Source organism: Lathyrus oleraceus, chromosome 1 (genome assembly GCF_024323335.1).
Source record: "Lathyrus oleraceus cultivar Zhongwan6 chromosome 1, CAAS_Psat_ZW6_1.0, whole genome shotgun sequence".
Classification (NCBI taxonomy): Eukaryota; Viridiplantae; Streptophyta; class Magnoliopsida; order Fabales; family Fabaceae; genus Lathyrus; species Lathyrus oleraceus.
In genome coordinates, this window is record NC_066579.1 from 394,768,579 (window position 1) to 394,828,794 (window position 60,216).

The 60,216-nt window shown below is 33.4% G+C and overlaps 19 non-coding genes across 19 annotated transcripts; 18 read left to right on the forward strand and 1 right to left on the reverse strand.

Moving 5' to 3' along the window:
- The first annotated feature begins 1,880 nt into the window (after positions 1-1,880).
- TRNAH-GUG (transfer RNA histidin (anticodon GUG)) lies at positions 1,881-1,952 on the forward strand. Its single transcript has one exon. It is a non-coding gene; the product is annotated as a tRNA-His (tRNA).
- A 1,377-nt stretch (positions 1,953-3,329) lies between these two features.
- Positions 3,330-3,401, forward strand: TRNAH-GUG (transfer RNA histidin (anticodon GUG)). Its single transcript has one exon. It is a non-coding gene; the product is annotated as a tRNA-His (tRNA).
- A 1,376-nt stretch (positions 3,402-4,777) lies between these two features.
- TRNAH-GUG (transfer RNA histidin (anticodon GUG)) lies at positions 4,778-4,849 on the forward strand. The gene has a single exon. It is a non-coding gene; the product is annotated as a tRNA-His (tRNA).
- Positions 4,850-7,252: 2,403 nt separating this feature from the next.
- Positions 7,253-7,324, forward strand: TRNAH-GUG (transfer RNA histidin (anticodon GUG)). The gene has a single exon. It is a non-coding gene; the product is annotated as a tRNA-His (tRNA).
- A 2,402-nt stretch (positions 7,325-9,726) lies between these two features.
- On the forward strand, positions 9,727-9,798 carry TRNAH-GUG (transfer RNA histidin (anticodon GUG)). The gene has a single exon. It is a non-coding gene; the product is annotated as a tRNA-His (tRNA).
- A 5,905-nt stretch (positions 9,799-15,703) lies between these two features.
- Positions 15,704-15,775, forward strand: TRNAH-GUG (transfer RNA histidin (anticodon GUG)). The gene has a single exon. It is a non-coding gene; the product is annotated as a tRNA-His (tRNA).
- A 6,266-nt stretch (positions 15,776-22,041) lies between these two features.
- On the forward strand, positions 22,042-22,113 carry TRNAH-GUG (transfer RNA histidin (anticodon GUG)). Its single transcript has one exon. It is a non-coding gene; the product is annotated as a tRNA-His (tRNA).
- Positions 22,114-23,489: 1,376 nt separating this feature from the next.
- On the forward strand, positions 23,490-23,561 carry TRNAH-GUG (transfer RNA histidin (anticodon GUG)). The gene has a single exon. It is a non-coding gene; the product is annotated as a tRNA-His (tRNA).
- A 2,822-nt stretch (positions 23,562-26,383) lies between these two features.
- TRNAH-GUG (transfer RNA histidin (anticodon GUG)) lies at positions 26,384-26,455 on the forward strand. The gene has a single exon. It is a non-coding gene; the product is annotated as a tRNA-His (tRNA).
- Positions 26,456-27,666: 1,211 nt separating this feature from the next.
- Positions 27,667-27,738, forward strand: TRNAH-GUG (transfer RNA histidin (anticodon GUG)). Its single transcript has one exon. It is a non-coding gene; the product is annotated as a tRNA-His (tRNA).
- A 1,378-nt stretch (positions 27,739-29,116) lies between these two features.
- On the forward strand, positions 29,117-29,188 carry TRNAH-GUG (transfer RNA histidin (anticodon GUG)). Its single transcript has one exon. It is a non-coding gene; the product is annotated as a tRNA-His (tRNA).
- Positions 29,189-30,397: 1,209 nt separating this feature from the next.
- On the forward strand, positions 30,398-30,469 carry TRNAH-GUG (transfer RNA histidin (anticodon GUG)). The gene has a single exon. It is a non-coding gene; the product is annotated as a tRNA-His (tRNA).
- A 1,376-nt stretch (positions 30,470-31,845) lies between these two features.
- On the forward strand, positions 31,846-31,917 carry TRNAH-GUG (transfer RNA histidin (anticodon GUG)). The gene has a single exon. It is a non-coding gene; the product is annotated as a tRNA-His (tRNA).
- A 1,377-nt stretch (positions 31,918-33,294) lies between these two features.
- Positions 33,295-33,366, forward strand: TRNAH-GUG (transfer RNA histidin (anticodon GUG)). The gene has a single exon. It is a non-coding gene; the product is annotated as a tRNA-His (tRNA).
- A 1,377-nt stretch (positions 33,367-34,743) lies between these two features.
- TRNAH-GUG (transfer RNA histidin (anticodon GUG)) lies at positions 34,744-34,815 on the forward strand. Its single transcript has one exon. It is a non-coding gene; the product is annotated as a tRNA-His (tRNA).
- A 1,377-nt stretch (positions 34,816-36,192) lies between these two features.
- TRNAH-GUG (transfer RNA histidin (anticodon GUG)) lies at positions 36,193-36,264 on the forward strand. The gene has a single exon. It is a non-coding gene; the product is annotated as a tRNA-His (tRNA).
- A 2,824-nt stretch (positions 36,265-39,088) lies between these two features.
- Positions 39,089-39,160, forward strand: TRNAH-GUG (transfer RNA histidin (anticodon GUG)). The gene has a single exon. It is a non-coding gene; the product is annotated as a tRNA-His (tRNA).
- Positions 39,161-40,537: 1,377 nt separating this feature from the next.
- TRNAH-GUG (transfer RNA histidin (anticodon GUG)) lies at positions 40,538-40,609 on the forward strand. The gene has a single exon. It is a non-coding gene; the product is annotated as a tRNA-His (tRNA).
- Positions 40,610-52,184: 11,575 nt separating this feature from the next.
- LOC127116616 (small nucleolar RNA R71) lies at positions 52,185-52,291 on the reverse strand. The gene has a single exon (XR_007801429.1). It is a non-coding gene; the product is annotated as a small nucleolar RNA R71 (small nucleolar RNA).
- Positions 52,292-60,216: the final 7,925 nt, after the last annotated feature.

Consider the following 60,216-nt stretch of genomic DNA (forward strand, 5'->3'; position numbering starts at 1 on the left):
TACACCTTATTCTCAACAATATGGAGTCCTTGAGATAGAGAACACAACCATATTGAATAAGGTTAAATTCTTCCTTAGTGAAAAGAATATGCTAAATAAGTTTTGGTCAAAAACAGTCAAGTGGTCAGTCTATGTTTTGAATAGGTATCATATTTTTTTGTAAGGGATATCAAGACACAAAAGGCCGAGTGTGGTATGAAACATATTCTGCATCACTTTAGGATCTTTGGGTGTATAGCAAATGCCCATGTGTTTGATAACTTAAGGAGAAAACTTTATGAAAAAAGCATAATATGCATTCTTTTAATGCTAAGTGAAAAGACAAAAGCGTACAAGTTGTATCATCCAATCAGAAAGAAAATTGTGATAAGTAGTAATTTGTTGAACAAGAAAACATTTGTATGATCCAAATTTTAAAATTGAAGACAAATGTGGCTGTAGTTTAGTGGTGAGAATTCCACGTTGTGGCCGTGGAGACCTGGGCTTGAATCCCAGCAGCCCCATTATATTTATGTGAATATTTGTTTTATTTTTTGAAATGTTTTATGGAATTAACACAAGTTTTAAAAGAAGATGCATAAAGTACATTTTATGTAATGAACTTCAGCTTCCATGATGTGGCCATGGAAACTTGGTTGAAGGTTGTTAGAATAAAAATCAATTATGGTTAGTTTAGCTTCATAGATTTAAGCATATTAATGAAAAAAGAAATGATTAAAGGTCTTCCACATTGTGGCCATGGGAACCAAGTTAAAGGTTTTGGGAATCAACACAATTAAAAAAAGATGTTCAAAACAGTCAACAAAGAGATAATTAACACAATTAAAAAAAAGGTTGTTCAAAACAGTAAATAAAAGAAGATGCATTAATGTCAATAAAAAAAATATGCATTAAAATCATTCTCAAATCAAATATATTTCATTCTCTCTTTTTGTGATCTTTGTCTAGTTATTATTCCTTGTTGCTTCAAGACCTCAAGAGAGAATGATGCTCACATATGGCATTGCACATATGGCCGCTTTAATTCCTATGTCTGAGCACATTAATGCAAAAAGAATTGGTTAAAGGTTTTCCCAATTTTCAAGAGCCTAATGTCAGATGCATTGGTTGTATGAAGGGAAAGCGACATAAAGAGATCATTCTCAATTAGAGTTCTTGGAAAGCAAAAAAAAAAGGTTCACACGATGCACTCAGATATTTTTTGTCCCATCAATCCCTATTCAAATGGGAAAAAGTTACTTCACAAATAACTTTAGTAGGAAAACATGGACTTATTTTTTACGTAAAAAATCAAAAGCATTTGAAGAATTTCCGAAAATTTAAAATGCTTGTTGAAGGAAAATCAAGTAGTAAAGATATACGTTTGAGAACTCAAAGATGAGGTGAATATACTTCTACTTATTTTAATACATCTAGTGATGCTCATGGGATAATGAGACAAGTCATTGATGCATCTTATTCTCAACAATATAGAGTCCTTGAGATAGAGAACACATCCATATTGAATAAGGTTAACTTCTTGCTTAGTGAAAAGAATATGTTAAATAAGTTTTAGTCAAAAACAGTCAAGTGGTCAGACTATGTTTTGAATAGGTATCATATTTTTTTGTAAGGGATGTCAAGACACAAAAGGCCGAGTGTGGTATGAAACATATTATGCATCACTTTAGGATCTTTGGGTGTATAGCATATGCCCATGTGTTTGATATTTTAAGGAGAAAACTTTATGAAAAAAGCATAATATGCATTCTTTTAATGCTAAGTGAAAAGATAAAGGCGTACAAGTTGTATCATCCAATCAGAAAGAAAATTGTGATAAGTAGTAATTTGTTGAACAAGAAAACATTTGTATGATCCAAATTTTAAAATTGAAGACAAATGTGGCTGTAGTTTAGTGGTGAGAATTCCACGTTGTGGCCGTGGAGACCTGGGCTCGAATCCCAGCAGCCACATTATATATATGTGAATATTTGTTTTCTTTTTTGAAATGTTTTAGGGAATTAACACAAGTTTTAAAAGAAGATGCATAAAGTACATTTTATGTAATGAACTTCAGCTTCCATGATGTGGCCATGGAAACTTGGTTGAAGGTTGTTAGAATAAAAATCAATTATGGTTAGTTTAGCTTCATAGATTTAAGCATATTAATGAAAAAAGAAATGATTAAAGGTCTTCCACATTGTGGCCATGGGAACCAAGTTAAAGGTTTTGGGAATCAACACAATTAAAAAAAGATGTTCAAAACAGTCAACAAAGAGATAATTAACACAATTAAAAAAAAGGTTGTTCAAAACAGTAAATAAAAGAAGATGCATTAATGTCAATAAAAAAAATATGCATTAAAATCATTCTCAAATCAAATATATTTCATTCTCTCTTTTTGTGATCTTTGTCTAGTTATTATTCCTTGTTGCTTCAAGACCTCAAGAGAGAATGATGCTCACATATGGCATTGCACATATGGCCGCTTTAATTCCTATGTCTGAGCACATTAATGCAAAAAGAATTGGTTAAAGGTTTTCCCAATTTTCAAGAGCCTAATGTCAGATGCATTGGTTGTATGAAGGGAAAGCGACATAAAGAGATAATTCTCAATTAGAGTTCTTGGAAAGCAAAAAAAAAAGGTTCACACGATGCACTCAGATATTTTTTGTCCCATCAATCCCTATTCAAATGGAAAAAAGTTACTTCACAAATAACTGTAGTAGGAAAACATGGACTTATTTTTTACGTAAAAAATCAAAAGCATTTGAAGAATTTCCGAAAATTTAAAATGCTTGTTGAAGGAAAATCAAGTAGTAAAGTTATATGTTTGAGAACTCAAAGATGAGGTGAATATACTTCTACTTATTTTAATACATTTAGTGATGCTCATGGGATAATGAGACAACTCATTGATGCATCTTATTCTCAACAATATAGAGTCCTTCAGATAGAGAACACATCCATATTGAATAAGGTTAAATTCTTGCTTAGTGAAAAGAGTATGTTAAATAAGTTTTAGTCAAAAACAGTCAAGTGGTCAGTCTATGTTTTGAATAGGTATCATATTTTTTTGTAAGGGATGTCAAGACACAAAAGGCCGAGTGTGGTATGAAACATATTATGCATCACTTTAGGATCTTTGGGTGTATAGCATATGCCCATGTGTTTGATAACTTAAGGAGAAAACAATATGAAAAAAGCATAATATGCATTCTTTTAATGCTAAGTGAAAAGACAAAGGCGTACAAGTTGTATCATCCAATCAGAAAGAAAATTGTGATAAGTAGTAATTTGTTGAACAAGAAAACATTTGTATGATCCAAATTTTAAAATTGAAGACAAATGTGGTTGTAGTTTAGTGGTGAGAATTCCACGTTGTGGCCGTGGAGACCTGGGCTCGAATCCCAGCAGCCACATTATATATATGTGAATATTTGTTTTCTTTTTTGAAATGTTTTAGGGAATTAACACAAGTTTTAAAAGAAGATGCATAAAGTACATTTTATGTAATGAACTTCAGCTTCCATGATGTGGCCATGGAAACTTGGTTGAAGGTTGTTAGAATAAAAATCAATTATGGTTAGTTTAGCTTCATAGATTTAAGCATATTAATGAAAAAAGAAATGATTAAAGGTCTTCCACATTGTGGCCATGGGAACCAAGTTAAAGGTTTTGGGAATCAACACAATTAAAAAAAGATGTTCAAAACAGTCAACAAAGAGATAATTAACACAATTAAAAAAAAGGTTGTTCAAAACAGTAAATAAAAGAAGATGCATTAATGTCAATAACAAAAATATGCATTAAAATCATTCTCAAATCAAATATATTTCATTCTCTCTTTTTGTGATCTTTGTCTAGTTATTATTCCTTGTTGCTTCAAGACCTCAAGAGAGAATGATGCTCACATATGGCATAGCACATATGGCCGCTTTAATTCCTATGTCTGAGCACATTAATGCAAAAAGAATTGGTTAAAGGTTTTCCCAATTTTCAAGAGCCTAATGTCAGATGCATTGGTTGTATGAAGGGAAAGCGACATAAAGAGATAATTCTCAATTAGAGTTCTTGGAAAGCAAAAAAAAAGGTTCACACGATGCACTCAGATATTTTTTGTCCCATCAATCCCTATTCAAATGGAAAAAAGTTACTTCACAAATAACTTTAGTAGGAAAACATGGACTTATTTTTTACGTAAAAAATCAAAAGCATTTGAAGAATTTCCGAAAATTTAAAATGCTTGTTGAAGGAAAATCAAGTAGTAAAGTTATATGTTTGAGAACTCAAAGATGAGGTGAATATACTTCTACTTATTTTAATACATTTAGTGATGCTCATGGGATAATGAGACAACTCATTGATGCATCTTATTCTCAACAATATAGAGTCCTTGAGATAGAGAACACATCCATATTGAATAAGGTTAAATTCTTGCTTAGTGAAAAGAATATGTTAAATAAGTTTTAGTCAAAAACAGTCAAGTGGTCAGTCTATGTTTTGAATAGGTATCATATTTTTTTGTAAGGGATGTCAAGACACAAAAGGCCGAGTGTGGTATGAAACATATTATGCATCACTTTAGGATCTTTGGGTGTATAGCATATGCCCATGTGTTTGATAACTTAAGGAGAAAACAATATGAAAAAAGCATAATATGCATTCTTTTAATGCTAAGTGAAAAGACAAAGGCGTACAAGTTGTATCATCCAATCAGAAAGAAAGTTGTGATAAGTAGTAATTTGTTGAACAAGAAAACATTTGTATGATCCAAATTTTAAAATTGAAGACAAATGTGGCTGTAGTTTAGTGGTGAGAATTCCACGTTGTGGCCGTGGAGACCTGGGCTCGAATCCCAGCAGCCACATTATATATATGTGAATATTTGGTTTCTTTTTTGAAATGTTTTAGGGAATTAACACAAGTTTTAAAAGAAGATGCATAAAGTACATTTTATGTAATGAACTTCAGCTTCCATGATGTGGCCATGGAAACTTGGTTGAAGGTTGTTAGAATAAAAATCAATTATGGTTAGTTTAGCTTCATAGATTTAGGCATATTAATGAAAAAAGAAATGATTAAAGGTCTTCCACATTGTGGCCATGGGAACCAAGTTAAAGGTTTTGGGAATCAACACAATTAAAAAAAGATGTTCAAAACAGTCAACAAAGAGATAATTAACACAATTAAAAAAAAGGTTGTTCAAAACAGTAAATAAAAGAAGATGCATTAATGTCAATAAAAAAAATATGCATTAAAATCATTCTCAAATCAAATATATTTCATTCTCTCTCTTTGTGATCTTTGTCTAGTTATTATTCCTTGTTGCTTCAAGACCTCAAGAGAGAATGATGCTCACATATGGCATTGCACATATGGCCGCTTTAATTCCTATGTCTGAGCACATTAATGCAAAAAGAATTGGTTAAAGGTTTTCCCAATTTTCAAGAGCCTAATGTCAGATGCATTGGTTGTATGAAGGGAAAGCGACATAAAGAGATCATTCTCAATTAGAGTTCTTGGAAAGCAAAAAAAAAAGGTTCACACGATGCACTCAGATAGTTTTTGTCCCATCAATCCCTATTCAAATGGAAAAAAGTTACTTCACAAATAACTTTAGTAGGAAAACATGGACTTATTTTTTACGTAAAAAATCAAAAGCATTTGAAGAATTTCCGAAAATTTAAAATGCTTGTTGAAGGAAAATCAAGTAGTAAAGTTATACGTTTGAGAACTCAAAGATGAGGTGAATATACTTCTACTTATTTTAATACATTTAGTGATGCTCATGGGATAATGAGACAACTCATTGATGCATCTTATTCTCAACAATATAGAGTCCTTGAGATAGAGAACACATCCATATTGAATAAGGTTAAATTCTTGCTTAGTGAAAAGAATATGTGAATATTTGTTTTCTTTTTTGAAATGTTTTAGGGAATTAACACAAGTTTTAAAAGAAGATGCATAAAGTACATTTTATGTAATGAACTTCATCTTCCATAATGTGGCCATGGAAACTTGGTTGAAGGTTGTTAGAATAAAAATCAATTATGGTTAGTTTAGCTTCATAGATTTAAGCATATTAATGAAAAAAGAAATGATTAAAGGTCTTCCACATTGTGGCCATGGGAACCAAGTTAAAGGTTTTGGGAATCAACACAATTAAAAAAAGATGTTCAAAACAGTCAACAAAGAGATAATTAACACAATTAAAAAAAAGGTTGTTCAAAACAGTAAATAAAAGAAGATGCATTAATGTCAATAACAAAAATATGCATTAAAATCATTCTCAAATCAAATATATTTCATTCTCTCTTTTTGTGATCTTTGTCTAGTTATTATTCCTTGTTGCTTCAAGACCTCAAGAGAGAATGATGCTCACATATGGCATTGCACATATGGCCGCTTTAATTCCTATGTCTGAGCACATTAATGCAAAAAGAATTGGTTAAAGGTTTTCCCAATTTTCAAGAGCCTAATGTCAGATGCATTGGTTGTATGAAGGGAAAGCGACATAAAGAGATAATTCTCAATTAGAGTTCTTGGAAAGCAAAAAAAAAAGGTTCACACGATGCACTCAGATATTTTTTGTCCCATCAATCCCTATTCAAATGGAAAAAAGTTACTTCATAAATAACTTTAGTAGGAAAACATGGACTTATTTTTTACGTAAAAAATCAAAAGCATTTGAAGAATTTCCGAAAATTTAAAATGCTTGTTGAAGGAAAATCAAGTAGTAAAGTTATATGTTTGAGAACTCAAAGATGAGGTGAATATACTTCTACTTATTTTAATACATTTAGTGATGCTCATGGGATAATGAGACAACTCATTGATGCATCTTATTCTCAACAATATAGAGTCCTTGAGATAGAGAACACATCCATATTGAATAAGGTTAAATTCTTGCTTAGTGAAAAGAATATGTTAAATAAGTTTTAGTCAAAAACAGTCAAGTGGTCAGTCTATGTTTTGAATAGGTATCATATTTTTTTGTAAGGGATGTCAAGACACAAAAGGCCGAGTGTGGTATGAAACATATTATGCATCACTTTAGGATCTTTGGGTGTATAGCATATGCCCATGTGTTTGATAACTTAAGGAGAAAACAATATGAAAAAAGCATAATATGCATTCTTTTAATGCTAAGTGAAAAGACAAAGGCGTACAAGTTGTATCATCCAATCAGAAAGAAAGTTGTGATAAGTAGTAATTTGTTGAACAAGAAAACATTTGTATGATCCAAATTTTAAAATTGAAGACAAATGTGGCTGTAGTTTAGTGGTGAGAATTCCACGTTGTGGCCGTGGAGACCTGGGCTCGAATCCCAGCAGCCACATTATATATATGTGAATATTTGGTTTCTTTTTTGAAATGTTTTAGGGAATTAACACAAGTTTTAAAAGAAGATGCATAAAGTACATTTTATGTAATGAACTTCAGCTTCCATGATGTGGCCATGGAAACTTGGTTGAAGGTTGTTAGAATAAAAATCAATTATGGTTAGTTTAGCTTCATAGATTTAGGCATATTAATGAAAAAAGAAATGATTAAAGGTCTTCCACATTGTGGCCATGGGAACCAAGTTAAAGGTTTTGGGAATCAACACAATTAAAAAAAGATGTTCAAAACAGTCAACAAAGAGATAATTAACACAATTAAAAAAAAGGTTGTTCAAAACAGTAAATAAAAGAAGATGCATTAATGTCAATAAAAAAAATATGCATTAAAATCATTCTCAAATCAAATATATTTCATTCTCTCTCTTTGTGATCTTTGTCTAGTTATTATTCCTTGTTGCTTCAAGACCTCAAGAGAGAATGATGCTCACATATGGCATTGCACATATGGCCGCTTTAATTCCTATGTCTGAGCACATTAATGCAAAAAGAATTGGTTAAAGGTTTTCCCAATTTTCAAGAGCCTAATGTCAGATGCATTGGTTGTATGAAGGGAAAGCGACATAAAGAGATCATTCTCAATTAGAGTTCTTGGAAAGCAAAAAAAAAAGGTTCACACGATGCACTCAGATAGTTTTTGTCCCATCAATCCCTATTCAAATGGAAAAAAGTTACTTCACAAATAACTTTAGTAGGAAAACATGGACTTATTTTTTACGTAAAAAATCAAAAGCATTTGAAGAATTTCCGAAAATTTAAAATGCTTGTTGAAGGAAAATCAAGTAGTAAAGTTATACGTTTGAGAACTCAAAGATGAGGTGAATATACTTCTACTTATTTTAATACATTTAGTGATGCTCATGGGATAATGAGACAACTCATTGATGCATCTTATTCTCAACAATATAGAGTCCTTGAGATAGAGAACACATCCATATTGAATAAGGTTAAATTCTTGCTTAGTGAAAAGAATATGTGAATATTTGTTTTCTTTTTTGAAATGTTTTAGGGAATTAACACAAGTTTTAAAAGAAGATGCATAAAGTACATTTTATGTAATGAACTTCATCTTCCATAATGTGGCCATGGAAACTTGGTTGAAGGTTGTTAGAATAAAAATCAATTATGGTTAGTTTAGCTTCATAGATTTAAGCATATTAATGAAAAAAGAAATGATTAAAGGTCTTCCACATTGTGGCCATGGGAACCAAGTTAAAGGTTTTGGGAATCAACACAATTAAAAAAAGATGTTCAAAACAGTCAACAAAGAGATAATTAACACAATTAAAAAAAAGGTTGTTCAAAACAGTAAATAAAAGAAGATGCATTAATGTCAATAACAAAAATATGCATTAAAATCATTCTCAAATCAAATATATTTCATTCTCTCTTTTTGTGATCTTTGTCTAGTTATTATTCCTTGTTGCTTCAAGACCTCAAGAGAGAATGATGCTCACATATGGCATTGCACATATGGCCGCTTTAATTCCTATGTCTGAGCACATTAATGCAAAAAGAATTGGTTAAAGGTTTTCCCAATTTTCAAGAGCCTAATGTCAGATGCATTGGTTGTATGAAGGGAAAGCAACATAAAGAGATAATTCTCAATTAGAGTTCTTGGAAAGCAAAAAAAAAGGTTCACACGATGCACTCAGATATTTTTTGTCCCATCAATCCCTATTCAAATGGAAAAAAGTTACTTCATAAATAACTTTAGTAGGAAAACATGGACTTATTTTTTACGTAAAAAATCAAAAGCATTTGAAGAATTTCCGAAAATTTAAAATGCTTGTTGAAGGAAAATCAAGTAGTAAAGTTATATGTTTGAGAACTCAAAGATGAGGTGAATATACTTCTACTTATTTTAATACATTTAGTGATGCTCATGGGATAATGAGACAACTCATTGATGCATCTTATTCTCAACAATATAGAGTCCTTGAGATAGAGAACACATCCATATTGAATAAGGTTAAATTCTTGCTTAGTGAAAAGAATATGTTAAATAAGTTTTAGTCAAAAACAGTCAAGTGGTCAGTCTATGTTTTGAATAGGTATCATATTTTTTTGTAAGGGATGTCAAGACACAAAAGGCCGAGTGTGGTATGAAACATATTATGCATCACTTTAGGATCTTTGGGTGTATAGCATATGCCCATGTGTTTGATAACTTAAGGAGAAAACAATATGAAAAAAGCATAATATGCATTCTTTTAATGCTAAGTGAAAAGACAAAGGCGTACAAGTTGTATCATCCAATCAGAAAGAAAGTTGTGATAAGTAGTAATTTGTTGAACAAGAAAACATTTGTATGATCCAAATTTTAAAATTGAAGACAAATGTGGCTGTAGTTTAGTGGTGAGAATTCCACGTTGTGGCCGTGGAGACCTGGGCTCGAATCCCAGCAGCCACATTATATATATGTGAATATTTGGTTTCTTTTTTGAAATGTTTTAGGGAATTAACACAAGTTTTAAAAGAAGATGCATAAAGTACATTTTATGTAATGAACTTCAGCTTCCATGATGTGGCCATGGAAACTTGGTTGAAGGTTGTTAGAATAAAAATCAATTATGGTTAGTTTAGCTTCATAGATTTAGGCATATTAATGAAAAAAGAAATGATTAAAGGTCTTCCACATTGTGGCCATGGGAACCAAGTTAAAGGTTTTGGGAATCAACACAATTAAAAAAAGATGTTCAAAACAGTCAACAAAGAGATAATTAACACAATTAAAAAAAAGGTTGTTCAAAACAGTAAATAAAAGAAGATGCATTAATGTCAATAAAAAAAATATGCATTAAAATCATTCTCAAATCAAATATATTTCATTCTCTCTCTTTGTGATCTTTGTCTAGTTATTATTCCTTGTTGCTTCAAGACCTCAAGAGAGAATGATGCTCACATATGGCATTGCACATATGGCCGCTTTAATTCCTATGTCTGAGCACATTAATGCAAAAAGAATTGGTTAAAGGTTTTCCCAATTTTCAAGAGCCTAATGTCAGATGCATTGGTTGTATGAAGGGAAAGCGACATAAAGAGATCATTCTCAATTAGAGTTCTTGGAAAGCAAAAAAAAAAGGTTCACACGATGCACTCAGATAGTTTTTGTCCCATCAATCCCTATTCAAATGGAAAAAAGTTACTTCACAAATAACTTTAGTAGGAAAACATGGACTTATTTTTTACGTAAAAAATCAAAAGCATTTGAAGAATTTCCGAAAATTTAAAATGCTTGTTGAAGGAAAATCAAGTAGTAAAGTTATACGTTTGAGAACTCAAAGATGAGGTGAATATACTTCTACTTATTTTAATACATTTAGTGATGCTCATGGGATAATGAGACAACTCATTGATGCATCTTATTCTCAACAATATAGAGTCCTTGAGATAGAGAACACATCCATATTGAATAAGGTTAAATTCTTGCTTAGTGAAAAGAATATGTGAATATTTGTTTTCTTTTTTGAAATGTTTTAGGGAATTAACACAAGTTTTAAAAGAAGATGCATAAAGTACATTTTATGTAATGAACTTCATCTTCCATAATGTGGCCATGGAAACTTGGTTGAAGGTTGTTAGAATAAAAATCAATTATGGTTAGTTTAGCTTCATAGATTTAAGCATATTAATGAAAAAAGAAATGATTAAAGGTCTTCCACATTGTGGCCATGGGAACCAAGTTAAAGGTTTTGGGAATCAACACAATTAAAAAAAGATGTTCAAAACAGTCAACAAAGAGATAATTAACACAATTAAAAAAAAGGTTGTTCAAAACAGTAAATAAAAGAAGATGCATTAATGTCAATAACAAAAATATGCATTAAAATCATTCTCAAATCAAATATATTTCATTCTCTCTTTTTGTGATCTTTGTCTAGTTATTATTCCTTGTTGCTTCAAGACCTCAAGAGAGAATGATGCTCACATATGGCATTGCACATATGGCCGCTTTAATTCCTATGTCTGAGCACATTAATGCAAAAAGAATTGGTTAAAGGTTTTCCCAATTTTCAAGAGCCTAATGTCAGATGCATTGGTTGTATGAAGGGAAAGCGACATAAAGAGATCATTCTCAATTAGAGTTCTTGGAAAGCAAAAAAAAAAGGTTCACACGATGCACTCAGATAGTTTTTGTCCCATCAATCCCTATTCAAATGGAAAAAAGTTACTTCACAAATAACTTTAGTAGGAAAACATGGACTTATTTTTTACGTAAAAAATCAAAAGCATTTGAAGAATTTCCGAAAATTTAAAATGCTTGTTGAAGGAAAATCAAGTAGTAAAGTTATACGTTTGAGAACTCAAAGATGAGGTGAATATACTTCTACTTATTTTAATACATTTAGTGATGCTCATGGGATAATGAGACAACTCATTGATGCATCTTATTCTCAACAATATAGAGTCCTTGAGATAGAGAACACATCCATATTGAATAAGGTTAAATTCTTGCTTAGTGAAAAGAATATGTGAATATTTGTTTTCTTTTTTGAAATGTTTTAGGGAATTAACACAAGTTTTAAAAGAAGATGCATAAAGTACATTTTATGTAATGAACTTCATCTTCCATAATGTGGCCATGGAAACTTGGTTGAAGGTTGTTAGAATAAAAATCAATTATGGTTAGTTTAGCTTCATAGATTTAAGCATATTAATGAAAAAAGAAATGATTAAAGGTCTTCCACATTGTGGCCATGGGAACCAAGTTAAAGGTTTTGGGAATCAACACAATTAAAAAAAGATGTTCAAAACAGTCAACAAAGAGATAATTAACACAATTAAAAAAAAGGTTGTTCAAAACAGTAAATAAAAGAAGATGCATTAATGTCAATAAAAAAAAATATGCATTAAAATCATTCTCAAATCAAATATATTTCATTCTCTCTTTTTGTGATCTTTGTCTAGTTATTATTCCTTGTTGCTTCAAGACCTCAAGAGAGAATGATGCTCACATATGGCATTGCACATATGGCCGCTTTAATTCCTATGTCTGAGCACATTAATGCAAAAAGAATTGGTTAAAGGTTTTCCCAATTTTCAAGAGCCTAATGTCAGATGCATTGGTTGTATGAAGGGAAAGCGACATAAAGAGATAATTCTCAATTAGAGTTCTTGGAAAGCAAAAAAAAAAGGTTCACACGATGCACTCAGATATTTTTTGTCCCATCAATCCCTATTCAAATGGAAAAAAGTTACTTCATAAATAACTTTAGTAGGAAAACATGGACTTATTTTTTACGTAAAAAATCAAAAGCATTTGAAGAATTTCCGAAAATTTAAAATGCTTGTTGAAGGAAAATCAAGTAGTAAAGTTATATGTTTGAGAACTCAAAGATGAGGTGAATATACTTCTACTTATTTTAATACATTTAGTGATGCTCATGGGATAATGAGACAACTCATTGATGCATCTTATTCTCAACAATATAGAGTCCTTGAGATAGAGAACACATCCATATTGAATAAGGTTAAATTCTTGCTTAGTGAAAAGAATATGTTAAATAAGTTTTAGTCAAAAACAGTCAAGTGGTCAGTCTATGTTTTGAATAGGTATCATATTTTTTTGTAAGGGATGTCAAGACACAAAAGGCCGAGTGTGGTATGAAACATATTATGCATCACTTTAGGATCTTTGGGTGTATAGCATATGCCCATGTGTTTGATAACTTAAGGAGAAAACAATATGAAAAAAGCATAATATGCATTCTTTTAATGCTAAGTGAAAAGACAAAGGCGTACAAGTTGTATCATCCAATCAGAAAGAAAGTTGTGATAAGTAGTAATTTGTTGAACAAGAAAACATTTGTATGATCCAAATTTTAAAATTGAAGACAAATGTGGCTGTAGTTTAGTGGTGAGAATTCCACGTTGTTGCCGTGGAGACCTGGGCTCGAATCCCAACAGCCACATTATATATATGTGAATATTTGGTTTCTTTTTTGAAATGTTTTAGGGAATTAACACAAGTTTTAAAAGAAGATGCATAAAGTACATTTTATGTAATGAACTTCAGCTTCCATGATGTGGCCATGGAAACTTGGTTGAAGGTTGTTAGAATAAAAATCAATTATGGTTAGTTTAGCTTCATAGATTTAGGCATATTAATGAAAAAAGAAATGATTAAAGGTCTTCCACATTGTGGCCATGGGAACCAAGTTAAAGGTTTTGGGAATCAACACAATTAAAAAAAGATGTTCAAAACAGTCAACAAAGAGATAATTAACACAATTAAAAAAAAGGTTGTTCAAAACAGTAAATAAAAGAAGATGCATTAATGTCAATAAAAAAAATATGCATTAAAATCATTCTCAAATCAAATATATTTCATTCTCTCTTTTTGTGATCTTTGTCTAGTTATTATTCCTTGTTGCTTCAAGACCTCAAGAGAGAATGATGCTCACATATGGCATTGCACATATGGCCGCTTTAATTCCTATGTCTGAGCACATTAATGCAAAAAGAATTGGTTAAAGGTTTTCCCAATTTTCAAGAGCCTAATGTCAGATGCATTGGTTGTATGAAGGGAAAGCGACATAAAGAGATCATTCTCAATTAGAGTTCTTGGAAAGCAAAAAAAAAAGGTTCACACGATGCACTCAGATAGTTTTTGTCCCATCAATCCCTATTCAAATGGAAAAAAGTTACTTCACAAATAACTTTAGTAGGAAAACATGGACTTATTTTTTACGTAAAAAATCAAAAGCATTTGAAGAATTTCCGAAAATTTAAAATGCTTGTTGAAGGAAAATCAAGTAGTAAAGTTATACGTTTGAGAACTCAAAGATGAGGTGAATATACTTCTACTTATTTTAATACATTTAGTGATGCTCATGGGATAATGAGACAACTCATTGATGCATCTTATTCTCAACAATATAGAGTCCTTGAGATAGAGAACACATCCATATTGAATAAGGTTAAATTCTTGCTTAGTGAAAAGAATATGTGAATATTTGTTTTCTTTTTTGAAATGTTTTAGGGAATTAACACAAGTTTTAAAAGAAGATGCATAAAGTACATTTTATGTAATGAACTTCATCTTCCATAATGTGGCCATGGAAACTTGGTTGAAGGTTGTTAGAATAAAAATCAATTATGGTTAGTTTAGCTTCATAGATTTAAGCATATTAATGAAAAAAGAAATGATTAAAGGTCTTCCACATTGTGGCCATGGGAACCAAGTTAAAGGTTTTGGGAATCAACACAATTAAAAAAAGATGTTCAAAACAGTCAACAAAGAGATAATTAACACAATTAAAAAAAAGGTTGTTCAAAACAGTAAATAAAAGAAGATGCATTAATGTCAATAACAAAAATATGCATTAAAATCATTCTCAAATCAAATATATTTCATTCTCTCTTTTTGTGATCTTTGTCTAGTTATTATTCCTTGTTGCTTCAAGACCTCAAAAGAGAATGATGCTCACATATGGCATAGCACATATGGCCGCTTTAATTCCTATGTCTGAGCACATTAATGCAAAAAGAATTGGTTAAAGGTTTTCCCAATTTTCAAGAGCCTAATGTCAGATGCATTGGTTGTATGAAGGGAAAGCGACATAAAGAGATAATTCTCAATTAGAGTTCTTGGAAAGCAAAAAAAAAAGGTCCACACGATGCACTCAGATATTTTTTGTCCCATCAATCCCTATTCAAATGGAAAAAAGTTACTTCATAAATAACTTTAGTAGGAAAACATGGACTTATTTTTTACGTAAAAAATCAAAAGCATTTGAAGAATTTCCGAAAATTTAAAATGCTTGTTGAAGGAAAATCAAGTAGTAAAGTTATATGTTTGAGAACTCAAAGATGAGGTGAATATACTTCTACTTATTTTAATACATTTAGTGATGCTCATGGGATAATGAGACAACTCATTGATGCATCTTATTCTCAACAATATAGAGTCCTTGAGATAGAGAACACATCCATATTGAATAAGGTTAAATTCTTGCTTAGTGAAAAGAATATGTTAAATAAGTTTTTGTCAAAAACAATCAAGTGGTCAGTCTATGTTTTGAATAGGTATCATATTTTTTTGTAAAGGATGTCAAGACACAAAAGGCAGAGTGTGGTATGAAACATATTATGCATCATTTTAGGATCTTTGGGTGTATAGCATATGCCCATGTGTTTGATAACTTAAGGAGAAAACTTTATGAAAAAAGCATAATATGCATTCTTTTAATGCTAAGTGAAAAGACAAAGGCGTACAAGTTGTATCATCCAATCAGAAAGAAAATTGTGATAAGTAGTAATTTGTTGAACAAGAAAATATTTGTATGATCCAAATTTTAAAATTGAAGACAAATGTGGCTGTAGTTTAGTGGTGAGAATTCCATGTTGTGGCCGTGGAGACTTGGGCTCGAATCCCAGCAGCCACATTATATATATATGTGAATATTTGTTTTCTTTTTTGAAATGTTTTAGGGAATTAACACAAAGAAAGACACGCACGGGTGCAAACATGACAGTTACCGGTATCACAAGAGGATGACATCTACATATGTCGAAACAAGGCTAAACACTTGGTGGGGATCTCACGGGGGAGAATCAAGCTTTCCTTTTACGGACGGGTGAGGAAATAAACCTCTCTGGGGAATATCAATCCTGAATGCTGTCAGGAGCAACTGTAGCAAACGTGTCGTACAGATGTTGAACAAAGATCCGCCTCTGTCGGGGATATGGTCCAATTGGGTTTAACACATGAATGCATATGTTTGAATTTTTCGATGGCGTAATGTTCCATATCGAATGGAAATGCTACGCATTTTGATGATGCAATGATTACTACATGCAAAATGCAAAACGATGAACTCCAGCTGGGGAGCAAACTGATTAGATTCTCCAACTCTGTGGGGATACTCTGTCTGAGGAATACTCTACGGGGAGTAGCACCGACTTCTCACTCATGCTGGAGAATAGCACTGCTGCTGGGGAAAGGCTAAATCCCAATCCACTTGGGAACTCTGCTAGGGAAGCAACCAATAGCAACTTACTGGGGACGACCCATCCACAAGTAGGATAAACACTGCTGGAGATATTTTCGCTGAACCTGATCCACTCGGGGAACCTGCTGGGGAAAATCATCAACACCAACCTCTGCTCGGGAGATCGGCTAGGGGAAAACCTTCACAACCCTGATGGGGATAAGCATACACAACCCTGTTGGGGAAAGGCCTACACCACTCTGTTGAGGAAATAATATACCAGGCCACACTGGGGATAGACATCCACAACCCTGCCGGGGACGAGCGTTCACAACCACGCTGGGGATAGTAGTACTTCCAACCAGACTGCTGGGGAAATAAAATACTCCACTGACACCTCCGCTGGGGATACAGCAACCTTCCCACTCGGTGGGGATTAACAGTCTTCAGACTCAGTGGGGAACTTAACAATCCTTAGCTCTGCTGGGGATAGAAGGCACTATCCACAGACGTTTCTGCAGGGGATAAGAATAGTTCTGATAGCCTTCAGACTTGCTTGGGGAAACAGCCACTTCCAGAACTTGCTTCATCTGCGGGGAAAGATCTCCATCCCACACCACCGGACAGTGCTGACAACACCTCTGGACAAAACCATGGCTACCGTTCAGTCAGGAGATAACCTGTAAACAAGACAAAAATGCCCCCAGGGGGTTGCATGGACAAGATACGCCCAAGTGTCCTCAACATTCAAAATGATTTTCAAATGTTTCATCTCTCTGCACGTTATTGTCTAGCCTTCATGTTTTTATATGCAATGTTTATCAAAAATTTGGACGTTTCTTGCAAACAAAACAGTAAAATAAAAACAAGAGAACAATTTATCTGAATAACAACTTTTATTGATTGAACATGGGCCTGAAAAGGCGAATACATCGGGAAGCAATTCCTAGAAAGAGGTAATTGCGCACAAAAGGAAAAATCTATCCTAATGGCAATGTGAATACGACATCCACTATTTCCCAACTCTGTTATGACTCACAGATCATCCATTTTCCCAATTCCTTGCTTCTTGAGAAGAATGATTGGACCGATCACATCTTTCAAGATGGCAGACGCTGAAGCGCGATGAAGTACAGATAACTCAGACTGTAGTCTTCGCTTTAATCCCTCTTTTGCCTGGATCGCCCTTTCGGGTTTTTAATCCACCGGGATACCCATTTTTGCCTAAGCCGCCCTTGCGGGTTTTCGACTTACCGGGTGTACAAATTCTTTTTATTTTTATCCCTAACTTTTGCCCGAACCTTTTCCTTTGTTTTTTTTTTGTTCGCCGGGATGCCCTTTTTTGCCTGGACTATTTTATTCTTTTTGTCCAGCGGGTCAATTTATGCGAAGTATTTTTTGACTACATCTGAGTTAACAGGGGACGGAAAATCTTCACCATCCATAGTTGTAAGCATCAAGGCTCCACCGGAGAAAACCTTCTTCACAACATATGGACCTTCATAATTAGGAGTCCACTTGCCTCTGTTATTTGTACCGGGAGGAAGGATCCTCTTCAAAACTAGATCACCGATTTGATAGCTTCGAGGACGCACTTTCTGATCAAAGGCTCTCTTCATCCTTCTCTGATACAACTGCCCATGGCACACAGCCGCTAACCGTCTCTCTTCGATAAGGCTCAACTCGTTAAACCTTGTTCGAATCCACTCGGCCTCGTCCAGCTTGACATCTAACAAGACTCTCAGAGAAGGAATCTCCACTTCAACAGGTAGGACAACTTCCATACCATACACAAGGGAGTAAGGGGTTGCCCCAGTTGACGTACGTACTGAGGTACGGTACCCATGCAAAGTGAAAGGCAACATCTCATGCCAATCCTTGTACGTCACGACCATCTTCTGCACAATCTTCTTAATATTCTTGTTTGCCGCCTCTACAACACCATTCATCTTCGGTCTGTAAGGAGAAGAATTGTGATGTTCGATCTTGAAATCTCTGCAAAGCTCTTTCATCATCTTGTTATTGAGATTCGAACCATTATCAGTAATGATCCTCTCAGGAACCCCATAACGACAGATGATTTCCTTCTTGATGAACCGGGCAACCACTTGTTTGGTAACATTAGCATAGGAAGCTGCTTCCACCCACTTGGTAAAGTAATCAATCGCAACCAAGATGAAGCGATGTCCATTGGAATCAGTAGGCTCAATCTTCCCAATCATATCAATGCCCCACATGGCAAACGACCAAGGAGAATTCATGATATTCAGAGGGCTTGGTGGTACATGCACCTTATCAGCATAGATTTGACATTTATGGCATTTCCGAGCATATTTGAAACAATCGGATTCCATAGTCATCCAGTAATAACCGGCTCTCAACAATTTCTTAGACATTGCATGACCACCAGCATGGGTACCAAACGAACCCTCATGCACTTCTTGCATCAACATATCTGCTTCATGTTTATCCACGCATCTGAGCAAGACCATGTCAAAGTTCCTCTTGTACAACACATCATCCTGATTCAAATAAAAGCTTCCAGCTAGCCTTCTCAGGGTTTTCTTATCATTCTTCGACGCACCTTCAGGATATTCCTGGCTCTTGAGGAAGTTCTTGATATCAAAGTACCACGGTTTCTCATCAACAACAGACTCGGCTGCAAACACATGCACAGGCCTCTCGAGTCGATTCACCGCAACATGTGGCACATGATTCCACCAATGAACTTTGATCATAGAAGACAAAGTAGCCAAGGCATCAACCATCTGATTCTCATCTCAGGGGACATGATACAGCTTCACCTTCTTGAAGAACGTCAGTATTCTTCTGGTGTAATCTCTGTAAGGAATCAAATGCGGCTGATTGGTATTCCAATCTCCATTGACCTGATTGATCACTAGAGCGGAATCCCCATAAATGTCAAGTGTTTTGATCCTCAAATCAACGGCTTCTTCTATCCCCATTATGCAAGCCTCATACTCATCCTCGTTGTTGGTGACGTCAAAAGTCAGTCTGGCAGAAAAAGGTATATTAGCCCTTTTTGGATTGATAAGCACTGCCCCAACACCGTTGCCATTCACATTCACAGCCCCATCAAACATCAATGTCCACTTGTCATCAGGATCCGGTCCTTCCTCGACAAGAGGCTCTTCACAATCTTTCATTTTCAGATACATGATGTCCTCATCAGGGAACTCAAACATCATCGGCTGATAATCATCAATCGGTTGCTCGGCGAGGTAGTCTGATAGAATACTACCTTTGATGGCCTTCTGCAACGTGTACTGAATATCATATTCTGTTAAAATCATCTGCCAACGGGCAACACGTCCGGTGAGAGCCGGCTTCTCAAAGATGTATTTTACTGGATCCATCTTAGAAATCAATAAGGTAGTATGGTTCAACATATACTGCCTCAGTCGGCGAGCAGCCCAGGCCAAAGCACAACAAGTTTTCTTAAGCTGTGAATATTTGATTTCACAGTCGGTAAACTTTTTGCTAAGGTTGTATATGGCATGCTCTTTTCGACCAGACTCGTCATGCTGTCCCAATACACACCCCATCGAGTTCTCAGTCACTGATAGGTACATTATCAGAGGTCTTCCAGGAACTGGAGGTATGAGGATTGGAGGTTTCTGTAAATACTCTTTTATCTTGTCGAAAGCTTTCTGACAATCATCATTCCACCTGATTGCTTGATTCTTTCTTAGCAATTTGAATATTGGTTCACACGTGGCAGTTAGGTGAGATAAAAACCTTGTAATGTAGTTCAATCTCCCTAAAAACCCACGAACCTGCTTTTCTGTTTTCGGTTCAGGCATCTCTCGAATAGCTTTGACTTTTGCTGGATCAACCTCAATCCCTTTCTCGCTGACAATGAAGCCTAACAGCTTCCCTGATCTCACACCAAACGTACACTTGTTTGGATTCAGCCTCAGTTTGAATTTTCTCAATCTGTCAAACAACTTCTGCAAATTAACCAGGTGCTCCTCTTCTGTCTGCGACTTCGCAATCATATCATCCACATACACTTCAATCTCTTCGTGCATCATGTCATGAAAGAGAGTCGTCATAGCCCTCTGATAGGTAGCACCGGTATTCTTCAGCCCAAATGGCATCACCTTATAGCAGGACGTGCCCCAAGGTGTAATGAATGTCGTCTTTTCCATGTCTTCTGGCGCCATCTTAATCTGATTATAACCAGAGAAACCGTCCATGAAAGAGAAAACCGAGGATTGAGCCGTATTATCAACCAATACATTAATGTGAGGTAATGGGAAATCATCTTTCGGACTCGCCCTATTCAAATCCCGGTAATCGACACACGTTCTGACTTTACCGTTTATATATATGTGAATATTTGTTTTCTTTTTTGAAATGTTTTAGGGAATTAACACAAGTTTTAAAAGAAGATGCATAAAGTACATTTTATGTAATGAACTTCAGCTTCCATGATGTGGCCATGGAAACTTGGTTGAAGGTTGTTAGAATAAAAATCAATTATGGTTAGTTTAGCTTCATAGATTTAAGCATATTAATGAAAAAAGAAATGATTAAAGGTCTTCCACATTGTGGCCATGGGAACCAAGTTAAAGGTTTTGGGAATCAACACAATTAAAAAAAGATGTTCAAAACAGTCAACAAAGAGATAATTAACACAATTAAAAAAAAGGTTGTTCAAAACAGTAAATAAAAGAAGATGCATTAATGTCAATAAAAAAAATATGCATTAAAATCATTCTCAAATCAAATATATTTCATTCTCTCTTTTTGTGATCTTTGTCTAGTTATTATTCCTTGTTGCTTCAAGACCTCAAGAGAGAATGATGCTCACATATGGCATTGCACATATGGCCGCTTTAATTCCTATGTCTGAGCACATTAATGCAAAAAGAATTGGTTAAAGGTTTTCCCAATTTTCAAGAGCCTAATGTCAGATGCATTGGTTGTATGAAGGGAAAGCGACATAAAGAGATAATTCTCAATTAGAGTTCTTGGAAAGCAAAAAAAAAGGTTCACACCATGCACTCAGATATTTTTTGTCCCATCAATCCCTATTCAAATGGAAAAAAGTTACTTCACAAATAACTTTAGTAGGAAAACATGGACTTATTTTTTACGTAAAAAATCAAAAGCATTTGAAGAATTTCCAAAAATTTAAAATGCTTGTTGAAGGAAAATCAAGTAGTAAAGTTATATGTTTGAGAACTCAAAGATGAGATGAATATACTTCTACTTATTTTAATACATTTAGTGATGCTCATGGGATTATGAGACAACTCATTGATGCATCTTATTCTCAACAATATAGAGTCCTTGAGATAGAGAACACATCCATATTGAATAAGGTTAAATTCTTGCTTAGTGAAAAGAATATGTTAAATAAGTTTTAGTCAAAAACAGTCAAGTGGTCAGTCTATGTTTTGAATAGGTATCATATTTTTTGTAAGGGATGTCAAGACACAAAAGGCCGAGTGTGATATGAAACATATTATGCATCACTTTAGGATCTTTGGGTGTATAGCATATGCCCATGTGTTTGATAACTTAAGGAGAAAACTTTATGAAAAAAGCATAATATGCATTCTTTTAATGCTAAGTGAAAAGACAAAGGCGTACAAGTTGTATCATCCAATCAGAAAGAAAATTGTGATAAGTAGTAATTTGTTGAACAAGAAAACATTTGTATGATCCAAATTTTAAAATTGAAGACAAATGTGGTTGTAGTTTAGTGGTGAGAATTCCACGTTGTGGCCGTGGAGACCTGGGCTCGAATCCCAGCAGCCACATTATATATATGTGAATATTTGTTTTCTTTTTTGAAATGTTTTAGGTAATTAACACAAGTTTTAAAAGAAGATGCATAAAGTACATTTTATGTAATGAACTTCAGCTTCCATGATGTGGCCATGGAAACATGGTTGAAGGTTGTTAGAATAAAAATCAATTATGGTTAGTTTAGCTTCATAGATTTAAGCATATTAATGAAAAAAGAAATGATTAAAGGTCTTCCACATTGTGGCCATGGGAACCAAGTTAAAGGTTTTGGGAATCAACACAATTAAAAAAGATGTTCAAACCAGTCAACAAAGAGATAATTAACACAATTAAAAAAAAGGTTGTTCAAAACAGTAAATAAAAGAAGATGCATTAATGTCAATAAAAAAATATGCATTAAAATCATTCTCAAATCAAATATATTTCATTCTCTCTTTTTGTGATCTTTGTCTAGTTATTATTCCTTGTTGCTTCAAGACCTCAAGAGAGAATGATGCTCACATATGGCATTGCACATATGGCCGCTTTAATTCCTATGTCTGAGCACATTAATGCAAAAAGAATTGGTTAAAGGTTTTCCCAATTTTCAAGAGCCTAATGTCAGATGCATTGGTTGTATGAAGGGAAAGCGACATAAAGAGATAATTCTCAATTAAGGTTCTTGGAAAGCAAAAAAAAAAAGGTTCACACGATGCACTCAGATATTTTTTGTCCCATCAATCCCTATTCAAATGGAAAAAAGTTACTTCACAAATAACTTTAGTAGGAAAACATGGACTTATTTTTTACGTAAAAAATCAAAAGCATTTGAAGAATTTCCGAAAATTTAAAATGCTTGCTGAAGGAAAATCAAGTAGTAAAGTTATATGTTTGAGAACTCAAAGATGAGATGAATATACTTCTACTTATTTTAATACATTTAGTGATGCTCATGGGATTATGAGACAACTCATTGATGCATCTTATTCTCAACAATATAGAGTCCTTGAGATAGAGAACACATCCATATTGAATAAGGTTAAATTCTTGCTTAGTGAAAAGAATATGTTAAATAAGTTTTAGTCAAAAACAGTCAAGTGGTCAGTCTATGTTTTGAATAGGTATCATATTTTTTTGTAAGGGATGTCAAGACACAAAAGGCCGAGTGTGATATGAAACATATTATGCATCACTTTAGGATCTTTGGGTGTATAGCATATGCCCATGTGTTTGATAACTTAAGGAGAAAACTTTATGAAAAAAGCATAATATGCATTCTTTTAATGCTAAGTGAAAAGACAAAGGCGTACAAGTTGTATCATCCAATCAGAAAGAAAATTGTGATAAGTAGTAATTTGTTGAACAAGAAAACATTTGTATGATCCAAATTTTAAAATTGAAGACAAATGTGGTTGTAGTTTAGTGGTGAGAATTCCACGTTGTGGCCGTGGAGACCTGGGCTCGAATCCCAGCAGCCACATTATATATATGTGAATATTTGTTTTCTTTTTTGAAATGTTTTAGGTAATTAACACAAGTTTTAAAAGAAGATGCATAAAGTACATTTTATGTAATGAACTTCAGCTTCCATGATGTGGCCATGGAAACATGGTTGAAGGTTGTTAGAATAAAAATCAATTATGGTTAGTTTAGCTTCATAGATTTAAGCATATTAATGAAAAAAGAAATGATTAAAGGTCTTCCACATTGTGGCCATGGGAACCAAGTTAAAGGTTTTGGGAATCAACACAATTAAAAAAAGATGTTCAAACCAGTCAACAAAGAGATAATTAACACAATTAAAAAAAAGGTTGTTCAAAACAGTAAATAAAAGAAGATGCATTAATGTCAATAAAAAAAATATGCATTAAAATCATTCTCAAATCAAATATATTTCATTCTCTCTTTTTGTGATCTTTGTCTAGTTATTATTCCTTGTTGCTTCAAGACCTCAAGAGAGAATGATGCTCACATATGGCATTGCACATATGGCCGCTTTAATTCCTATGTCTGAGCACATTAATGCAAAAAGAATTGGTTAAAGGTTTTCCCAATTTTCAAGAGCCTAATGTCAGATGCATTGGTTGTATGAAGGGAAAGCGACATAAAGAGATAATTCTCAATTAAGGTTCTTGGAAAGCAAAAAAAAAAAGGTTCACACGATGCACTCAGATATTTTTTGTCCCATCAATCCCTATTCAAATGGAAAAAAGTTACTTCACAAATAACTTTAGTAGGAAAACATGGACTTATTTTTTACGTAAAAAATCAAAAGCATTTGAAGAATTTCCGAAAATTTAAAATGCTTGCTGAAGGAAAATCAAGTAGTAAAGTTATATGTTTGAGAACTCAAAGATGAGATGAATATACTTCTACTTATTTTAATACATTTAGTGATGCTCATGGGATTATGAGACAACTCATTGATGCATCTTATTCTCAACAATATAGAGTCCTTGAGATAGAGAACACATCCATATTGAATAAGGTTAAATTCTTGCTTAGTGAAAAGAATATGTTAAATAAGTTTTAGTCAAAAACAGTCAAGTGGTCAGTCTATGTTTTGAATAGGTATCATATTTTTTTGTAAGGGATGTCAAGACACAAAAGGCCGAGTGTGATATGAAACATATTATGCATCACTTTAGGATCTTTGGGTGTATAGCATATGCCCATGTGTTTGATAACTTAAGGAGAAAACTTTATGAAAAAAGCATAATATGCATTCTTTTAATGCTAAGTGAAAAGACAAAGGCGTACAAGTTGTATCATCCAATCAGAAAGAAAATTGTGATAAGTAGTAATTTGTTGAACAAGAAAACATTTGTATGATCCAAATTTTAAAATTGAAGACAAATGTGGCTGTAGTTTAGTGGTGGGAATTCCACGTTGTGGCCGTGGAGACCTGGGCTCGAATCCCAGCAGCCACATTATATATATGTGAATATTTGTTTTCTTTATTGAAATGTTTTAGGGAATTAACACAAGTTTTAAAAGAAGATGCATAAAGTACATTTTATGTAATGAACTTCAGCTTCCATGATGTGGCCATGGAAACATGGTTGAAGGTTGTTAGAATAAAAATCAATTATGGTTAGTTTAGCTTCATAGATTTAAGCATATTAATGAAAAAGAAATGATTAAAGGTCTTCCACATTGTGGCCATGGGAACCAAGTTAAAGGTTTTGGGAATCAACACAATTAAAAAAGATGTTCAAAACAGTCAACAAAGAGATAATTAACACAATTAAAAAAAGGTTGTTCAAAACAGTAAATAAAAGAAGATGCATTAATGTCAATAAAAAAAATATGCATTAAAATCATTCTCAAATCAAATATATTTCATTCTCTCTTTTGTGATCTTTGTCTAGTTATTATTCCTTGTTGCTTCAAGACCTCAAGAGAGAATGATGCTCACATATGGCATTGCACATATGGCCGTTTTAATTCCTATGTCTGAGCACATTAATGCAAAAAGAATTGGTTAAAGGTTTTCCCAATTTTCAAGAGCCTAATGTCAGATGCATTGGTTGTATGAAGGGAAAGCGACATAAAGAGATAATTCTCAATTAGAGTTCTTGGAAAGCAAAAAAAAAGGTTCACACGATGCACTCAGATATTTTTTGTCCCATCAATCCCTATTCAAATGGAAAAAAGTTACTTCACAAATAACTTTAGTAGGAAAACATGGACTTATTTTTTACGTAAAAAATCAAAAGCATTTGAAGAATTTCCAAAAATTTAAAATGCTTGTTGAAGGAAAATCAAGTAGTAAAGTTATATGTTTGAGAACTCAAAGATGAGGTGAATATACTTCTACTTATTTTAATACATTTAGTGATGCTCATGGGATTATGAGACAACTCATTGATGCATCTTATTCTCAACAATATAGAGTCCTTGAGATAGAGAACACATCCATATTGAATAAGGTTAAATTCTTGCTTAGTGAAAAGAATATGTTAAATAAGTTTTAGTCAAAAACAGTCAAGTGGTCAGTCTATGTTTTGAATAGGTATCATATTTTTTTGTAAGGGATGTCAAGACACAAAAGGCCGAGTGTGATATGAAACATATTATGCATCACTTTAGGATCTTTGGGTGTATAGCATATGCCCATGTGTTTGATAACTTAAGGAGAAAACTTTATGAAAAAAGCATAATATGCATTCTTTTAATGCTAAGTGAAAAGACAAAGGCGTACAAGTTGTATCATCCAATCAGAAAGAAAATTGTGATAAGTAGTAATTTGTTGAACAAGAAAACATTTGTATGATCCAAATTTTAAAATTGAAGATAAATGTGGCTGTAGTTTAGTGGTGAGAATTCCACGTTGTGGCCGTGGAGACCTGGGCTCGAATCCCAACAGCCACATTAAAGGTTCATAGATTTAAGCATATTAATGAAAAAAGAAATGATTAAAGGTCTTCCACATTGTGGCCATGGGAACCAAGTTAAAGGTTTTGGGAATCAACACAATTAAAAAAAGATGCTCAAAACAGTCAACAAAGAGATAATTAACACAATTAAAAAAAAGGTTGTTCAAAACAGTAAATAAAAGAAGATGCATTAATGTCAATAAAAAAAATATGCATTAAAATCATTCTCAAATCAAATATATTTCATTCTCTCTTTTTGTGATCTTTGTCTAGTTATTATTCCTTGTTGCTTCAAGACCTCAAGAGAGAATGATGCTCACATATGGCATTGCACATATGGCCGCTTTAATTCCTATGTCTGAGCACATTAATGCAAAAAGAATTGGTTAAAGGTTTTCCCAATTTTCAAGAGCCTAATGTCAGATGCATTGGTTGTATGAAGGGAAAGCGACATAAAGAGATAATTCTCAATTAGAGTTCTTGGAAAGCAAAAAAAAAAGGTTCACACGATGCACTCAGATATTTTTTTGTCCCATCAATCCCTATTCAAATGGAAAAAAGTTACTTCACAAATAACTTTAGTAGGAAAACATGGACTTATTTTTTACGTAAAAAATCAAAAGCATTTGAAGAATTTCCAAAAATTTAAAATGCTTGTTGAAGGAAAATCAAGTAGTAAAGTTATATGTTTGAGAACTCAAAGATGAGGTGAATATACTTCTACTTATTTTAATACATTTAGTGATGCTCATGGGATAATGAGATAACTCATTGATGCATCTTATTCTCAACAATATAGAGTCCTTGAGATAGAGAACACATCCATATTGAATAAGGTTAAATTCTTGCTTAGTGAAAAGAATATGTTAAATAAGTTTTAGTCAAAAACAGTCAAGTGGTCAGTCTATGTTTTGAATAGGTATCATATTTTTTTGTAAGGGATGTCAAGACACAAAAGGCCGAGTGTGGTATGAAACATATTATGCATCACTTTAGGATCTTTGGGTGTATAGCATATGCCCATGTGTTTGATAACTTAAGGAGAAAACTTTATGAAAAAAGCATAATATGCATTCTTTTAATGCTAAGTGAAAAGACAAAGGCGTACAAGTTGTATCATCCAATCAGAAAGAAAATTGTGATAAGTAGTAATTTGTTGAACAAGAAAACATTTGTATGATCTAAATTTTAAAATTGAAGATAAATGTGGCTGTAGTTTAGTGGTGAGAATTCCACGTTGTGGCCGTGGAGACCTGGGCTCGAATCCCAGCAGCCACATTATATATATGTGAATATTTGTTTTCTTTTTTGAAATGTTTTAGGGAATTAACACAAGTTTTAAAAGAAGATGCATAAAGTACATTTTATGTAATGAACTTCAGCTTCCATGATGTGGCCATGAAAACTTGGTTGAAGGTTGTTAGAATAAAAATCAATTATGGTTAGTTTAGCTTCATAGGTTTAAGCATATTAATGAAAAAAGAAATGATTAAAGGTCTTCCACATTGTGGCCATGGGAACCAAGTTAAAGGTTTTGGGAATCAACACAATTAAAAAAAGATGTTCAAAACAGTCAACAAAGAGATAATTAACACAATTAAAAAAAAGGTTGTTCAAAACAGTAAATAAAAGAAGATGCATTAATGTCAATAAAAAAAAATATGCATTAAAATCATTCTCAAATCAAATATATTTCATTCTCTCTTTTTGTGATCTTTGTCTAGTTATTATTCCTTGTTGCTTCAAGACCTCAAGAGAGAATGATGCTCACATATGGCATTGCACATATGGCCGCTTTAATTCCTATGTCTGAGCACATTAATGCAAAAAGAATTGGTTAAAGGTTTTCCCAATTTTCAAGAGCCTAATGTCAGATGCATTGGTTGTATGAAGGGAAAGCGACATAAAGAGATAATTCTCAATTAGAGTTCTTGGAAAGCAAAAAAAAAAGGTTCACACGATGCACTCAGATATTTTTTGTCCCATCAATCCCTATTCAAATGGAAAAAAGTTACTTCACAAATAACTTTAGTAGGAAAACATGGACTTATTTTTTACGTAAAAAATCAAAAGCATTTGAAGAATTTCCAAAAATTTTAAATGCTTGTTGAAGGAAAATCAAGTAGTAAAGTTATATGTTTGAGAACTCAAAGATGAGGTGAATATACTTCTACTTATTTTAATACATTTAGTGATGCTCATGGGATAATGAGATAACTCATTGATGCATCTTATTCTCAACAATATAGAGTCCTTGAGATAGAGAACACATCCATATTGAATAAGGTTAAATTCTTGCTTAGTGAAAAGAATATGTTAAATAAGTTTTAGTCAAAAACAGTCAAGTGGTCAGTCTATGTTTTGAATAGGTATCATATTTTGTTGTAAGGGATGTCAAGACACAAAAGGCCGAGTGTGGTATGAAACATATTATGCATCACTTTAGGATCTTTGGGTGTATAGCATATGCCCATGTGTTTGATAACTTAAGGAGAAAACTTTATGAAAAAAGCATAATATGCATTCTTTTAATGCTAAGTGAAAAGACAAAGGCGTACAAGTTGTATCATCCAATCAGAAAGAAAATTGTGATAAGTAGTAATTTGTTGAACAAGAAAACATTTGTATGATCCAAATTTTAAAATTGAAGATAAATGTGGCTGTAGTTTAGTGGTGAGAATTCCACGTTGTGGCCGTGGAGACCTGGGCTCGAATCCCAACAGCCACATTAAAGGTTCATAGATTTAAGCATATTAATGAAAAAAGAAATGATTAAAGGTCTTCCACATTGTGGCCATGGGAACCAAGTTAAAGGTTTTGGGAATCAACACAATTAAAAAAAGATGTTCAAAACAGTCAACAAAGAGATAATTAACACAATTAAAAAAAAGGTTGTTCAAAACAGTAAATAAAAGAAGATGCATTAATGTCAATAAAAAAAATATGCATTAAAATCATTCTCAAATCAAATATATTTCATTCTCTCTTTTTGTGATCTTTGTCTAGTTATTATTCCTTGTTGCTTCAAGACCTCAAGAGAGAATGATGCTCACATATGGCATTGCACATATGGCCGCTTTAATTCCTATGTCTGAGCACATTAATGCAAAAAGAATTGGTTAAAGGTTTTCCCAATTTTCAAGAGCCTAATGTCAGATGCATTGGTTGTATGAAGGGAAAGCGACATAAAGAGATAATTCTCAATTAGAGTTCTTGGAAAGCAAAAAAAAAGGTTCACACGATGCACTCAGATATTTTTTGTCCCATCAATCCCTATTCAAATGGAAAAAAGTTACTTCACAAATAACTTTAGTAGGAAAACATGGACTTATTTTTTACGTAAAAAATCAAAAGCATTTGAAGAATTTCCAAAAATTTAAAATGCTTGTTGAAGGAAAATCAAGTAGTAAAGTTATATGTTTGAGAACTCAAAGATGAGGTGAATATACTTCTACTTATTTTAATACATTTAGTGATGCTCATGGGATAATGAGATAACTCATTGATGCATCTTATTCTCAACAATATAGAGTCCTTGAGATAGAGAACACATCCATATTGAATAAGGTTAAATTCTTGCTTAGTGAAAAGAATATGTTAAATAAGTTTTAGTCAAAAACAGTCAAGTGGTCAGTCTATGTTTTGAATAGGTATCATATTTTTTTGTAAGGGATGTCAAGACACAAAAGGCCGAGTGTGGTATGAAACATATTATGCATCACTTTAGGATCTTTGGGTGTATAGCATATGCCCATGTGTTTGATAACTTAAGGAGAAAACTTTATGAAAAAAGCATAATATGCATTCTTTTAATGCTAAGTGAAAAGACAAAGGCGTACAAGTTGTATCATCCAATCAGAAAGAAAATTGTGATAAGTAGTAATTTGTTGAACAAGAAAACATTTGTATGATCCAAATTTTAAAATTGAAGATAAATGTGGCTGTAGTTTAGTGGTGAGAATTCCACGTTGTGGCCGTGGAGACCTGGGCTCGAATCCCAGCAGCCACATTATATATATGTGAATATTTGTTTTCTTTTTTGAAATGTTTTAGGGAATTAACACAAGTTTTAAAAGAAGATGCATAAAGTACATTTTATGTAATGAACTTCAGCTTCCATGATGTGGCCATGGAAACTTGGTTGAAGGTTGTTAGAATAAAAATCAATTATGGTTAGTTTAGCTTCATAGATTTAAGCATATTAATGAAAAAAGAAATGATTAAAGGTCTTCCACATTGTGGCCATGGGAACCAAGTTAAAGGTTTGGGAATCAACACAATTAAAAAAAGATGTTCAAAACAGTCAACAAAGAGATAATTAACACAATTAAAAAAAAGGTTGTTCAAAACAGTAAATAAAAGAAGATGCATTAATGTCAATAAAAAAAATATGCATTAAAATCATTCTCAAATCAAATATATTTCATTCTCTCTTTTTGTGATCTTTGTCTAGTTATTATTCCTTGTTGCTTCAAGACCTCAAGAGAGAATGATGCTCACATATGGCATTGCACATATGGCCGCTTTAATTCCTATGTCTGAGCACATTAATGCAAAAAGAATTGGTTAAAGGTTTTCCCAATTTTCAAGAGCCTAATGTCAGATGCATTGGTTGTATGAAGGGAAAGCGACATAAAGAGATAATTCTCAATTAGAGTTCTTGGAAAGCAAAAAAAAAAGGTTCACACGATGCACTCAGATATTTTTTGTCCCATCAATCCCTATTCAAATGGAAAAAAGTTACTTCACAAATAACTTTAGTAGGAAAACATGGACTTATTTTTTACGTAAAAAATCAAAAGCATTTGAAGAATTTCCAAAAATTTAAAATGCTTGTTGAAGGAAAATCAAGTAGTAAAGTTATATGTTTGAGAACTCAAAGATGAGGTGAATATACTTCTACTTATTTTAATACATTTAGTGATGCTCATGGGATAATGAGATAACTCATTGATGCATCTTATTCTCAACAATATAGAGTCCTTGAGATAGAGAACACATCCATATTGAATAAGGTTAAATTCTTGCTTAGTGAAAAGAATATGTTAAATAAGTTTTAGTCAAAAACAGTCAAGTGGTCAGTCTATGTTTTGAATAGGTATCATATTTTTTTGTAAGGGATGTCAAGACACAAAAGGCCGAGTGTGGTATGAAACATATTATGCATCACTTTAGGATCTTTGGGTGTATAGCATATGCCCATGTGTTTGATAACTTAAGGAGAAAACTTTATGAAAAAAGCATAATATGCATTCTTTTAATGCTAAGTGAAAAGACAAAGGCGTACAAGTTGTATCATCCAATCAGAAAGAAAATTGTGATAAGTAGTAATTTGTTGAACAAGAAAACATTTGTATGATCCAAATTTTAAAATTGAAGATAAATGTGGCTGTAGTTTAGTGGTGAGAATTCCACGTTGTGGCCGTGGAGACCTGGGCTCGAATCCCAGCAGCCACATTATATATATGTGAATATTTGTTTTCTTTTTTGAAATGTTTTAGGGAATTAACACAAGTTTTAAAAGAAGATGCATAAAGTACATTTTATGTAATGAACTTCAGCTTCCATGATGTGGCCATGGAAACTTGGTTGAAGGTTGTTAGAATAAAAATCAATTATGGTTAGTTTAGCTTCATAGATTTAAGCATATTAATGAAAAAAGAAATGATTAAAGGTCTTCCACATTGTGGCCATGGGAACCAAGTTAAAGGTTTTGGGAATCAACACAATTAAAAAAAGATGTTCAAAACAGTCAACAAAGAGATAATTAACACAATTAAAAAAAAGGTTGTTCAAAACAGTAAATAAAAGAAGATGCATTAATGTCAATAAAAAAAATATGCATTAAAATCATTCTCAAATCAAATATATTTCATTCTCTCTTTTTGTGATCTTTGTCTAGTTATTATTCCTTGTTGCTTCAAGACCTCAAGAGAGAATGATGCTCACATATGGCATTGCACATATGGCCGCTTTAATTCCTATGTCTGAGCACATTAATGCAAAAAGAATTGGTTAAAGGTTTTCCCAATTTTCAAGAGCCTAATGTCAGATGCATTGGTTGTATGAAGGGAAAGCGACATAAAGAGATAATTCTCAATTAGAGTTCTTGGAAAGCAAAAAAAAAAGGTTCACACGATGCACTCAGATATTTTTTGTCCCATCAATCCCTATTCAAATGGAAAAAAGTTACTTCACAAATAACTTTAGTAGGAAAACATGGACTTATTTTTTACGTAAAAAATCAAAAGCATTTGAAGAATTTCCAAAAATTTAAAATGCTTGTTGAAAGAAAATCAAGTAGTAAAGTTATATGTTTGAGAACTCAAAGATGAGGTGAATATACTTCTACTTATTTTAATACATTTAGTGATGCTCATGGGATAATGAGATAACTCATTGATGCATCTTATTCTCAACAATATGGAGTCCTTGAGATAGAGAACACATCCATATTGAATAAGGTTAAATTCTTGCTTAGTGAAAAGAATATGTTAAATAAGTTTTAGTCAAAAACAGTCAAGTGGTCAGTCTATGTTTTGAATAGGTATCATATTTTTTTGTAAGGGATGTCAAGACACAAAAGGCCGAGTGTGGTATGAAACATATTATGCATCACTTTAGGATCTTTGGGTGTATAGCATATGCCCATGTGTTTGATAACTTAAGGAGAAAACTTTATGAAAAAAGCATAATATGCATTCTTTTAATGCTAAGTGAAAAGACAAAGGCGTACAAGTTGTATCATCCAATCAGAAAGAAAATTGTGATAAGTAGTAATTTGTTGAACAAGAAAACATTTGTATGATCCAAATTTTAAAATTGAAGATAAATGTGGCTGTAGTTTAGTGGTGAGAATTCCACGTTGTGGCCGTGGAGACCTGGGCTCGAATCCCAGCAGCCACATTATATATATGTGAATATTTGTTTTCTTTTTTGAAATGTTTTAGGGAATTAACACAAGTTTTAAAAGAAGATGCATAAAGTACATTTTATGTAATGAACTTCAGCTTCCATGATGTGGCCATGGAAACTTGGTTGAAGGTTGTTAGAATAAAAATCAATTATGGTTAGTTTAGCTTCATAGATTTAAGCATATTAATGAAAAAAGAAATGATTAAAGGTCTTCCACATTGTGGCCATGGGAACCAAGTTAAAGGTTTTGGGAATCAACACAATTAAAAAAAGATGTTCAAAACAGTCAACAAAGAGATAATTAACACAATTAAAAAAAAGGTTGTTCAAAACAGTAAATAAAAGAAGATGCATTAATGTCAATAAAAAAAATATGCATTAAAATCATTCTCAAATCAAATATATTTCATTCTCTCTTTTTGTGATCTTTGTCTAGTTATTATTCCTTGTTGCTTCAAGACCTCAAGAGAGAATGATGCTCACATATGGCATTGCACATATGGCCGCTTTAATTCCTATGTCTGAGCACATTAATGCAAAAAGAATTGGTTAAAGGTTTTCCCAATTTTCAAGAGCCTAATGTCAGATGCATTGGTTGTATGAAGGGAAAGCGACATAAAGAGATAATTCTCAATTAGAGTTCTTGGAAAGCAAAAAAAAAAGGTTCACACGATGCACTCAGATATTTTTTGTCCCATCAATCCCTATTCAAATGGAAAAAAGTTACTTCACAAATAACTTTAGTAGGAAAACATGGACTTATTTTTTACGTAAAAAATCAAAAGCATTTGAAGAATTTCCAAAAATTTAAAATGCTTGTTGAAGGAAAATCAAGTAGTAAAGTTATATGTTTGAGAACTCAAAGATGAGGTGAATATACTTCTACTTATTTTAATACATTTAGTGATGCTCATGGGATAATGAGATAACTCATTGATGCATCTTATTCTCAACAATATAGAGTCCTTGAGATAGAGAACACATCCATATTGAATAAGGTTAAATTCTTGCTTAGTGAAAAGAATATGTTAAATAAGTTTTAGTCAAAAACAGTCAAGTGGTCAGTCTATGTTTTGAATAGGTATCATATTTTTTTGTAAGGGATGTCAAGACACAAAAGGCCGAGTGTGGTATGAAACATATTATGCATCACTTTAGGATCTTTGGGTGTATAGCATATGCCCATGTGTTTGATAACTTAAGGAGAAAACTTTATGAAAAAAGCATAATATGCATTCTTTTAATGCTAAGTGAAAAGACAAAGGCGTACAAGTTGTATCATCCAATCAGAAAGAAAATTGTGATAAGTAGTAATTTGTTGAACAAGAAAACATTTGTATGATCCAAATTTTAAAATTGAAGATAAATGTGGCTGTAGTTTAGTGGTGAGAATTCCACGTTGTGGCCGTGGAGACCTGGGCTCGAATCCCAGCAGCCACATTATATATATGTGAATATTTGTTTTCTTTTTTGAAATGTTTTAGGGAATTAACACAAGTTTTAAAAGAAGATGCATAAAGTACATTTTATGTAATGAACTTCAGCTTCCATGATGTGGCCATGGAAACTTGGTTGAAGGTTGTTAGAATAAAAATCAATTATGGTTAGTTTAGCTTCATAGATTTAAGCATATTAATGAAAAAAGAAATGATTAAAGGTCTTCCACATTGTGGCCATGGGAACCAAGTTAAAGGTTTTGGGAATCAACACAATTAAAAAAAGATGTTCAAAACAGTCAACAAAGAGATAATTAACACAATTAAAAAAAAGGTTGTTCAAAACAGTAAATAAAAGAAGATGCATTAATGTCAATAAAAAAAATATGCATTAAAATCATTCTCAAATCAAATATATTTCATTCTCTCTTTTTGTGATCTTTGTCTAGTTATTATTCCTTGTTGCTTCAAGACCTCAAGAGAGAATGATGCTCACATATGGCATTGCACATATGGCCGCTTTAATTCCTATGTCTGAGCACATTAATGCAAAAAGAATTGGTTAAAGGTTTTCCCAATTTTCAAGAGCCTAATGTCAGATGCATTGGTTGTATGAAGGGAAAGCGACATAAAGAGATAATTCTCAATTAGAGTTCTTGGAAAGCAAAAAAAAAAGGTTCACACGATGCACTCAGATATTTTTTGTCCCATCAATCCCTATTCAAATGGAAAAAAGTTACTTCACAAATAACTTTAGTAGGAAAACATGGACTTATTTTTTACGTAAAAAATCAAAAGCATTTGAAGAATTTCCAAAAATTTAAAATGCTTGTTGAAGGAAAATCAAGTAGTAAAGTTATATGTTTGAGAACTCAAAGATGAGGTGAATATACTTCTACTTATTTTAATACATTTAGTGATGCTCATGGGATAATGAGATAACTCATTGATGCATCTTATTCTCAACAATATAGAGTCCTTGAGATAGAGAACACATCCATATTGAATAAGGTTAAATTCTTGCTTAGTGAAAAGAATATGTTAAATAAGTTTTAGTCAAAAACAGTCAAGTGGTCAGTCTATGTTTTGAATAGGTATCATATTTTTTTGTAAGGGATGTCAAGACACAAAAGGCCGAGTGTGGTATGAAACATATTATGCATCACTTTAGGATCTTTGGGTGTATAGCATATGCCCATGTGTTTGATAACTTAAGGAGAAAACTTTATGAAAAAAGCATAATATGCATTCTTTTAATGCTAAGTGAAAAGACAAAGGCGTACAAGTTGTATCATCCAATCAGAAAGAAAATTGTGATAAGTAGTAATTTGTTGAACAAGAAAACATTTGTATGATCCAAATTTTAAAATTGAAGATAAATGTGGCTGTAGTTTAGTGGTGAGAATTCCACGTTGTGGCCGTGGAGACCTGGGCTCGAATCCCAGCAGCCACATTATATATATGTGAATATTTGTTTTCTTTTTTGAAATGTTTTAGGGAATTAACACAAGTTTTAAAAGAAGATGCATAAAGTACATTTTATGTAATGAACTTCAGCTTCCATGATGTGGCCATGGAAACTTGGTTGAAGGTTGTTAGAATAAAAATCAATTATGGTTAGTTTAGCTTCATAGATTTAAGCATATTAATGAAAAAAGAAATGATTAAAGGTCTTCCACATTGTGGCCATGGGAACCAAGTTAAAGGTTTTGGGAATCAACACAATTAAAAAAAGATGTTCAAAACAGTCAACAAAGAGATAATTAACACAATTAAAAAAAGGTTGTTCAAAACAGTAAATAAAAGAAGATGCATTAATGTCAATAAAAAAAATATGCATTAAAATCATTCTCAAATCAAATATATTTCATTCTCTCTTTTTGTGATCTTTGTCTAGTTATTATTCCTTGTTGCTTCAAGACCTCAAGAGAGAATGATGCTCACATATGGCATTGCACATATGGCCGCTTTAATTCCTATGTCTGAGCACATTAATGCAAAAAGAATTGGTTAAAGGTTTTCCCAATTTTCAAGAGCCTAATGTCAGATGCATTGGTTGTATGAAGGGAAAGCGACATAAAGAGATAATTCTCAATTAGAGTTCTTGGAAAGCAAAAAAAAAGGTTCACACGATGCACTCAGATATTTTTTGTCCCATCAATCCCTATTCAAATGGAAAAAAGTTACTTCACAAATAACTTTAGTAGGAAAACATGGACTTATTTTTTACGTAAAAAATCAAAAGCATTTGAAGAATTTCCAAAAATTTAAAATGCTTGTTGAAGGAAAATCAAGTAGTAAAGTTATATGTTTGAGAACTCAAAGATGAGGTGAATATACTTCTACTTATTTTAATACATTTAGTGATGCTCATGGGATAATGAGATAACTCATTGATGCATCTTATTCTCAACAATATAGAGTCCTTGAGATAGAGAACACATCCATATTGAATAAGGTTAAATTCTTGCTTAGTGAAAAGAATATGTTAAATAAGTTTTAGTCAAAAACAGTCAAGTGGTCAGTCTATGTTTTGAATAGGTATCATATTTTTTTGTAAGGGATGTCAAGACACAAAAGGCCGAGTGTGGTATGAAACATATTATGCATCACTTTAGGATCTTTGGGTGTATAGCATATGCCCATGTGTTTGATAACTTAAGGAGAAAACTTTATGAAAAAAGCATAATATGCATTCTTTTAATGCTAAGTGAAAAGACAAAGGCGTACAAGTTGTATCATCCAATCAGAAAGAAAATTGTGATAAGTAGTAATTTGTTGAACAAGAAAACATTTGAATGATCAAAATTTTAAAATTGAAGATAAATGTGGCTGTAGTGTAGTGGTGAGAATTCCACGTTATGGCCGTGGAGACCTGGGCTCGAATCCCAGCAGCCACATTATATATATGTGAATATTTGTTTTCTTTTTTGAAATGTTTTAGGGAATTAACACAAGTTTTAAAAGAAGATGCATAAAGTACATTTTATGTAATGAACTTCAGCTTCCATGATGTGGCCATGAAAACTTGGTTGAAGGTTGTTAGAATAAAAATCAATTATGGTTAGTTTAGCTTCATAGATTTAAGCATATTAATGAAAAAAGAAATGATTAAAGGTCTTCCACATTGTGGCCATGGGAACCAAGTTAAAGGTTTTGGGAATCAACACAATTAAAAAAAGATGTTCAAAACAGTCAACAAAGAGATAATTAACACAATTAAAAAAAGGTTGTTCAAAACAGTAAATAAAAGAAGATGCATTAATGTCAATAAAAAAAATATGCATTAAAATCATTCTCAAATCAAATATATTTCATTCTCTCTTTTTGTGATCTTTGTCTAGTTATTATTCCTTGTTGCTTCAAGACCTCAAGAGAGAATGATGCTCACATATGGCATTGCACATATGGCCGCTTTAATTCCTATGTCTGAGCACATTAATGCAAAAAGAATTGGTTAAAGGTTTTCCCAATTTTCAAGAGCCTAATGTCAGATGCATTGGTTGTATGAAGGGAAAGCGACATAAAGAGATAATTCTCAATTAGAGTTCTTGGAAAGCAAAAAAAAAAGGTTCACACGATGCACTCAGATATTTTTTGTCCCATCAATCCCTATTCAAATGGAAAAAAGTTACTTCACAAATAACTTTAGTAGGAAAACATGGACTTATTTTTTACGTAAAAAATCAAAAGCATTTGAAGAATTTCCAAAAATTTAAAATGCTTGTTGAAGGAAAATCAAGTAGTAAAGTTATATGTTTGAGAACTCAAAGATGAGGTGAATATACTTCTACTTATTTTAATACATTTAGTGATGCTCATGGGATAATGAGATAACTCATTGATGCATCTTATTCTCAACAATATAGAGTCCTTGAGATAGAGAACACATCCATATTGAATAAGGTTAAATTCTTGCTTAGTGAAAAGAATATGTTAAATAAGTTTTAGTCAAAAACAGTCAAGTGGTCAGTCTATGTTTTGAATAGGTATCATATTTTTGTTGTAAGGGATGTCAAGACACAAAAGGCCGAGTGTGGTATGAAACATATTATGCATCACTTTAGGATCTTTGGGTGTATAGCATATGCCCATGTGTTTGATAACTTAAGGAGAAAACTTTATGAAAAAAGCATAATATGCATTCTTTTAATGCTAAGTGAAAAGACAAAGGCGTACAAGTTGTATCATCCAATCAGAAAGAAAATTGTGATAAGTAGTAATTTGTTGAACAAGAAAACATTTGTATGATCCAAATTTTAAAATTGAAGATAAATGTGGCTGTAGTTTAGTGGTGAGAATTCCACGTTGTGGCCGTGGAGACCTGGGCTCGAATCCCAGCAGCCACATTATATATATGTGAATATTTGTTTTCTTTTTTGAAATGTTTTAGGGAATTAACACAAGTTTTAAAAGAAGATGCATAAAGTACATTTTATGTAATGAACTTCAGCTTCCATGATGTGGCCATGGAAACTTGGTTGAAGGTTGTTAGAATAAAAATCAATTATGGTTAGTTTAGCTTCATAGATTTAAGCATATTAATGAAAAAAGAAATGATTAAAGGTCTTCCACATTGTGGCCATGGGAACCAAGTTAAAGGTTTTGGGAATCAACACAATTAAAAAAAGATGTTCAAAACAGTCAACAAAGAGATAATTAACACAATTAAAAAAAAGGTTGTTCAAAACAGTAAATAAAAGAAGATGCATTAATGTCAATAAAAAAAATATGCATTAAAATCATTCTCAAATCAAATATATTTCATTCTCTCTTTTTGTGATCTTTGTCTAGTTATTATTCCTTGTTGCTTCAAGACCTCAAGAGAGAATGATGCTCACATATGGCATTGCACATATGGCCGCTTTAATTCCTATGTCTGAGCACATTAATGCAAAAAGAATTGGTTAAAGGTTTTCCCAATTTTCAAGAGCCTAATGTCAGATGCATTGGTTGTATGAAGGGAAAGCGACATAAAGAGATAATTCTCAATTAGAGTTCTTGGAAAGCAAAAAAAAAAGGTTCACACGATGCACTCAGATATTTTTTGTCCCATCAATCCCTATTCAAATGGAAAAAAGTTACTTCACAAATAACTTTAGTAGGAAAACATGGACTTATTTTTTACGTAAAAAATCAAAAGCATTTGAAGAATTTCCAAAAATTTAAAATGCTTGTTGAAGGAAAATCAAGTAGTAAAGTTATATGTTTGAGAACTCAAAGATGAGGTGAATATACTTCTACTTATTTTAATACATTTAGTGATGCTCATGGGATAATGAGATAACTCATTGATGCATCTTATTCTCAACAATATAGAGTCCTTGAGATAGAGAACACATCCATATTGAATAAGGTTAAATTCTTGCTTAGTGAAAAGAATATGTTAAATAAGTTTTAGTCAAAAACAGTCAAGTGGTCAGTCTATGTTTTGAATAGGTATCATATTTTTTTGTAAGGGATGTCAAGACACAAAAGGCCGAGTGTGGTATGAAACATATTATGCATCACTTTAGGATCTTTGGGTGTATAGCATATGCCCATGTGTTTGATAACTTAAGGAGAAAACTTTATGAAAAAAGCATAATATGCATTCTTTTAATGCTAAGTGAAAAGACAAAGGCGTACAAGTTGTATCATCCAATCAGAAAGAAAATTGTGATAAGTAGTAATTTGTTGAACAAGAAAACATTTGTATGATCCAAATTTTAAAATTGAAGATAAATGTGGCTGTAGTTTAGTGGTGAGAATTCCACGTTGTGGCCGTGGAGACCTGGGCTCGAATCCCAGCAGCCACATTATATATATGTGAATATTTGTTTTCTTTTTCAGCTTCCATGATGTGGCCATGGAAACTTGGTTGAAGGTTGTTAGAATAAAAATCAATTATGGTTAGTTTAGCTTCATAGATTTAAGCATATTAATGAAAAAAGAAATGATTAAAGGTCTTCCACATTGTGGCCATGGGAACCAAGTTAAAGGTTTTGGGAATCAACACAATTAAAAAAAGATGTTCAAAACAGTTAACAAAGAGATAATTAACACAATTAAAAAAAAGGTTGTTCAAAACAGTAAATAAAAGAAGATGCATTCATGTCAATAAAAAAAATATGCATCAAAATCATTCTCAAATCAAATATATTTCATTCTCTCTTTTTGTGATCTTTGATCTAGTTCTTATTCCTTGTTGCTTCAAGACCTCAAGAGAGAATGATGCTCACATATGGCATTGCACATACGGCCACTTTAGATTCCTAGGTTTGAGTACATTAATGCAAAAAGAAACGGTTAAAGGTTTTCCCAATTTCATGGAGCCTAGTGTCAGATGCATTGATTGTATGAATGGAAAACAACATAGAGATATAATTTTCAATTAGAGTTCTTAGAAAGCAAAGAACAAGGTTTACATGATGCATTCAGATATTTGTTGTCCCATCAATCCTTACTCAAATGGAAAAAATTTACTTCACCACCTTCACAAATAACTTTAGTAGCAAAACATAAACTTATTTTTTACGTAAAAAATCAAAAGCATTTGAGGAATTTCCGAAATATAAAATGCTTGTTGAAATGAAATCAAGTAAAAAAGATATAGGTTTGAGAACTCAAAGATGAGGTGAATATACTTCTACTTATTTTAATAAATTTAGTGATGTTCATGGAGTTATGAGATAACTCATTGATGCATCTTATTCTCAACAATATGGAGTCCTTGAGAGGGAGAACACAACCATATTGAATATGGTTAAATTCATGCTTAGTGAAAAGAATGTGCTAAATAAGTTTTGGTCAAAAACAGTCAAGTGGTCAGTCTGTGTTTTGAATAGGTATCATATTTTTTCATAAGGGATATCAAGCCACAAAAGGCCGAGTGTGGTATGAAACATGTTATGCATCACTTCAGGATCTTTGGGTGCTATGAAACATGTTATGCATCACTTTAGGATCTTTGGGTGTATATCATATGCCCATGAGTTTGATAACTTAAGGAGAAAACTTTATGAAAAAAACATAATATGCATTCTTTTAAGGCTAAGTGAAAAGACAAAGGCATACTAGTTGTATGATCCAATCAGAAAGAAAATTGTGATAAGTAGTAATTTGTTGAACAAGAAAATTTTGTATGATCCACATTTCAAAAATGAATACAAGTGTGGATGTAGTTTAGTGGTGAGAATTCCATGTTGTGGCTGTGGAGACTTGGGCTCAAATCCCAGCAACCACATTATATATGTGTATATTCTTTTTCTTTTTTGAAATGTTTTGGGGAATTAACACAAAAAGATGCATAAAATTTGTATTATGTAATGAACTTTAGCTTCCATGTTGTGTCCATGGAAACTTGGTTAAAGGTTGTTAGAATCAAAATCAAATATTGTTAGTTTAACTTCATAGATTTAAGCATATTAATTACAAAAGAAGGTCTTACACATTGTGGTCGTGGGAACCAAGTTAAAGGTTTTGGGAATTAACACAATTAAAAAATATATTTAAAACAGTAAATAAAAGAATATGCATTAATGTCAACAAAAAAAAAAGATGCATTAAAATCATATTATATAATGATCCTTTTTATTACATCAATATTTATCATCCTTAATATAGTAAATGATAAAAGGTTATTTCCCTAAATATAGTATCAATATATTAAGATTTGAAATATTTTTATTATTTAATTGATATGCAGTGTCAATTTAAAGATGTTTGATAACGTTAACTCAAATATCTTTCATTTTCATTTTTTGTGATCTTTGATCTAATTATTTTTCCTTATTGTTTCAAGACCTCAAGAGAGAATGATGCTCACATATGGCATTGCACATATGGTCATTTTAGATTCCTAGGTTTGAGTAGATTAATGCAAAAAGAAATGGTTAAAGGTTTTCCTAATTTTAAAGAGCCTAGTGTCAAATGCATTGATTGTATGAAACATAGAGATATAATTCTCAATTAGAGTTCTCGGAAAGCAAAAAAAAAGGTTCACATAATGCACTCAAATATTTGTTGTCCCATCAATTCTTACTGAAATGGAAAAAAGTTACTTCACCACATTCACAAATAACTTTAGTAGCAAAACATGGACTTATTTTTTACGTAAAAAATCAAAAACATTTGAAGAAGTTCTGAAATTTAAAATGATTATTGAAAGTAAATCAAGTAGTAAAGTTATATGTTTGAGAACTCAAAGATGAGTTGAATATACTTCTACTTATTTTAATAAATTTAGTGGTGCTCATGGGATTATGAGACAACTCACTGATGCATATCATTCTCAACAATATGGAGTCCTTGAGAGGGATAACACAACCATATTGAATATGGTTAAATTCATGCTTAGTGAAAAGAATGTGCTAAATAAGTTTTGTCAAAAATAGTCAAGTGGCCGGTCTGTGTTTTGAATAGGTATCATATTTTTTCATAAGGGATATCAAGCCACAAAAGGCCGAGTGTGGTATGAAACATGTTATGCATCACTTCAGGATCTTTGGGTGCTATGAAACATGTTATGCATCACTTTAGGATCTTTGGGTGTATATCATATGCCCATGAGTTTGATAACTTAAGGAGAAAACTTTATGAAAAAAACATAATAAGCATTCTTTTAAGGCTAAGTGAAAAGACAAAGGCATACTAGTTGTATGATCCAATCTGAAAGAAAATTGTGATAAGTAGTAATTTGTTGAACAAGAATATTTTTGTATGATCCACATTTCAAAAATGAATACAAGTGTGGATGTAGTTTAGTGGTGAGAATTTCATGTTGTGGCTGTGGAGACTTGGGCTCAAATCCTAGCAACCACATTATATATGTGTATATTCGTTTTCTTTTTTGAAATGTTTTGGGGAATTAACACAAGAAGATGCATAAAATTCGTATTATGTAATGAACTTCAGCTTCCACGTTATGTCCATGGAAACTTGGTTAAAGGTTGTTAGAATCAAAATCAAATATTGTTAGTTTAACTTCATAGATTTAAGCATATTAATTACAAAAGAAGGTCTTACACATTGTGGTCGTGGGAACCAAGTTAAAGGTTTTGGGAATTAACACAATTAAAAAATATATTTAAAACAGTAAATAAAAGAATATGCATTAATGTCAACAACAAAAAAGATGCATCAAAATCATATTATATAATGATCCTTTTTTTACATCAATATTAATTATCCTTAATATAGTAGATGATAAAAGGTTATTTTCCTAAATATAGTATCAATATATTAAGATTTGAAATATTTTTATTATTTAATTGATATGCAGTGTCAATTTAAAGATGTTTGATAATGTTAACTTAAATATCTTTCATTCTCATTTTTTATGATCTTTGATCTAATTATTTTTCCTTGTTGTTTCAAGACCTCAAGAGAGAATGATGCTCACATATGGCATTGCACATATGGTCATTTTAGATTCCTAGGTTTGAGTACATTAATGCAAAAAGAAATGGTTAAAGGTTTTCCTAATTTTAAGGAGCCTAGTGTCAAATGCATTAATTGTATGAAACATAGAGAGATAATTCTCAATTAGAGTTCTCGGAAAGCAAAAAAAAAGATTCACATAATGCACTCAAATATTTGTTGTCCCATCAATCCTTACTGAAATGGAAAAAAGTTACTTCACCACCTTTACAAATAACTTTAGTAGCAAAACATGGACTTATTTTTTACGTAAAAAATCAAAAACATTTGAAGAAGTTCCGAAATTTAAAATGATTATTGAAAGGAAATCAAGTAGTAAAGTTATATGTTTGAGAACTCAAAGATGAGGTGAATATACTTCTACGTATTTTAATAAATTTAGTGGTGCTCATGGGATTATGAGACAACTCACTGATGCATATCATTTTCAACAATATGGAGTCCTTGAGAGGGATAACACAACCATATTGAATATGGTTAAATTTATGCTTAGTGAAAAGAATGTGCTAAATAAGTTTGGTCAAAAACAGTCAAGTGGCCAGTCTGTGTTTTGAATAGGTATCATATTTTTTTTGTAAGGGATATCAAGTCACAAAAGGCCGAGTGTGGTATGAAATATGTTATGCATCACTTCAGGATCTTTGGGTATATATCATATGCCCATGTGCTTGATAACTTAAGGAGAAAGATTTATGAAAAAAGCATAATATGCATTCTTTTAAGGCTAAGTGAAAACACATAGGCATACAAGTTGTATGATCCAATCAGAAAGAAAATTGGGATAAGTAGTAATTTGTTGAACAAGAAAACATTTGTATGATCCATATTTCAAAAATGAACATGAATGTGGTTGTGGTTTAATGGTGAGAATTCCACAATGTGACCGTTGAGACTTGGGCTCGAATCCTAGTAGCCACATTATATATATGTATATCTTTTTTCTTTTTTGAAATGTTTTTGGGATATAAAGCAATTTTTAAATCAATATGCATAAAAATCATATTCTGTAATGAACTTCAGCTTCCACGTGTTGGCCATGGAAACTTGGTTGAAGGTTTTTAGAATAAAAATCAAATATGGTCAGTTTAGCTTCATAGATTTAAGCATAATAATGAATAAATAAATGATTAAAGGTCTTTCACATTGTGGTCGTTGGAACCAAGTTAAAGGTTTTGGGAATTAATACAACTAAAAAAAAGGTGTTCAAAAGAGTAACTAAACTTAGATGCATTAATGTCAACAACAAAAAATGCGTTAAAATCATATTACGTAATGATCTAAGAGAGAATGCAAACCTAGGAATCTCTTTTCTTTTTTGAAATGTTTTTGGGATATAAAGCAATTTTTAAATGAATATGCATAAAAATCATATTCTGTAATGAACTTCAGCTTCCACGTGGTGGCCATGGAAACTTGGTTGAAGGTTTTTAGAATAAAAATCAAATATGGTCAGTTTAGCTTCATAGATTTAAGCATATTAATGAATAAATAAATGATTAAAGGTCTTCCACATTGTGGTCGTTGGAACCAAGTTAAAGGTTTTGGGAATTAATACAATTAAAAAAAAAGGTGTTCAAAAGAGTAACTAAACTTAGATGCATTAATGTCAACAACAAAAAAATGCGTTAAAATCATATTATGTAATGATCTAAGAGAGAATGCAAACCTAGGAATCTAAGAGAGAATGGTGCACAAATATGGCATTGCACATATGGCCACTTTAGATTCCTAGGTTTGAGCATATTAATGCAAAAAAAAATGGTTAAAGGTTTTCCCAATTTTAAGGAGCCTAGCGTCAGATGCATTTATTGTACGAAGGGAAAGCAACATAGAGAGATAATTTGGTTCATCGGATGCACTCAAATATTTATTGTCCCATCAATCCTTACTCAAATGGAAAAAAATAACTTCACCACCTTCACAAATAAATTTAGTAGGAAAAGATGGACTTATTATTTTACATAAAAAATCAAAAACATTTGAAGAATTTTTGAAATTTAAAATTCTTGTTAAAAGGAAATCAAGTAGTAAAGTTATATGTTTGAGAACTCAAAGATAGGGTGAATATACTTCTACTTATTTTAATAAATTTAGTGATGCTCATGGTATTATGAGATAACTCATTTATGCATATTCTCCTCAAAAACATGGAGTCCTTAAGAGGGAGAACACAACCATATTGAATATGGTTAAATTCATGCTTAGTGAAAAGAATGTGCTAAGTAAGTTTTAGTCAAAAACAATCAAGTGGTCAGTGTGTGTTTTGAATAGGTATCGTATTTTTTTTTGTAAGGGACAACAAGCCACAAAAGGCCGAGAGTGGTATGAAACATGTTATGCACCACTTCAGGATCTTTGGGTGTATATCATATGCCCATGTGCTTGATAACTTAAGGAGAAAACTTTAGGGAAAAAAGCATAATATGCATTCTTTTAAGGCTAAGTGAAAAGACAAAGGCTTACAAGTTGTATGATCCAATCAGAAAGAAAATCATGATAATTAGAAATTTGTTAAACAAGAAAATATTTGTATGATCCACATTTCAAAAATGATCACAAATGTGGTTGTAGTTTAGTGTTGATAATTCCATGTTGTGGATGTGGAGACCTGGGTTTGAATCCCAACATATATATGTAATGCCATAAAAATGTTTTGTGGATGTGGAGACCTTGGATCATACAAATGTTTTTGGGAATTAACACTAGTTTTAAAAGAAAATGCATAAAAATCGTATTATGTAATGCCATGGAAACTTGGTTGAAGTTTTTAGAATAAAAATCAAATATGGTGGGAACCAAGTTAAAGGTTTTGGGAATTAATACAATTAAAAAATAGATATTCAAAAGATTAACTAAAGTAAGATGCATTAATGTCAACAAAAAAAATGCATTAAAATCATATTATGTAATGATCCTTTTTTACATCATTATGTAATCATCCTTAATATAGTCGATGATAAAAAGTTATTTCCCTAAATGTAGTATCAATATATTAAGATTTGAAATATTTTTATTATTTAATTGATATGCTGTGTCAATTTAAAGATGTTTGATTATGTCAACTCAAATATATTTCATTCTCACTTTTTGTGATCTTTGATCTTGTTCTTATTCCTTGTTGCTTCAAGACCTAAGAGAGAATCATGCACAAAATAGGCATTGCACGTATGGCCACTTTAGATTCCTAGGTTTGAGCACATTAATGCAAAAATAAATGGTTAAAGCTTTTCCTAATTTTAAGGAGCCTAGCGTCAGATGCATTTATGTTAGACGATAGTACCGATCTAGAAGGGGGGTTGAATAGATCAATTTTAAACTTTAGCGCTTTTTAAAAATGTTTTCAACGGTTGCGGAAGCACCCTAGATAGTAATCATCTAAACGATCCGTTAATGGAAATATTGGATATACGTGAAACCGAATGGAATTACTTAAGATAGAGAATATCAACCTTTATCTAAATCAATCGATTAACCACTATGATCTTTGATATCGTTACCTCTAATAATTCTTAACACAATAAGAGATCAAGGAAAATATTACTAAGTTTGTGTGAGATTAATTTTATCGAACACTTCGTGTGCACTTCACACCAAGTTTCAATTTCACTCAAATTGAATGTGCAGAATTTTACTCAGTTGCAATCAAAGTGATTGCAACAATTTATCAAACAGTTGCTATGCACACCAACCAAGTAATATTGATTTTACGATCAATTTCATACAAAACATAATTAATGTAGAACTTAAAGAGTTAAGAGATAGAGAGAACAAGATTGTATTTGTTGAGGCAGTTCCCCTATCGTCCTCGTTTAGGGTACATCTGCCCTCAATTCTAAATCTAGAATTGAGATGTTTTTATTAACATGTTGCAAAGTCAATACAAGAGATCAAATGATCATCACCAATCAACCTCTAGAGTTGTTGCATATCCTATTCTATTCTCTCCCCTTGATTCGAGTTGAACCAAGTTATTCAAGCGCTTCGAACAAACCTCCGGTTACCGCTACCTTTTTGCAAGAACGCGGCGTTCTCCAAAACTTCAGCTCAGCTGATTTCGAACGCAAGTCGCTTGAACCCTAAGATTTCTTCATAATCCTCTGTTTACCGCTACTTGTTTGACCGAACCTTCTGTTCTTCAAACGTTTCACTCGGCTGAATCTGCGAAGCAAAGGTTATTGCAAAAAACCCCAATTCTTGGAGAAAAAAACCACAAGGGTTTTATTCAAAAAAAACCCACACAAAGTCTCAACCCAAACTAAGATAATCCAATCTTATTTTAACGTTATCACATTTGCAATGAACAATGCTCAACAAAGATTATTATGTGTGATTATTGAGAAATACAATAAAGAATGAAGATGATGAGCATTTTGGTGTATATCTTTCACATTTCTTATTAAAATGTTGAAGAAGAGAAATTTAAATATTTATATGATGCATGGACAAATAACTAACATAACAGAAATATTTTGCAAAGTTACACAACATAAAATTAAGTAAAATAGGCGATGAGTCGACTCAAACAGGGGATGAGTCGACTCAAATAAAGTTTATATCAGGGTTGAGTCGACCTATGACTCGACTTGTTCGGACTCGTGGCAATATGGTTCAAATGAAAATGGGAAATGAGTCGACGTAAGGAGTGGATGAGTCGACTCATTCAGGTTTTCCAGGAATGAGTCGACCTGTGATTCGACATGTTCGGACCCGAAGGTTTTGCTCTGAGTCATGAGTCGACTCATAGAGCTTAAACTTCCAAAAATGAGTTTTGCGACGTATTATGACCAATTTAACCGATCTTCTATGAACCTAGGATATTTACTCTGATTAAGTTCATGATTCACATATAAGATATGCTCCTATATGCTTGGACACACTGAACCTATATTTTGAACATGTTAAAGGATGGATGCTTTCTATGCTATGATGATATTATCCAAAGGCACGTTGTGGGCGACTAGAGAGGTTTGGCATCATTAAAATAAGGACTATACATATTTTCCCTAACATACTCCCCCTTTTTGATGATGGCAAACCGTGGCACAAACGCGTACTTTGATGGATATCCTCCTCTTGATTTTATGCATGCCTTTGAACATTCTGCTATTATCCATCTGTTAAATCTGATGTTTTGTTTGTTTCCATTGCTTCTCCCCCTTTGATAACATCAAAAAGAGACAATGAAATTGTCAACATGAAATAAAAACATTCTGAATCACTTAGACAACGACTTTGCAACATATAATTATCAACAACCATGCACATAACAGGCAGTCAATGGAAGAAGTATAGGCATAATTAGCTCACGGAGCAAAACACAATAAGGAAATAATATTATTATAAGTGTTCAATGGATACATTAAGACAAATAAGTAACTAGAATAACATGCACACATAAGAAAATAGAAATTCGTTGAGTTTGAACAATCATCTAAGATCGTCGTTCACGGAACGGTTCAATCTGCCTCTATAACCGGAAGGAGGCGCGAAAGTCTGTCTTCTTTATAGAGGCTGGTTAGTTCAATGACGTTCGTGTTCAGTGTGTTTATAGAGTCTGCGAGAATGCGATTTGAGCCATCAATCTTTTGTAGGATGGTGGAGGAAAAGGAGTTGAAGTTGTCACTGTGAGTTTGTATTTGACTCCTTAGGTCCGCATATCATTCCTCTTGGATGGAAGCAAAAGATGCAAAGTTGTCACCTTCAATCTGAATTTGTTCCTTGATCACACTGAAATTTACCATATTTTCGACTCCGATTTCACATGCATTCTAGTTGTTTTATTATCATTTTGTTGTGTTATTGCTATGTTTTTCTTTGTTTTCAGGTTTTTACTTTAACCGGAGCCCCGATCGAGAAAAGGAGCGAAAAAGAGCCAAAAACCCTAAAATTCAGCATTTTGTTCTTATGGACTACTCAATGGCGGGCGCCACAGACCAAGCCATAACGTGTCCAAGCTCAACTTCCCTCAACTCCCACGTTCTCCACTACATCCACTAAGGCGCCTCACTTTGGCCTTGTGGCGGGCGCCACAAGAGGAAAACAGTTTCCCTCCATTTTCAAGTTGAAGGGCATCCAAGTCATTTCCATCTTTTTACTTGCTTATAAATAGAAACTCGAATTCACTTTTACAATCATCCAAACTTAGAGCAGAGGCAAACTCAGAAGCAACTTTGTTTCACTTAGGCATATATTCAGTTTTATAAAGTGGTAATCGCTTCGCATTGGAGTGTTACCACAATTGTGTAATTGAGTCTGTGATAGAGTCTGTAATCGAGTTTGGAGCACTTTGGAAGGAAGTTAATCCTGCCGCCATTTTCATTTCCGCATTGCAATTTATTCAACCCTCTGATTGGAGCAGGTTTTTATTACTTGTCTTTACTTTATTTATTTTCCCGCACTTGTCTTTACTTTATTTATTTTCCCGCACTCGCTTTACTTTATTTATTTTCCCGCACTCGCTTTACTTTTATTTATTTTCCCGCACTCGCTTTACTTTTATTTATTTTCCCGCACTCGCTTTAAATTATTTATTTCCTGCACTCGCACTACTTTTATTTACTTTTCCCACTCGCACTACTTTTATTTATTTTAATGCACTTTTACTTTATCGTGTCTAGCTATATTTATAAGGTTAGAATCTAAGGATCGTAATTGAACTAGTAATCCGTACAACTGTTCGTAGAAACACTTAAGGGCTATTTTAACTTTCAACTTAAGTTTTCCCGCATTTCAATTCCGTTGGGTAAGATCGAAAGCCGTCCAACGTCTTTTTAAACTTAATTGTTTTTAACTATTTCAAAAATAGCGAAAGCGCTTTGTTTAGTTCATTGGGAGATTTTAACATTAAGAAGAAAAGAGATTTTAAAACTATTTTCGGACGCGTTTATAAGTTTAGAGTCTGGTTCGTGAGAACCTCTTTTGGTTAAGAAATCCAGGTTATAATACTTTTCAACTTAGTCAAGATACTATATTTCTTAAAAATAGGTTTACTACTCTAACGCAATGCGCGCCTTTTTATAAGTGACAATAAGAGGGTTTGACTAGGGAGTACAACTCGGTTCTGAATACGCGAAAGCGACAGTTCCTGTTAAATTAGTTCTTTTCAAAGTAGGAAACATTGTCCGTAAGTAGCTCTACTAGCAAGTACTTGGATTATCAATTAATTACGTGAATTACATTTGACCCTGTCTTTATTAATTAATCTTTATTTCAAACTTTACTTTTCATTGCACACTCCAGAAACACCTATTTTGATTTCCTTTGATAAACACCATAACAATAGATAACGATAGATTGACACTTGGTCTCTGTGGATTCGACAAATCTTTTATATTACTCTGACGCGTTCGTATACTTGCGAAAATACCGCATCAAGTTTTTGGCGCCGTTGCCGGGGACCAATTTCGTCAAATTTCATTTTCCTGTTGTTATATCGTTTAGACTTAGGCTATTTCCCGCCGGTCAATGCGAAGAACTCGCAGCACCGAAAGTTTAAGCTTAGTATACCCTCTGGCGGAACCTGAACGTTACGCTCGCGCACGTTTATTCTTTCATAGAATTAAGAGAGCTATGGCCGAAGATCAAAACCAAAGACCTCTTAAGGACTTCGCTCAACCATCTAATGAAGAACCTAGTTCTAGTATAGTAAACCCAACCATCCCAGCTAATAATTTTGAACTTAAACCATCCCTGTTGCAACTAGTGCAGCAGAGACAATTCGCGGGTCTCGCTACTGAGAACCCAAACCAACATTTAAAAATATTCCTTCAATTAGCAGACACTTTTAAAACCAATGGAGCTTCTCCTGAGGCAATACGTTTAAGATTATTTCCTTTTTCCCTCAGAGATAAAGCCCTATCATGGTTAGATTCCCTTCCACCCAATTCCATTACGACTTGGGATAACCTTAGAAGAGTTTTTCTTGCTAGATATTTTCCCCCGAGTAAAACCGCCGTTCTTCAAAACCATATAACTAGATTTACCCAAAACCAAGGAGAATCGCTGTTCGAAGCTTAGGAGAGATATAATGAGTTATTACGAGCATGCCCACATCATGGCTTAGAAAATTGGTTAATCATTCAAACCTTCTATAATGGACTTCATTACAACACAAAGATGACCATCGACGCTGCCGCAGGCGGTGCTCTGATGAACAAACCTTATCCTGAAGCTAGTGCCCTCATCGAAGATATGGCTCAAAACCATCAATCATGGGGAGTCGAACGAGCGACAGTTGAGAAGAAGGAATCCCAAGGAGGAGTGCATGAACTAAGCTCTATAGACATGATGCAAGCTAAAATGGACGCATTAGCCCTCAAAGTCGAGCATATGTGCATAAACCCGAATACTGTAGCCGCAGTTTCGTCGGATTGTGAGATATGCGGAACCAAAGGACGCCAATCTGCAAAATGCAGTCTATTAAACGAAACCCACTCTGAGCAAGTGAACTACACCCAAGGGAACCCATACTCGAATACCTATAACCCTGGATGGAGGAATCACCCGAACTTCTCCTATAAAAACAATAACCCTATCCAAAATAATGCACCTCCGAGACCTAGTTATCAAGCCCCTAGATCAAATCAACCTATGCAACCTGTACCACCAAAGCCGAGCCTTGAGAAAATTATGGAAAATTTTATCACCGCTCAAACCCAACAAAACAAGGAGTTCATGAACCAAAACATTCATGTTAACGAATTGATTACTCAGTTAGGAACCAAGGTTGACCAAATAGTTACTCATACCAAGATGCTTGAAACCCAGATCTCTCAGGTAGCTTTAAACCAAGCCCCTCAGACTACACCTGGAGGACAGTTCCCTGGACAACCTCAACAAAATCCGAGAGGACAAGCCAATGCCATTACCCTACGAAGTGGGAACGCTTATGATGAGCCACCAAACCCTAGATTGAGTGAACCCGAAACTTCTAAGGAATGTACCAAACTCACGGACGAAGTAAAGGAACCAGAGGAATCTGAAAACCAGGAAGGTCGAGAAAAAGGAGAAGAACCTAAAGATAAAACTTACATACCACCCCCGCCATATAAACCACCTATACCATATCCGCAAAGACTCAAACAAAACCAGATCAATAAACAATATCAAAAATTTATTAAAGTTATAGAAAAACTTCATGTAGAAATCCCTTTCACAGAATCCATCACCCAAATACCTTCTTATGCAAAGTTTCTCAAAGACATCCTTACCAACAAACGTAGACTTCATGATCCGAAGCCTTTGGAATGTAATGCTATTTCCGAGGACAAATTAGCAAAGAAAGATAAAGATCCTGGAAATTTCTCCATTCCTTGCCTTTTGGGTAATCATGTCATCGAAAAAGCTTTTCTAGACTTAGGAGCTAGTGTAAGCCTAATGCCTTTAGCGGTTTGTGAGAGGTTAAACTTAGGGGAATTACAGCCCACTAAGATGTCACTTCAGTTAGCCGATAGATCTGTTAAATATCCGATAGGCATTTTAGAAGATGTTCCTGTTAGGATAGGTCAGTTATTTATCCCTACTGATTTTGTTGTCATGGACATCAAAGAGGACAATGATATACCAATCCTCCTAGGTAGACCATTCTTATCGACTGCAGGAGCCATAATAGATGTCAAGAAAGGAAAGTTGACATTTGAGGTAGGTGACGAGAAAATAGAATTTATACTTTCGAAATTTCTTATGGCACCTGTGATGGGAGATTCGTGTTATGCCTTAGATATCATTGATGAATGTGTTAGAGAATTAGAACAAAAAGAAATTATAAAAACAATTAAGTTACCATCAACTCTCATAAGGGAAAATGATGACTTTAAGAAACCCTACATCGATGATAACCTTTACGAATGTTTATCCCTTACTCCAGATCCTATGCCCTGCCATAAGAAACCAACCTTAGAACTTAAGGAACTGCCTAAGAACCTGAGATATGAGTTACTCGATGAAAAGATGAATCGTCCAGTTATAGTTAGTGCTACCTTGAGCCAAGAGGAGACGAACCAACTTTTAGACGTTTTACGAAGATATCCCTCAGCCTTAGGATATAATATCTCTGACCTGAAAGGTATAAGCCCATCCGTATGCATGCATCGGATTTCGCTCGAAGAAGATTCAAAACCCTCTAGGGAACATCAGAGAAGAATAAACCCTATAATGAGTGATGTTGTTAAAAAGGAAGTTCTTAAGTTACTTGAGGCAGGTATAATTTACCAGATCTCGGATAGTAAGTGGGTGAGCCCTGTGCATGTAGTACCTAAAAAGGGAGGCATCACAGTCGTGCAAAACGATAAAGGCGAACACGTAGCAAAACGTTTAGAAGGAGGATGGCGGATGTGTATAGATTATAGAAAATTAAATAAAGCAACTAGGAAGGATCATTTCCCTTTACCATTTATAGACCAAATGTTAGAGCGTCTAGCCAGACACTCTTACTTCTGCTATCTAGATGGATACTCTGGATTCTTCCAAATACCTATCCACCCCGAAGATCAAGAAAAAACTACCTTTACATGCCCTTATGGAACTTTTGCCTACAGACGGATGTCGTTCGACCTTTGTAATGCCCCAGCTACTTTCCAATGTTGCATGATGTCAATCTTTGCAGATTACCTAGATGGTATCATGGAAGTGTTTATGGATGATTTCTCGGTTTGCGGATTTGATTTCCACAATTGTCTTGCTAACCTTGAGAAAATCCTGGAGAGATGCGTGGAGGTGAACCTCGTGCTAAACTGGGAAAAATGTCATTTCATGGTAACCGAAGGAATAGTTTTAGGACATATAGTTTCCGAAAAGGGTATAGAGGTAGATAAAGCTAAAATAGAAGTTATAGAAAACCTAAAACCCCCAAAAACCATCAGAGGAGTCCGAAGCTTTCTTGGACACGCTGGATTCTACCGGAGTTTTATTAAGGACTTCTCCAAAATAACCAAACCTTTAACTGGACTTTTAATGAAAGATGCTGAATTCATTTTTGATGAAAAATGTAATAACGCATTTAATCTTTTAAAACAAGCATTAGTATCTGCACCCATTATGAGACCACCTGATTGGTCAGAACCTTTTGAGATAATGTGCGATGCTAGTGATTATGCAGTTGGAGCCGTTCTAGGACAAAGGAAAGATAAAAAATTACATGTCATTTATTATGCTAGTAGAACCCTAGACGCTGCCCAACTTAACTACGCAACAACTGAAAAAGAATTACTCGTTGTAGTTTTCGCTATAGACAAATTTAGATCTTATCTAGTAGGAGCAAAAATTATTGTTTACACCGATCATGCTGCCATTCGTTACCTATTAAGTAAAAAAGATGCCAAGCCCAGGTTACTCCGATGGATTCTATTACTACAAGAGTTTGATTTAGACATAAGAGACAAAAAAGGCACTGAAAATGTAGCAGCCGATCACCTTTCTAGGTTAGAACATCTAAAACCAGAACTAGTACCCATAAATGATGATTTTGCCTATGATAGACTGATCGCTAGAGTAGAAACCATTGAAGATAATAACCTAGATCCTTTTGAGCACTCCCAAAATTCCTTAGCAATAAGTAACGTACCCTGGTATGCAGATTTCGTTAATTACCTAGCTGCTAATATAGTACCCCCTGATCTTGACTACCACCGCAAGAAGAAATTATTCCACGATGTGAGAAACTTCTATTGGGACGAACCACTCCTTTTCAAAAGGGGTAAAGATGGAATTTTTTGTCGTTGCGTTCCAGAAGAAAAGGTAAATAATATTATCGAGCATTGTCATTCTGCACCCTATGGTGGACATGCGAGCACCTCTAAGACATACGCCAAGATTTTTCAAGTTGGCCTATTCTGGCCTACCATGAGGCGTGATGTCTATGCTTGCATTGTCAAATGTGACAGATGCCAACACACTAGAAACATTTCAAGACGTGATGAAATGCCCTTAAGAAACATTCAGGAAGTAGAACTCTTTGACGTATGGCGTATAGATTTCATGGGACCTTTTCCACCATCCTTAGGAAATAGGTACATCTTAGTAGCTGTAGACTATGTGTCTAAGTGGATTGAAGCTATAGCCGGACCCACCAACGAAACTAGGGTAGTAATCAAACTATTTAAAAACTATATATTCCCTAGATTTGGAACACCATGTTTAGTCATAAGCGATGGAGGATCACACTTTATATCGAGAATATTTGACAAACTTTTAAGAAAATATGGAGTTAGGCATAGAGTAGCAACACCGTACCACCCACAGACTAGTGGTCAAGTAGAAGTATCTAATAGGGAGATAAAACAAATCCTAGAGAAAACTGTTTCTATTTCTAGGAGAGACTGGTCTCAGAAGCTTCAAGAAGCATTATGGGCCTATAGAACCACTTTCAAAACCCCTATAGGAACTACTCCTTATCAACTAGTTTATGGAAAATCATGTCACTTACCATTCGAGTTAGAGCATAAGGCATATTGGGCCATTAAAACTTTGAATTTAGACTACCTAGCCGCTGGAGAAAAGCGTACCCTAGACATTCATAAATTAGAAGAGCTTAGGCAATCTGCCTACGAGAATGCAAAAATATATAAAGAGAGGACAAAAGCCTATCACGACAAAAGAATAGTAAAGAAAAACTTCAATATAGGAGATTTTGTTCTCCTTTTCAACACTAGGTTACGACTCTTCCCTGGAAAGCTACGTTCAAGATGGACTGGTCCTTTCGAAGTATCCAAGATTCTCAGATCCGGAGCCGTAGAAATCAAGAGCGATACCTGTAGTCCATTCATTGTAAATGGACAAAGACTGAAGCTCAACGAAGAAGGAGACATTCCAGCATACTACTCGAGCCACACCCTGATTGATCCACCAATCCCTACTACTACAGGTGTATAAATTCTAATCGTCAATCTAATAACGTTAAACAAGCGTTGCGTGGGAGGCAACCCATGGTTTTTCTTTCATTTTACTTTTTCGCATTTATTTAATTTTATTTTCATTTTATTTTATTTTGAATTAAGACGAAGATTTGAATGGTTTGTATTTTCAGAACCCATGTTCTCAAGAACCCATGTTCTCTCCGTATCCTCAAGACATTCCAGATTCTTTTTCTTCCTTTGATGAGCTGTAAGACAAATATTAACAATTTCTTCTTCATCACTTGAGTTGTCATTGTTTGAGGGCTCACTATCGCTCTCCCATGCGATGTATGCTCTTCTAGGTTTTCTAGGTTTGTTATGGCATTTGTATTTTCCTTTGTCTTTCTTCAATAAGGGACACTCCATCTTATAATGACTGGCCTTTCCATAATTAAAGCATGATCCTTTTAATTTGTTTGCCTTGCCTTCCTCTCGATTCAGAAATTTTGATTGTCTTCTATAGTTGACAAGATTTTTGTCCGAATGTTGGACTTCATTTTTTTAAGGTACCGGTTGTACCTCCTAACGAATAGCCTCATGTCTTAATTAGAATCTTTGTCATCATCACTTGACTCACTTTCACACACATCATTGGTGGATGACTTATATCTTGAAGCCTTTAACGCAATAAACTTCCTTTCAGTGTTCTTGTCTTTCTCCTTCTTCTCCTTCTTCTCCTTCTTTTGATTCTTCTCATGTTTCTCAAGACTTATGAGCTCTTGCTCATGTTCTTGAAGCTTGTCGAACAATGTAGTCATGTCCAATGTTCTTAGATCATTGTCTTCCTTGACCGCGGTGAGTTTTGGTAACCAATCCCTGTTAAGACATCTTAAGATTTTATTAGTAGCAACATTATTAGAGGTATTTCTACCAAGAGTATTTAACCAACTGTTTAGATGAGAAAATCTCTTTTGCATATCGGCAATGGTTTCACCATCTTCCATATGAAAAAGGTCAAATTCTTGAGTTAGGGTGTTGATTCTAGCTAGTTTGACATCATTGGTTCCTTCATGGGTAATTTGCAATGAGTCCCACATAGCTTTAGAACTAGTACAATGGGAAACCCTATAATACTCATCAACACCTAAAGCGTCAATGAGCATATTTCTAGCTTTCCAATCGTAGCTATACTTTTTCTCATCTTCTTCATCCCATTGTGCTTCAGGTTTAGGTACAACAAAGCCATCCACATTGGTCATGGTTATTTCCATAGGACCATCTTGGATGACTTTTCATACTTTCCTATCAATAAAGTTGATATGGATACGCATACAATATTTCCAATAACTATAGTTTTCACCGGTAAAAATAGGCGCCCTATTGTACGCCCCTTTAAGATCGTTACTCATTTTCTAAAAAGTTATATGCGAAGCACTAGATGAATTGGCGCTCGTGATACCACTTGTTAGACGATAGTACCGATCCTTAAGAGGGTTGTATAGATCAATTTTAAACTTTAGCGCTTTTTAAAAATGTTTTCAACGGTTGAGGAAGCACCCTAGATAGGAATCGTCTAAACGATTCGTTAATGGAAAGATCGGATATACGTGAAACCGAATGAAATTACTTAAGATAAAGAATATCAACCCCTATCTAAATCAATCGATTAACCACTATGATCCTTGATATCATTACCTCCAATAATTCTTAACACAATAAGAGATCAAGGAAAATACTACTAAGTTTGTGTGAGATTAATTTTATCGAACAATTGGTGTGCACTTCACACCAAGTTTCAGTTTCACTCAAATTGAATGTACAGAATTTTACTCAGTTGCAATCAAAGTGATTGCAACAATTTATCAAACAGTTGCTATGCACACCAACCAAGTAATATTGATTTTACGATCAATTTCATACAAAACATAATTAATGTAGAATTTAAAGAGTTAAGAGATAGAGAGAACAAGATTGTATTTGTTGAGGCAGTTCCCCTATCGTCCTCGTTTAGGGTACATCTGCCCTCAATTCTAAATCTAGAATTGAGATGTTTTTATTAACATGTTGCAAAGTCAATACAAGAGAACAAATGATCACCACCAATAAATCCCTAGAGTTGTTGCATATCCTATTCTATTTTGTCCCCTTGATTCAAGTTGAACCAAGTTCTTCAATCGCTTCGAACAAACATCTGGTTACCGCTACCTTATTGCAAGAACGCCACGTTCTCCAAAAATTCAGCTTGGCTGATTTCGAACGCAAGTCGCTTGAACCCTAAGCTTTCTTCACAATCCTCCGTTTATCGCTACTTGTTTGACCGAACCTTCCGTTCTTCAAACGTTTCACTCGTCTGAATCTGCGAAGTAAAGGTTAGTGCAAAACCCCCCAATTCTTGGAGGACAAAACTTCAAGGGTTTTATTCTAGAAAAACACACACAAAGTCTCAACCCAAACTAAGATAATCCAATCTTATTTGAATGTTATCACAACTGCAATGCACAATGCTCAACAAAGATTATAATGTGTGATTATTGAGAAATGCAATTAAGAATGAAGATGATGAGCACTTTGGTGTATATCTTTCACTTTTCTTATTAAAATGATGAATAAGAGACATTTGAATATTTATATGATGCATGGACAAATAAATAACATAACATAAATATTTTGCAAAGTTACACAGCATAAAATTAAGTAAAACAAGCGATGAGTCGACTCAAACAGGGGATGAGTCTACTCAAACAGAGTTTATATCAAGGTTGAGTCGACCTATGACTCGACCTGTTCGGACCTGTGGCAATATGGTTGAAATGAAAATGGGAAATGATTCGATGTAAGGAGTGGATGAGTCGACTCATTCAGGTTTTCCAGGAATGATTCGACCTGTTCGGACCCGAAGGTTTTGCTCTGAGTCATGAGTCGACTCATAGAGCTTAAACTTCCAAAAATGAGTTTTACAACGTATTATGACCAATTTAATCGATCTTCTATGAACCTGGAATATTTAATATGATTAAGTGCATGATTCACATATAAGATATGCTCCTATATGATTGGACACACTGAACCTATATTTTAAACATGTTAAAGGATGAATGCTTTCTATGCTATGATGATATTATCCAAAGGCACGTTGTGGGCGACTAGAGAGGTTT